This window comes from Sminthopsis crassicaudata, chromosome 3 (genome assembly GCF_048593235.1).
Source record: "Sminthopsis crassicaudata isolate SCR6 chromosome 3, ASM4859323v1, whole genome shotgun sequence".
NCBI classification, from domain to species: domain Eukaryota; kingdom Metazoa; phylum Chordata; class Mammalia; order Dasyuromorphia; family Dasyuridae; genus Sminthopsis; species Sminthopsis crassicaudata.
Genome location: NC_133619.1, coordinates 405,862,723 through 405,934,811, shown reverse-complemented (window position 1 = coordinate 405,934,811; position 72,089 = coordinate 405,862,723).

The following is a 72,089-nucleotide window of genomic DNA, read 5'->3' as shown; positions in this document are numbered from 1 at the left end:
TATTACATCTGGTCAGTTCTCTTTGATGACTTCTTGTAAAATAATATCTAAGCTCTTTTTTGCAGGAAGTCCGATAATTCTCAGATTATCTCTCCTAGATTGATTTTCCAGGTCTGTTGTTTTTTCAAGTACATATTTAACATTTTTTTCTATTGTTTCATTTTTTTTTGGTTTTGCTTGATTGATTCTTGATGTCTTAATGAATCATTTCTATTTGTTCAGTTCTGATTTTTAATTAGTTATTTTCTTCATTAGCTTTTTTTACTTTTTTTTGGTATATGTCCCAATGCATTTTTAAATGAATTGTTTTGCTCTATGGAATTTTCTTCCATTTCACTAAATTTTTTTTACTGAGTTCTTTATCTTTTCCAATTCAAAAATCCTACTTTCCTGGTAGTTTTTTATATTTTCTAATTCACATTTCAGGAAGTTGTTTTCTTTTTCCATTTTATCAAATTTTTATTTTATTGAGCTATATGCATTTTCTATACTCTCTTGCAGAGCTTCTCTTTCTTGTCTCCATTTTTGTTCTAGCTCTCTTTTAAGATCTTTTATAATTTCTTCTAGAAGAGCTTTGTATGATGGGGACCAGGTTACATTGACCTTTTGGATTTTGTCTGGAGACTGTCTGCTATTAGTCTCTTTGGGTTGGAAACCTGCCCTCTTTATTTATAGAAACTATCAATAATTAAGAGTTTGCTTTGCTTTTTTACTCATTTTTTTTTAAAAGACCTTAGGCTCTGCCTTCAGGGAAAGGAGGTTACCAGCTTTCTCTACAGAACAGAGATAGATAGATGGACAGTAGCTATCCTGCAAATGGGCTGCAAAGAGTGGCTAAGCTATGGAAGTGTTCTGTGAAGAGCCCTGCAGAGGAAGTGTCAGTGTTCTGGGAAGAGTGGCCTCACTGTGGAAGTAAACCCCCTGCTGTGCAAAAGTGTGGCTGTCCTGGGCAAAAGCCCTGTGCTGCAGAATTGCTGCTTCCGTGCTGAGTCACCTCCAGTGTTGGGTGGGTGTGGCCAAGTGCTGTTAAATTCTGGCATTTTTTTGAGTACACTCTACCTTTGGCATTTGTGTTAATTCCCTGCTGATCTACTGCTTTGCAACCAAAACAGAGCAGCTAACTTGTGGTAGAGTCCTCCCTGAAAATTCTGCACCCATGGAAACAGCATCTGCTCCTGGTCCACTTAGTGTGCTAGCTTCCATGTTCTGCCACCCTGCCTATGCTGGCCTCCTCCTGCCCTATCAGGATAAAACTTTTCTGGTGATCTTCCAGATTATTTTTGGTTTATATTTTGCTGTACACCCAATATTTGTGGATTCTACCAATTAAGCACTATTTCAGAGGTTGAATTTGATAATTAGTAGTTGTGTTGTTCAAAATTGAGAATGTCTTAATTATGATGATAAAAATCTAGAATGAGGATGGTTATAGTCCCATTGCACTATATCCTTTCAGACTACAGCTGGAATATTATGATGAACTTCTGGATACAGCATTCTAGATATATATTAACCCGAGAAAAGGACTGAAAGAAGGGCAATTAGGTTAGTGAAGGACTGAATATCATGCCAGATGAGGACTGGTGAGAAGGAAGTGGGGAAATTGGACCTAAAGGATAGAATAAATATAAGAAACATAAGAATCTTCAAATACTTAAAGGACCTGGATGCTAAAGGTAGATCTAAGAGAAATGGGTGAAAGTTGTGTCAGAAAAGCAGATTTTTGATTGATGTAAGTAAAAATTTCTATTATGGGCTTCCTTGAGAAACAATGGATTTCTCATTACTAAAAATCTTCAAGTGGAAATTAAATGACTACTAGTCAGGTATAGCATAGAAGGCCTATAGGCTTGAGTATATTGTAATAATTATAATAAATTAAAATAGATGACCTCAGGGTTCTTTCCTAACTTTAGAATTGTTAATCTATGCTGTTTGATCCAGGGCAAGTCACTTAACCCCAATTACCTTGCCAAAAAAAGAAATTACTCACACATCATAATTTAACAAAGGAACAAATTTCAATACAATGACAAAGTAAAACTTTGATGTCTTCATCTAAAACATTTAGTTCAATATTTCTCCTCTTTTTACTCTACAGAGAGATATGTCATTGTAGGTAAGTATACTGATTTCTTAACTAGAAAATATCATCATATTAATGTTTTTTTTCATGTTTTATAACCTGAAAAAAGTTAGGCAATTGACACTTGATAGATAAAAATACATGTTAATGTTTTTGATACTTTACAATTCAATCTTTATCTTAATTATGTATATAGTCACATGCAGAGCAAAAAAAAAGGTAAAAATAAATTTTGTCTAAATATTCACAGTTTGGGAATATCTGTGTTCATTTGCTAATGCATTTCACAAAACTTAACCATAATATAAGTCAATTGTGTGTTGCTATTCATTACAATTAAATGGACTTCAGTACTCAGAGGCTTCCATTAAACTCTGTATTTCAGTGGATAAGTCATTATGTGATTATTCATTGCATAATATTAATAAATATTTAACTATGAGGAGGGAACTAGTTAGAGTTATGTGAACCTTGGGGAAAAGTAACCAGGTCACTTGGGATTTGGTAATAACCAAGAAAATAAATGTAGGAAAATAGATTGCTTGCCTAGAATGTCCTCCTTATATCTATTTTTTTAAGTTATAAATTTATTTTTATCATTCCTCTCTTTCAGTGAGCCTCCTTTTATTAAAAGGAAAAAAAATAGTAAAACAAAACCAAGAATGTGCTGGAGCTAATTCATATCATTTATCAGAATTGATTGTTAAATTTAGATATAAGCTTCTCTACCCTAGAACTTAACAAATGCCATAAATCATGGATTGAATTATTATTTTGTAGTTTTTTTATGCATAAGAAAGTGAGGAAAATGTTAATAATGCATATTAAAATTAAACTGTGTAGCCTACACATTTTGTTGTTCTTTATTCTCCCTGAGAGCTGGTTATTAAACATTTACCAGTGTATCTCTGGACAAAATTGATAAAACGACTGCGTCTGATATGGTATTTAGTATTCCAGTTATATGACACTCCTCCTTCTACTTAATAGGAAATATTTTGTTTTTATCATTTGTTCTTTACAATCAAGATCTTGTGTCCTAGATTTTAAGATTGATTATTTTTAGAGGGTGTTAGAGGTTGCAAAATCAGCAACTCAAGAAAGAATAACAGTAAAGAAGGAATCTAAATGATAAAAGTAAATATATTTAATCACACAGAATCTCAGGGAGAAAGGAAAAAAAAGAGACATTTAGAGAAACACAATTGGTTCTACAGAATTCAATTCAAATTTTAAAAGGAAATATGTATTGGAAGGAAGAGAAGTACAGTAAATGGAAGAAGGAACACAAAAGAAGGGATGACTTCAAAATAGAGCAGATACCTTTGGGAATAGCTTTGGATGGAATTATACTCAAAGCAATCTGTGTCATACTGAACATTCTAAGAACAAGAAAATGGGCTTAGAAGGTCATGCTAAGACAGAAAAAAGTTAGGGCTACTACATTATGTGAATAATATAAAAGTAATTGAAAACAGACATCAAGTAGAATTACCTCCTAATTCGTTTTTATGTGCTCCAAAAATCCAATACTTTCCAAGTTGTAAAGACTAGAACAAATGTCATTAAGAAGTAATAGAAGGCCAAGATGGCAACTAGATAGCATGGTGAATAGAGGATGGGCCTGGAATGAGAAAAAAAACAACTTGACTTCATATTTGATCTCAGACACTAGTTTAAGTGACCCTGAGCAAGTCACATAACTATTTGCATTAGTTTCTTCACATCTAAAATGAATTGGAGAAGGAAATGGCAAAACTCTTTAGTAACCAAGAAAACCCCAAATGAGCTCATTGTACATAACTAAAGCAATTGAATACTACAGAAGCCCAAGATACATAATGAAAGCACAGAATATCCACCTTCTTTGAATTAGTATGTGGCTTTATGAATTACAATTTAGGGGACAAAAGGGCTCCTAAATGTGAGGGTTCCAGCTTCCTTTTCCAATCTTTTTATAACTCAATCCCCATCAATATCCACAGCAATTTATTAATACTGGCCTCCTTGGTATGTCTTATACATGACATGCCATCTCCTGACTCCTAGTGTTTTCACTGTCCCCCTGCCTCAAATCCTCTCCCACTACATCTCCTGAACTTCCTTCAAGACTCAGCTAAAGTTCTGCTTTCTACAAGGAGCCTTTCTCACGCCTCCTTAATCAACTGGCTTCACTCTGAGATTATCTCCAATTTACTTTGTCTATAATTTGTTTATATATGATTATTCACATATTGTCTCCCTCATTAAACTGTGAGCTCTTTGAAAGTGTAGAATTTTTTTTTTTTGGTCTGTCTTTGTTTTCCTAGCACTTAACATAGTGCCTGACGCATAGTGGGCACATAATAATGCTCATTAATTTGTTAGAATTATGTTCTATAAACTGAGAGCAATCAGGAAGAATGGATGAGTTATATGAGGACTGGCTATATGTTGTCTTCATCCTCCAAGAAGAAAATATATTACTTGATAAAATTCTAAAGCTGATTATTTTAATGTTTTGTTTGTGATATGCAAAAATGTTTGTAGCAGCCCTCTTTGTAGTGGCAAGAAACTGGAAACTGAATAGAAGCCCATCACTTGGAGAATGGATGAATAAATTATGGTATATGAATGCTATGGAATACTATTGTTCTGTAAGAAACGACCAGCAGGATGATTTTAGAGGGCCTTCAAGAGACCTACATGAACTGATGCTAAGTGAAATGAGCAGAACCAAGAGATCATTATACATGGCAACAATAAGATTATACAATGATCAATTCTGATAGAATTGGCTCTCTTCAATATTGAGATGATTCAAAGCAGTTCCATATGCACAGTAATGAAGAAAATCATCTATACCCAGAGAGAGAACTGTGGGAACAGAGTATGGAACACAACATAGCATCTCATTCTCTCTGTTGCTATTTGCTTGCATTATGTTTTCTTTGTCAGTTTTTTCTTTTTCTTCCTTTTTGATTTGATTTTTCTTGCACAACAAGATAATTGTATAAATGTATACATATTTTGAAATTAACATGTATTTCAACATATTTAACATGTATTGGACTATCTGCCAGCTGGGGAGAGGATGGAAGGAAGGAGGGGAAAATTTGCAACAAAAGGTAATACAAAGGTCAATGTTAGAAGAATTACACATTCATATGCTTTGCAAATAAAAAGCTTTTAAAAAGATAAAAAATGTTTTATTTGTGAATCTAAAATATAGGTAACATGGCAATATGGACAGAGAGTTGGTCTCAGATTCAAGATTTCAATTGCCATTGCCACTTATTGGCTGTGGAGGGTAGTTTAAGTCACAATCACAGTGTCCCAAAAATTTTTTAATAGAAGTTATAGGTTAGTTGTTGATAAGAATTGGTGGACATCAACATCAACACAATTATATGTAGATATAAAAATTACTGACATATCATAGAATAGCCACTTATAACAAAAGATCTACAATTCTCCAAGTTTGAGCTGGATTGCTCTCCAAACTAAGACAGTAATAAAACTGTGCTAAGATATCTTCTTCTCTGTAGACTTAAGAATTTAAGAATCTGCCATCTACCAGAGCTTAGTATGAGCTTCCATGGAGGAATGAGGAGACTAGGCTCTAAAGATCCTTTCCCATCTCACTAGGACATACTTATTTCTACTCAGGGCTTTTAGATAGGTGCTGGTTTTTCCCATAAACCAACATGACCATCATTAAAAACAAAACCAAATGAACTGTGCTTAAATTGGCTTGGGTCTCATGATATTATATAGCAAAGAACCTTAGTTACTTTGAATGTTTGGTGTGACCAAGAAACATAATAAGGTTACAAAATAAACAGCCGGTACTTTCTTCCCATTTTACAATACTAGAAAGAAACATTTCTCAGAGACTATAAAACATTATAGTTGTACTGCTATATAATTTGTTTTTGTGGTTTATGCTTTCTGGAAGGATGTATCTATTATAAATTGAGAAGTTTAAAAGTGCTATCTGGAATTGTGATTTGGTTGAGGTGTGGCTATGTCCCAAATGAAACCATTACATTTGGATGTATTAGAAACATGAGGATAGAGTGCTAGTTTTAAAGTCAGTAAGACATAAATTTAAATCCTAGCTTTGTGAGTTTGAGGTTATTTAATCTCTATGAGCAGGAGTAAGTCACTTAACTTTCTGAGTAAGTCCCATATAATATTAGAAGTAGTTCTTAATGTATACCCTTTGATCCAGCAGTATCTTCACTGAGCCTATGTCCCAAAGAGATAGTAAAAAGGGAAAAAGACTCACATGTGCAAAAATGCTTGTAGTAACCCTTTTTGTAATGGCAAGGAATTGGAAACTGAGTGGATTCCCATCAGTTAGGGAATGGCTTGCTAAATAATTTATGGTATACGAATGTTATAGAATATTATTATTCCGTAAGAAATGATCAGCCAGGATGATTTCAAAGAGGACTAGAGAAAATTACATGAACTGATGTTAAGTGAAGTGAATAAAACCAGGACAACATTGTACACAACAACAAGATTATGTAATGGGTCAGGATTGATGGACATGACTCTTTTCAACAATAAAGTGATTCAGACCAATTCCAATACATTTATGATGGAGAAAGCATTTATATCCAGAAACAGGACTGTGGGAGCTGAATGTGGATCACAACATAATTTTTTAAAACATTTCTGTTGATTGCTTGCTTTTTGTTTTTTTGTTTCTCATTTTTTTTTTATTTCTGATCTTCTTGTGTAGCATAATAAATGCAGAAATATGTATAGAAGAATTGTACATGTTTAACATACATTGGGGTTACTTTCTACACAGGGAAGGGGATAGAGGGAAGGGAAGGAGACAAATTTGGAAAGCAAGATTTTTTTTTAAAAATTATATTTGCTTGAAAAGTTTTTGTGCAAACAAAACCAATGTAGATAAGATTAGAAGGGAAACAATAAACTGGGAAAACATTTTTACATTCAAAGGTTCCAATAAAGGCCTCATTTCCAAAATATATAGAGAATTGACTCTAATTTGTAAGAAATCAAGCCATTCTCCATATCCAAAGGATATGAACAGACAATTCTTAGATGAAGAAATTGATACTATTTCTAGCTCCAAGTCCTTAGAGAAATGCATTTTAAGACAACTCTGAGATACCACTACACACCTGTCAGATTGGCTAGAATGACAGGGAAAGATAATATGCAATGTTGGAGGGGATGTGGAAAAACAGGGATACTGATACATTGTTGGTGGAATTATGAATACATCCAGCCATTCTGGAGAGCAATTTGGAACTATGATCAAAAAATTATCAAACCTTTGATCCAGCAGTGTTACTACTGGGCTTATATCCCAAAGAGATCTTAAAACCGGGAAAGGGACCTGTATGTGCAAGAATGTTTGTGGCAGACCTCTTTGTAGTGGCAAGAAACTGGAAACTGAGTGTATGATCGTCAATTGGAGAATGGCTGAATAAATTGTGGTATATGGATATTATGGAATATTATTCTCTGTAAGAAATGACCAACAGGATGATTTCAGAAAGGCCTGGAGAGACTTGCATGAACTGATGCTGAGTGAAATGAGCAGGACCAGGATCATTGTATACTTTAACGATAATACTATATGATGATCAATTCTGATGGCTGTGGCCATTTTCAACAATGATATGAACCAAATCAGTTCTAATAGAGCAGTAATGAACTGAACCAGCTACACCCAGCGAAAGAACTCTGGGAGATGACTATGAACCACTACATAGAATTCCCAATCACTCTATTTTTATCCACCTGCATTTTGTATTTCCTTCACAGGCTAATTGTACACTATTTCAAAGTCTGATTCTTTTTATACAGCAAAACAACTGTTTGCACATGTGTACATATATTGTATTTAATTTATACTTTAACATATTTAACATGTATTGGTCAACCTGCCATCTGGGTGGAGGGAAGGAGGGGAAAAATTAGAACAAAAGGTTTGGCAATTGTCAATGTTGTAAAACTACCCATGCATATATCTGGTAAATTAAAAACTATTAAAAGAAAAAAAAAAGAAAAATATTTTTGCATGTATTTTGAAAACAAAAGGCCTTATCATAAAAAGACTATGAAATCTTATCTTTAAATCTTAAATTTGTACCTCATGTGACCCTGAGAAAATTACTTGACTTCCATGAGAGGCATTATGATTACATAATGCTCCCTTCCATAACTAATATTCTATGATGTTAGTTAGCTTTAGTTGAAACTAATGTGGGGATAAGAAAATTATTTTAATGATTCTGCAACTACGTTTTCTTGGATATTGTCACAAATGATCTTGATGCAAACTAAATTTTTCTCTATACTTTTGAGCCACAGTTAGATTTCTGTGAATTATTACCAACCTTTTATCACTTTTTGTGAGTTTTATATAACTAGTCTTTTAATAGACTGATGTACTAGGAAGTGTGGTATAATATAAAATCTACTAGATTTGATCAGAGGATTTAAACTAAAATTTATCTTTCTCTGTTCTCTGTTCAGTCATTTTCAGTTGTTTCTGATACTTGATGACTACATTTGAGTTTTTGGCAAATGTTTGGCATTTTCTTCAAATCATTTTACAGATGAGAAAACTGAGGAAAAAAGATTTAAGTGAATAAACTCAGCATCCCATAGCTAATAAGTATCTGAAGCTAGATTTGAACTTAGGTCCTCTAGATTCTGGAGTCAGCATTCTCTCCATTATAACTAGCTGCCCCAAATCTGTGTTTATTAGTTACTATCTGTGTTATATTAGACAAGTTTTTCACTTCTTTTGTCCTCAGTTTTATCTAGACAATCTTTCAGTTCTAATCTATCATCCCCTGAAGACAAGTTCAAAGGTGTAATGCAAAATTTCTTAATCTAAAGTTTGTTAAAATTTTAATATTACTGGTTTATTTTGTAATCTTTATTTTGTTTTAGGTGTTTTAAAAATATTCTAAAAAGGATCCCATTAGTTTACTAGATTCTTTGAAGACATCCATGACACACACAAAACATTTAATGTAGTGGTTCCTACATATGAATATTTCTATATATTGTCCACATTTTTGTTTATAGCTTCATCTACATCTTTATCATTTATATACATATCTCTTTGTCTATTCTGTGTCCATGCCTATATCAGTATATTTCTATATTCATATCTGTATCATCCATTATATATGTACATATATATGTGTGTATGTGTATATATGTACTTATATAAGATATATAAACACATATACATATATAATTTATGAATATGGATAGAGAGACAGTACCAGAGAGAGAACAAAAGACAGAGACACACAGAGAGAGATAGACAGAAAGAGAGACAGAGATACATATTTCTTATTTAATTGTTTAGGAATATTGAAATATTTGAAATTTAGCGTCAGATTTTTTAATGACTCAAGATCCCCAATTGTATCTTATAGAATGAACTGTGACATAGTATGAAGCTGTCTACGAGGAATGACAAATTATGCTACAGCTGCCATAGAGAGTACTTAAGGAATATTTATTCAGAATGCCATTTCTCACTTTGTTAAGAGGAGGGCTTTGGGTTTTGGCATCAGCAAGTTGCTTTTCAAAGTTGCTATTTTAAAATATGGAACATGGTTTTGAGCATACTTTTTCACCTGAATGCCTTTGACATTTCAGATATGCAAATAATAACATTGTAAAGAAAATAAAATATAATAAATTCATAATTTCTCAGGGATTACTAGATATTAAATATGACCAAAGATTTGACTAGGATACAAAAAAGAATGAAACTTGGGCTCTGTCCTTAGGAAGATAACAGTTTAACTAAAGAGTATGATATAGCATGTGAATAATTAAATAGATAAAAAGAGCTAAAATAACATTTTACAAGATCAGTCTTCTACACAATAATCTACTGTCTGATGAACCAAAAGACTCCTATTTTCTGGGATAAGTATTCAATATTTGACAAAAATTGCTAAGAAAACTGTAAAATAGTATGCCAGAAACTAGATATAGACCATCATATCACACTCTATACCAAGATAAAATAGAAATGGGTTCACGGTTTAGTCCTAAAAGGTGATTCTATAAGCAAATTAGTTTACCTGCCAGATCTTTGGAGAAAGAAGAAATGTATGACTAAATAAGAAATAGAAAACATTATAAAGTACAAAGTGAATCAATTAGAGTAGATTAAATTTAATTCAAAAGGTTTTACACAAATACGACTAATGCAACCAAGATTAGAAGGGAAGCTGAAAGCTGGGATTATTATTTTTTTTTTTTTGCTGATTTCCAGTAAAGTTTCCAATAAAGATATCATTCCTAAAATAGAAAACTGCATCCAATTTGTAAGGATACAAGTCATTCCCCAATTGAGAAATGGTCAAAGGATATGAATAGACAATTTTTAGATGAAGAAATCAAAGCCATCTATAGGCTTATTAAAAAAAATGCTCTAAATCATTGTTTTTGTTTAGTAAGGCAATTTGGGTTAAGTGACTTGCCTAGGTTCATACAGCTGCTAAGTGTTAAATGTCTGAGGCCAGATTTGAATTCAGATCATTCTGATTCTAGGAACAGTGCTCAATCTACTGTGCCATCTAGCTGCCCTTACCAAATCACTATTGATTAGAGAGATGCATGTTAAAACAACTCTGAAGTACCACTTTACACCTATCATATTGGCTAAGATGACAGGAAACAGTAATGATAAATGTTGGAAGGGATGTTGGAAAACTGGGGGAGTTGTAAAATGATTCAACCATTCTGTAGAGCAATTTGGAACTAGGTCCAAAGGGCTCTCAATCTGTGCATAGCCTTTGATCTAGCAGTACTATTACTAGGTCTTATACTAAAGAGATCATAAAATAGGAAAAAGACCTATATGTATAAGAATGTTTATAGCATTTAGTTAAAAAACTGGAAATTGAGTGGATGCCCAACAATTCAACAATGGCAGATTCAATGGTATTGAATATAATGGAATGTTATTGTTCCATAAGAAATGATGAGCAGGCTGATTTTATAAAATGGAAAAACTTATGTGGATTAAGGCTTAGTGAATGAACAGAACCAGGAGAATATAGTACATAGTAACAACAATGTTGTGTAATAATCAACTATGGCAGACTTAGATCTTCTCATCAATACAGACATCCAAGATAATTCCAATTCATTTGGGATGGTAAAAGTCATCCACGTCCATAGAAAACTATGAAGATTAAATGAAGATAGAAGCTTATTTTCACCTTTTTTGTTTTTTTTTCTTTCCCTTGATTTTTCCCTTTTGTTTTGATTTCCCTTTCACAACATGACTAATATAGAAATATATTAAACATGATTGTATATCGAATTGCTGCCTTGTGGAGGAGAGGGAAGGAGGAGGGAGAAAAAAATCTGGAAATCAAAATCATACAAAGTGAAAGTTAAATGTTTTATATGTAATTAGAAAAAAAATACTATTACCTGAAAGAATAAAAAAAATCAGTCTTCTTCTGGATCATAAGGAAAACATGATTGTCAGGGAATGAATGAATGAATGTCCCATACAATATGATTGGCTCTTCATAGACTCAAGAATTCTTAAAATGGTGAAGCTATTGTATGCAAGAGGTAAACACAACAAATCTCATCTCTAAACAGTATTCTATTTATTTTAGTGCTTTAAAATGCCCTTTTATTATATGAAAATGCATATTATCAACTTTTAGCTAATATTTAATATATGATGGTATAAAAATGTTTCTTCATGCCTGAGAATGTGTATTAGCAACTTTTAACAATTATCAAAGATAAGATTATTGAACAAAGGAAATTAAACACAAAAATTATAAATAAATAACATCTAATCTTAATATCATTTGCTCCAATGCTATCAGTGTCTTTGGAAGAAAAAATGGTTTTTAATTTATTAGTAAATATTAACTTAATGTAGGCTTTGGAATTTTTTTCAAACCTCATAATTAATTTAATCATCCTTTTGGGTAGCATCTACCCCCTCCCTATTTTGTAATCTGTAGTTTTTTGTTTGTTTGTTTGCTGTAAAAGTATTATACTATAAGCTGTCATTCTGGACTAATGAAATGCATCTTACTCAGGAAGGAAGGAGATTTTCAAATGTGGAGGCTTTGCAGAAGCAAAGATTGAAACATGTGTCTGTTGCTGCCATTTCACCATGGAAGACTAATTGCAGAGGCCTGTGGGTATGTATTGATGTTGCTGAGTATTCAGACTTTACTGCCACTGCTTTCAGGGCAATTTGCATAGCATGGCTCATGGTGTTTTATGATTTTTCTTTTAAAAATGATACTACTTGTTAACTGCTCAATCAATTTAACCATTCAATTGCCAAGCAGCATGTGACACATTCATGTCTGGAAAATGATATAAATGAGTCAGTATCAAATATGTGGGCTGGTAACCCAAATAGGGGATATCCTTAATTAGCATGTACTAAGAAAGGTTTGAAGTCTATCTGTAGGAATTTTACAGAAGTGTCTTACATGCTATCTTCAATAATCATCCACCTAGAAAATCTTCACATCACAGCTGAGCATCAGTGGGATGAAAATTTGACTAGCTACTAGAGGCAACTTTGCATCTTTTTTTTTGATGAGAGGGGGGAAATATTCCTTTAACTTATTTTTAGTTAGAGGTAACATGTTGTCATGGATGCTAGGAAGATTTAAGTTCAAAACCCAATCACTGAGATTAGTTTTAAGGTGTCTGTGATGCCAACAAAGTCATTGAACCTTTCTTAACTTTAGATTTCTTCTCTATAAAATGGGAAAAAAATATCTTTTATATGTACCACAAAGGGGTTACTTTAAAGCACAAATGAAATCATGTATGTAAAGCTCTTAAATCTATACTGAATGCACAAATAAGTTATTTTTTAATCATAAACAATTCTTTAGTGTCCAATATTTCATTTGAGAATTCTTTTTAAATGTTTCCAATATATTTTACATTAATTACATTTATAATGCCATTTTTAGAAATCATAGTCATTGAATTTGTCACAGTGTTGAAGGACACACCAAAATACTCTCTGATAGTAATAAAGGAAAAAAGAAAATCTTACCCTTATGATTTCCCTATCCCCATTCAGACAAACAATGACTTTTTCTAAATTATGGACATATCTGACTAAAGGAGAAAAGAGCTTGTAGAGACTGATGACAATAAATTTTCTTTTTCATAGTTACTTCTTATGATTGTCTGGTGTCAAGGTCATACAAGGATTAATTGGTTAAACTTAGATTTGAACTCAAATCCCTGACTCAAAATCCAGTGACTTTTCTGCTATATCATATTACCTCAAAAATTAAGTAAACAACAGAAAACAATAAAATATATTGTATATGCTTCATATTCAACCACAGGAAATGTTCCATAGTTGTGTTTGCCTTTTTAAAAACAGCAAAACTTAATCAAAATTTTTCAATTACTTTGGAATGTAACTGCAGTGAAGAGAATGATGGTAAATGTTTAATTACAGACTCTGAAAATATAGACAAATTTTAAAATTCTACCTCCATTATTAACACTTCTCCCTTGGTTTCTTAAGTTTAGACAATCAATAAAACAAATTGAGCTCTGATTTGTTGAATTTATAGATTTCCAAGATATAAATGCCCCACATTGAAAATTTAACAATTGATGGGTTTAAATTGTTATGGCTAGATAGAATTGTTTCCTAAAATCACACTGATTAAATATATCTAAAGAAAAATATCATTTTCTGAAAAGTTATGAAAAACATCAAATGTGGCATGGAGATTTATTCTTTTCTGTATTTTTATATAAACATACTCCTCTAATATGTGCCATTTTTTAGAAAATATCTAAAGATGAAACTAGAATCTTCTTTCTATAAGTATAAATTAGAGAAGAAATACAAAGATGACCAAGAAAACATCAAATTTATATTACAGATTATCTGACAAGTGGAGATTACTGCTGTCCTTCTAGAATAATTACATTCAAAGGGGCATAGAGGAAAAGACTCAAAGATAATACATATAGTTAAAGGGTTGGAATATGAAAGGAGTTTTCACAGAAACAAAGGGTAATCTGGCCTGGCAGTCTGGTCACTGCAGCAGTGAATCTGAAGGTTATGTTTTATGTTTATTAGCATCATCCAGATGGCGTTTTATGTCCTTAATAACTTTGTCCCTGACTAAGCCATGAACCTACCATTTGACATACACAGTAGGAAATATCTATCATCAAAAAAAAAACAAAAACAAAAACAAAAAAAACAAAAACAAAAAACAAACAAAGAAACCTGAAAACAAGCAAACAAACAAACCTTGTATTCAGGGCAAAGTTTTGAATGATTTTTTTTAAAATTCTGCACATCTATTCTTCTAATATTTGTTGCTGTATACTGAAATTTTTCCTAGAATCAGTCCCCCAACTGGCAATTATTTCTTTAAAATCCAGTCACAATAATTAAATATCATTTATGTGTGTATATGTCTTTATATCATATTTCTTTAAAAGTTTTGGAAAATAAACATATATGCTCATCTATCCTTCAGAATTACTTAAGGCATTGTTATTCCAATTTAATATGGAAAAACTTGAAGCATAAAATAGTTAACTCAATACCCCAAGGTCACAGTGAATGAGAGAGTGAATACTCATGAGTATCTAATATTCCTAATACCATTATACCCTATTATTCTTTTAAATAGATTATGCAACTAAACTAGTTTCTGAACTTTTTGACATTATAAGGTAAGTTATAGTATCATAAGATCATAAATTTAAAACTAGGAGGGACTTCAGAAATAAAATCATCTAAATTGGTTCTACCAATGAGGAGACTAAACTAAAAAGTTATCATATCCAATGTCATATAAGTAGCAGAAACAGGATCCTAATCCAGATCCTTTGAGTATAAGCCAAACACTTGATTGTTAAATTCACTAATAAAATATTTTCATAACAGTACAAAAAAGTCTACCTTTTTGTTTTTTTGCATTTCTTACAGGCAAGTCATTATAAAAATTCCTTGTCTGGAATTCTTTATGAAAAGAATTTGGATCTAATAATAATTGGATATATAAATTTATTTAGTTTTACATATCACCCAAGCTTTTTGAGTTTTTTGCCTCTATCTCAAAACTTTGGAAGACTACATTTTTTTTCCCAATTTTTCTTCCATAACTTTCATGAACTCTTTCCAGTTTATGGATTTCATTGAATGGAAAAGTTCTGATTCAATCAAGACATCCTGTTATGCCATATTTAACATAAATCAGAACTTTAAACTGTCCACAAATGATACAAGTAACAACTTCACCTTTATTTATGATTTACATCATATATGGCACAAAGAAACTTCTGAATAATATTGAAACTCTATGTAAATTCAGCAATTAGTTCCTGGATCACTGGTCACTTACAGTGCCAAGGAAACATTGCCATGACTTCTTTGGAAATAGTAGGAGTTTCAGCTGGTCTCTGCCCCACAAACCAAGTATTGTGTTTATTTCAGAATGCCAATTTAGGGAGAAAGTGACATTTAGGAATGGAGTCAGAAGCAAGAGATTGAGTTAGTGAAGAACTCAAGGGTCATTTGAAGTAACTGAATTTAAATATCACTAACAAAAAAAATTGAATGAGCTACCTATTCAGCAAGAGAATTTTTCATGACTAGCAGTATTCAAGCTGATGTTGCTTAACTTCTTAATAGTGATATTATAAATGAGATAAAGGTTTCAAATGAGTTATGCTAGATACCATTCAAAATCCTTTCCAACTCGATAAGATTCTATGAGTCTAGAAGTTTACAAAATTAAATTGTCAATGTCTTTATTTAAATAGTACTTCCTCATATACAAGAAGTAGCACAAAGTATTTATCGTTATGATTAATTATTGGCATTTGTATTTAAGGTTTGAAAAACATCCTATAAATATTAACTTATTTGATTCTCATAACCTTCCTAGGAAATGAGAGCCATGACTATCATTACCATTTTGAAGATGAGAAAACTGTGGCAAATTGAGGCTAACTGACTTGCCTGAGGTCATATTGTTCATAAGTGTCTAAGGATGAATTTGAATTTGTCTTTTTGTTTCCAGGTTCAATATTCTCATTACTGTAGCACCTAACTGACTCCATTTCATCTATGAGATATAATTTAAATGCATACATATATACATATATTATGTATATATGTGTAGGCATATATATATATATATATATATATATATATATATATATATATATATATATATATATATATATATATATATATGACAGTCCTGTTGTGAGAGAGGAAGGATTAATAAGCAGACTGCCTTAGTATCCAAACAACATAAAAAGACCCAAAGGAATGGATGATTACCAATAGATAATTTAGATTACATAGACAACAGTCTGTTTTATCTATAGGATGAGAAGGAATGGGTGAAGTAAGATTTTTACCACTAGAGAGAATATTAGATAAATGAAATCTCAGTTCTTTCCTGAAGCATTCAAGAATTACAATATCCTGAACTTCATAATCAAGACTTCATTTGTCAAAAAAAAATTGTCTCCCTTCTTAGGCCCTTTCATGAAGTCAGTTTGATTTGAACTGTCAAGTATCTTTATATATATAAATGTTCCATTTAGTTCAGAGATCATGAGTATTTGGTATGGCAATATGATCAAAAATATTTCTTCTTGAGTTTTTCCATTTAGGAAACTAGGAGGAAGAACTTTGGGTCATAATTTTAATCTTGTTCCAGTAGATTATTATTTGAATTCTCCATTATATTTTTGAGATCAATAGTTCTAGTATGTCATCTGTGAATCCATAAAATCTAATAAGCTTTAATTGCACAATTTAGATAACAACCTATATATTGCTAGGTATTTGGTAGGTGCTCATTTTCTATTTGAATAGTCTGAAGTATTGTTTTCTAGTTTCTAACTTTTTTTTTGGCATATTATACATTAATCATTAAGTTTAGGCTTCTTAAGAATAATTCTTATTTAGTTTCTTGTGGCAATGATTTGGTCCTAAATTACTATAATAAATACTTCTCTTTCCACAAATATATACACATGGCAGGCATTGTCAAAATATTGGTAGCTGAGTTCATATGTATGTTACCTAAGGATGTGCCTTTTGTATCCATCTTTGGATCTTAGTTGTTTCATAGCCTTCATCTAGAGGAAATATATTTCTGATCACATTCAATGTAGCTAACAACATGTATCTGTCTATTATCATTTCTTATTTCTGTTCATTGCTTGACCAAAACCATTTCTGTATGTTTTTATTTGTTTATCACATGCTCTAAGAACATCTATCAAAAATCTTCATTTTTGGGAAGTAATTATACTATTATCTCAGGGTGGTGGGATTATGTTCATTAATATTGCATGAATTTTTAAAAAGTATTTCCAAGTCAGTTCTGAATAAATCCATTTGCAATTCCAAAATTGTATATTAAAATTAGGATTGCATAGACTTTTATTGTTCAAACATGTTTTTATTTAGTTTTGATTTTAGGATTCCAGAAAGTATTCAGATAGAGATTTATTTTTATCTCATGAGCCTTGCTTTAAGGAGAACAGGGTATTTGTAGGTATTACTTACAAGGTATTGAAGGTATTACCTTCCATGAGACCTTCAAAATGTATGTTTTCATGGTGAACATTAACAATTTTATATATGTTGCATGATGGTAACTGTATGTTAAACAATAAATGCAATGTTTTGGTTTGACTTCCTTTAAATTGGAAATCATGTTTAATTTTATAGTATTTAAGAAAGGTGATAATGATTTTAAGGTAGGCAGAATATTAGAATTATAACCTTGAATGATGGCATTTTTTTAAATATTACTTTTAACATTATGCTTTTGGTGATATATTCTGAATAAATGATATGGCCATCAAACTGTTTAGTGTTTTCATTTTACTTAGGTTTATTTTGTACCTTTATATTATGTGAACATGCCATAAAAACAGAGCTGGATCAAAAGTTTTATAATAATAATGGCAGCTTAATATTTTTTACACTTTGAGTCAATTTGGTCACTGTTTCTGTTGCTCAGATAAAATGTTCTTTTTGAAAGTATTCATATTATTTTAATGATATGAGTTGTGAATGCATTGTATATAATAGATACAATATAATTAGGCTTTATGGGGAGTTGTCACGGCATTCTCATATTTCAATGATTTCTTCTCTTTGGAAAGGGGCCATCAGTAATATATTTAAGAGGATTTTGGTAAAGTGTCTTCCTACAAGTTCAAGTGCCCCAATAAAATATTCAATATATATCCGGTTCTTTTGCTTTTCAGGTGTGCAAAAATAGTTAGAATTTTAGTTGTAACTGTTCTGTCATTTATTATATTACAACTGTGCAAATATGATATTTTGCCTTTGATCCAACATATATTTTTGTTGTGTTGCCCATTATGCAATAGGCAATTGAAATTCTTTCACAAATTCCTTCTTCATAGGTTCCCTGTTGTCTTCTTTCTTTGTTTCTCTGTAGTAAAATTCTACTAGATGCCATTAATTTTTTTTTTTTTTTTGGTCTTTGTTCAGCTTTGTCTCCTTGAGCTTTTGAGTTTTGTTGTCCTTTTCTGAAGACAATTTAGAATTTGTTTCTAAACTATATCCCACATGTTTCTTTTCCTTTTTGTTCTTTTTTAGTCAATATGTTATTCATATTTATTCCTGTAAATACTGACTAGATGAGAGGTTCTTAATTTTTTTTTTTCTGTAACATGACAATGTGACTTCTGTCTTTCGGCCCCTTCTAGGGATGTTTTTAAATTAGTAAGATAAATTGTATAAAATCATAAAAGGAAACAAATTACATTGAAATATAGTTATCAAAGTATTAAAATTTCTACTTCTATAATCTCCTTGAAATCTATGAACTTCTTGGGAGTCCATGTACTCCATATTAAGAATCTGTGAGGGAGAGGCTGGTGCAATATTCAAATATTTTTCTAAAAGTGTTTAATAACTTTCCTAAGCCATTACTGTTATAGTGGGTTTTGGCTTCTCACTTTAGGAATATTCTTTATTATCTCTATCTGTTCTTCTATGGTTCTAACTGTGACAATGAACATTGAACATATTCTTTTGTTTGATGGTCCTGAACTTTGTTTTTTTAACTTTCTTTCAAAATTAAGAGTGAATGTTTTTATTCAAAATGGTTATAGTAAGTGCCAGTCTTTTTAAATTACTATTTTTTTGTTATAGTTAGTCTACTACTTGGATTTATGCTGCCAAATTTGAAAAAGACTTTCTGAACTTTTAGGCTAATAGTGCACATTTTCCCTCCAAAAGTAATCAAAAAGAGGGTATTATTATTATTGCCGTCTATTTCAGTACTAAGCAGAATTCCTGGAGTTACCATTGAAAGTTATAGTTTTCTCTGGCTTCAGGTTCTGTAGCTTTTTCTCATGATATTTTCCTACCTTGTCATTTTTAGCTGATATTTCATTTAATCTGGGTTTAAAGATGATTTTTTTTTACCAATTACTTTGCATCTATTCTAATTCTTTTTTTTTTTTAAACTTAGAGGGTATTATTAAAAAAAATGAAGTACAAAGTTCTTGCCTATAAGTGGTAAGATATATTTCTAATTTTAATATGATAGAGTACAAATATATGATGAACACATTGAAATCTTAAAATCTATTTCACATTCACTCATGGATCACCCATGTTAGCTTATCTTTTTTGAAGCATATCTACTGGGTGGGATATTTGTGATTTATTCTGTATATCTTGTTTATGGTACTATGACAAATGCTTTATTATGTTCTTTACCAAATGAATTATTGTGAGGTTTCTGAATGCCGCCAGATTAGGACCCAATTCTTTGTATAACAATGATGGGAGTGTTAACTCATCCAGTGGTATCATTAGATCCAAATTTGCCAGCAATTTTGAATTCCTACTAGCCCTGCACAGACTCAGAACAAATGAGGTCTCCATTCTTTAGTTCCCATTCAATACCACTCTGGTTGACATCTTCCTATTATTCTGTCCTGCCTTGGCATGGAATATATATGATAAGCTTTAAAGGGGTTTCAGTTGTATGTTGTTGCTCTTGTTACCTTTAAGTTTCCTTCTGTCTCTAAATCTGTGCTCACGTGACTTTTTGCCTAGATGAGTGGCTAAGGGTCTTTTCAAATCCTTGCCAATCCTAAGAATTTATTTTCTCAGAAATGGACAAATTCTAACAAATAACTTTGTCTACTTTTTTTTTTTAATCAAGTTTTACATCTTAGGTAACTTAAATATCTAAAAGAAGATAATGACTGATCTTTAGCAAGTAGGATTAATTTATAATCTCCCACAAATTGTGTGAAGATTCCCAATACCTTTGCATGAGTTTTCAACCTGGGATCTATGAACTTTTTATTTTTATTTTTCTAATGTTGATAATTATATGGCAATACAATCTTTTTCTTTTATAATTTCATGTATTTTGTTTTGTACATTTAAAAACTATTCTTAAAAAAAGGCTCAGTAGGTTTCACCAGACCATTTTGGGAAAGGGTTCATTCAAATACTCAGTGATTACAAATAGAACCACCAGGAATGCTCCTAAGGAACCATATTAAGAGGAATCACTGAAACTATGAAACATTCTTTGGAATTTTATCCCTAGATCATGCTCTACCCTCCATCTGATAGATTCTGCTTATGTGCTGATGAGGAATTAGAAAAGCCAAAAGAAGCAAAGGAATGTGAATTGAGCCCTAGTGAGCAGTTCAATATGCTTGTTTTCACTTAGTTGGGAGAGACCCAGAGAGGAGGAAAGAGTTTGAAGGCAGACTAAGGCCCCAGCTCTAGCTCTAGGGTTTCTTCTGCCTCCGGCAAACTGGAAAATGTCTGTTTTGCATAGCCCACAGTCATTCACACGATAATCAGCCACTAAATGATAGGCTATGTGTAATATTTGACTGCTGCTTTTGTAAAGCCAACAAATGAACCCCAATGTAGTATTTATGGATATATTCTCCTGTGGTTTCTGAAGGAAATATGGACTTATTTTTCACAAAATATTTTTTTCTTTTCAATTCTTTACTCTTCTTCCTCATTTATCTTGGTTCATAAGATGATGGGATACAACTCTAAATCTGGAGAATCATAAAAGAAGTACATTGTTATAAGTAAATATTTCCTGATATAAATTTTGACAAAGAAAACTGAAACTAATTTAGTTGGCTAAATGGCTTCTTTGAGGGGGTGGAAGTAAAGAGTCCTGAGCTACAGGTGGCAGATTAACTAAAATAAAAAAATGAAATTTAGGGAAATTATGATACCTTGTAAACATTTTAAGAGTCTGTTAAAGAAATTTTCTAGTTGAACTAGGAGGAAAAAGAAATCTTTCAGTTCAATTCCTAAGCCATGTCTTACAAAGTTCATTCCATTTTTATGGGCCATTACCATCTGAGTTATAGTTTAGATGTTGTTTGAACAGATGAAGAGGACAGCCTCAGAATTAATATGGAGCTAGGGTTCCTGAAGCTATTGTCCTCCCTTCCGCCTTGGAATTGCCTTTCTTAGGGGATAAGAAAATGAAGTCCCATGATAAAGTAAAGTACATTTATTTTAAATTTGAAATATGAAAGAGTATGGAGCATCACTGCCTTGTTATTAAGAAATGCTGTGTTAGCCACTTTCTTTTGAATTCATTATAATATAGCAACTGAGGGATACCATTTTCTCCCAAGAACCATTTCTTTTTAGATCATTTTTTCTTCTCTCTCTCTCTCTCTCTCTCTCTCTCTCTCTCTCTCTCTCTCTCTCTCTCTCTCTCTCTCTTTTTTTTCTTTTTACCCTTCCCTTGGTTCCCAGCAATTTTTGTTTTCAGTTGAAGACCAATGTGGTTCTTTTCGACACCATTTCAGTACATTACATTTTTGAAAATAATTGATTATATCTCTATAATTTTATACTTTTTATGTTAAAACATAGGCTATGTATAGTCATTGCTCAGCATGGCCAGTGAATTATGGCTTATTTGGGATTTATTTTAAATACAAAGATTAAAAAAAAAAGCCTGGTTAAAATCCTGCCAAGTGAACTAAACTTAGTGTGTATGGTATCTGGCTAAATATATGTTTTTTAAGTAATAAGAGGGAGTCGCTATTGAAACTGCAATCATCTTTCACAATAAATACTGTTTTTCTTGAAGGCTGCTATACAATAAAGTTATAACAGTTCCTGGATACTCTTTACTTATAATTAACACAAATATATGGGGAAAGTCTTAATCTTTCCTGAAACCTTATTCCTTTTGTTTATCCTAAATTGCAAAATTCTGCACATACTCCTTTACATATGGTGACACAAATCATCCCTAGGGTGAGATGGCTATAGTCCGAACCATTCCATTTAAAAAGTCAAAGAAACAAGTCTCCTGTTCATGTGTAAGTTATTGCACTTTGCCAGCAGCAGTGTGAACTTCTTAAATCCTTTTGGTTTTAAGTCAAGTTGGTAGAAATTGGGACTGTCAATGCCTTGTTAGCAAGAGTTAGGGATTACTTTAGAAACTTGGAATCTTCTGCATCTGGGTTCCTGTTAAAATAAGATAGGAGTCACACTACAGTAGTTGCAATTTTCTTGTCCTTAATGCTCAAGTGGAAAAAAATTTATAAGGGAAATGGCTCCTAAATACCATCTTTTAATGGAACAAGAAGTAATGCTCACAGAACAATGAAGAATTCTATAGTTTTGTCTTCCACTGGGACATCAGAAATTCAGTGATAGCCAAGTATTAATTACAACACAAAGACAATTAATTGCTATAGTAATATTTGCACTATCATATTCTCTGTGAATAGAAATGGACAAAAGATGCTGAAAATGGGCAGGTTGGTTTTTTATTTCTCTACTTTTTTTTTAAAATCAGTAAGTTAGAGAATTTGTAAAATACTCAAATCCTTCTGTTCAGTAAAAGACAACTGTTATTGAGGGGTGTGATTGAAAATTTATTTTCACCTAACATTAAAAACACCACTCTAATAATTCCCCCTACAATGCCAAGTATTCTTCATCTTGGGTTATAATGAGAGATGTTGTGCCATGACTAAAAATAGGAAACATATATAAATCATCTAAATCATTTTTCTTCATACAAATTGAGTTGCTAACTGATAGCAGTTGATAAGAATGATGAAACTTCTTCCTTCCATGCAATTGACCAGTGTAGATATACAAGAAGTTATTTAGCTAAAATGGGCAGAGAAAGTTCATTTTTCAGCTACAGAAGTAGCTGAGCTTCCATAGCTTGTGCTAGAGTTTACCATAAGAGTTTCTTTTTGCTCTCTCTGCTTGCCACCACTTACAGTATATGGTATGATATACAGTAAATCTATTTTTTGTCAAGATGGGATGGGTTTTCTTAGCTACGCATATGACATCCAGTCACTCTTCTTGGCTCTTAATACTTAGCATGGTGTAGTCTTGATTTTTGGCTGATTGCCTCCAATATGTTCAATTTTGGATGTCATGTACTGTGGATTTGTGAAATTATGCCCTAGAAAAAAAAAGTTTTTTTTAAACCTTATAGTTTTCTTGCAAGAGTTTAGAGGAATCATTCCCTTTTAAGAGATGTGGCTTTGTAATCATAATATTAACCCTTTCAAGTATTTACTAGTTTTCCTTAATGGACACTGAAATGATTTCAGGATGTAGATGGATTGTGGAAATGTGAATGCCATTGTCGTTTTTTACTCATATTTACAAAGATTATCCATATTTTCATGTTGCTCTTCATGCCATTTTCTAGAAACAAAACCCCACATATTGATATGGTTCTTTTCTTTATGTTTTCTTCTCTAAACCTGCAAATTCATCATTAAACCTTGTTACTCTTTCCAAATTGATATAATTTCCCTTCCTTTTTGCCACAGAATGCTGTCTCATCTAATTTCTAACCACATGAGAACAGTTAGTTTTTCTTAGTAGAGCTCTGTCCATTATGAGTTGTGGCAGCTATTTGAGTGTTATTTGAATTTCCAAAATAAAGTCTCACTTTCAGTCTAAATCTGTTTTTGTCTCTGTCTATCTCCTTTCCAGTCCCTGTTTCTAGCTGAGATCTGAACAAAACTAGTCATTTTGAGAACCAAAGGTTCATTTGAAACGCATTTCAAGCATCGCAGGAGGAATAGGGCAGAACGGATGTAGTCACTGGAAAGATATGGAGATGTTTAAAATGGAACAATAAAAAGGCCATTTTGTACTGTAGAATGTGTGAGAAGGAACATGGGAAAAGAGTGAGTAAAAATTGAGGAACTGTGAATGGATTTAAATATTAAAGAGGATTCAACTTGATAAATGTTTAGTGAGGAGTTGCTATAGGAATTCTACTGTCCAAGGTATTGTGAAAAATAAAATATAAGGGAGCAGACCCTGCTATCAAAGAGATAACAATCTAATAGGGAACAGCCAAGGATAAATTATTGTCAACTTCCTTCTAGTTTATATTTTTGTTAACTTATTATCAAATGTTTTTTTTTTTCTGTAAATATTTTAAAATCTCTTCATCCCTCTGCCCCTTCCTACGAAGAGCTCTTTGCAAAATGAATAGATAAAATAATTCCAAAAAACAAACAAAGCTTTGATACATAATTGTGTAGTCTAGGAAAACAAATTCCCACAGTAACCATATGCAAAATTTTATGTTCTTTTTAAACCTTAAGTCCATTACCTCTCTGCCAGAAGATGAGTGAGTTCTTTATTTTTTAGACTCATAGAAAGTACTTGAGGAAATTGAGTAATTGAGGAACACCAAGCAAGCCATAGTGGGAAATGGGTAAAAAACACTGACTCCATCTTGTAACTCATTTCTGTAGCTTGTTCTGTTCTTTTTTTGCTCAATTGTAAATCTAATACAACTTCTGTCTTGTGAGAAAATGTTATTAAATTGTGGGAATTGTGAGAGGACTTTGTTGCATTCCTTGAATCTAGCACTGAATGGTTGGGAAGCTGAATTATCTCTATCACCCTTAACTAAGGACTTAAGTAATGCTGACAAAGGCAACACAATCCAAAGATTGATTCAATGAGTGTCCTCAAATTTATACATCTCAATCAACCCACTTATTTTATCTGAGAACTGGTCATACTTATCAATAAGTTATCATTTTTATGTTTTTTTTTTGATTGAATATAGACACTTGGAGGGGGGGAATAAGATGTTTTTTCTTTCTAATTTTAAGGATTGTATCTATTCTTTCTTTTCCATTCTGAAAAGCCTTTAATCTTTCTTCCAATTATAAATCAGATTACCTAATTCTGTTTCCTGGTTAATTGTTTTCTTTTAATGAATGTGTGTTATTTGATTGTTTTTAATACATAATACATTGAATCCAAATTCAAGTGCCAAAATTAAGGAAAGTGATTGATCCTGACTTGGTTATGTAATTGACATTCATTGCTTAATAAATTTATAAATTTGGAAGATCAAACTTTGTTTCCTCAGTCATTTCATCTTTTACCTGTTACAATGGTTTATTGTGTTAATCACAGTTCCAAAGTCATTGAAATATTTCTCTATAATGTTATCATTTTATAAATTTTTCTTTATGCTTTATTTATGTGCAATTTGCACTGAATCAATTAACGGAGATCTCAGTTTTCCCTGAAGTTGCCTCTTTCGTCTTTTCTTTTGGCAAAATAACGCCACCACCATATATATATATATATGAATATATACACACACATATACAGATGTGTATATATATATGTGTGTGTGTATATATATATATACATATATATGTATATATGTTGTATATATTTTTATACTAGTTTAGCTATTCCTCAAGTACTACACCTTTCATTTCTAATTTTGGCTACCACAAAAAGAGCAGCTATAAATAAATATGCTTATACATTTAGATCTTTTTCCTACTGTTTTATTTATTTAAATACATAGGACAAGTAGGGGAATAGCTAGATCAAATGGCATACATTTGTTGACTATCTGAACTTAACTCCAAAATAATTTCTAAAATGTTTGGATCAATTCATAGCACCACCAAAAAAAAGATGCTAATACATTTATTTCCCCTACAAACTCTCAAAGTTATCATTTTCCTCTTTTGACACCATTGATAGTCTAATAGGTAATTAGTTCTTCAAATTAGTACCTCAAGTTCTTTAATTTTCATTTTTCTAATCATTAGAGATTTTGAGTATATTTCATACATGTTTATAATTTTGATATTTTTCTCATTACTGCTTGTTCATATCCTTTGATGATTTATCCAGTTTTCATTTACTGGAGCATGGCTCTTAGTCTTTTAAATTGCAATCACTTCATCATATAACTTTGATATAACACCTTGATATAATTTGACTATGACAGCTTTATCAAAGGAACTTTTTGCAAAGATTTGCAAGTTTTTTTAAAATTAGATTTGTTTATGCAAAAATTTAAAAATTGTATAATCAAATTTTTATTTTATCTTATGTAATCATCTCTTATCATTTGTATTCACATGTTCGTCCCCAGTACATAAATTCAAAAAGTAGAAGTTTCCTTATTCTCCTAATTTATTTGATATGACCTTTTATAATTAATTCAGGTATCCAGTTGAGGCCTATATTGACATATAGTATGTGGTTTGGGCCTAAACCTAATTTTTCCCAGAGTTTCATTATTATTTTTCTAGGACTGAAAATATTTTTAGAAGTTTCTTTAGTGAAATATTAAAGAAGAAAATTAGATTCTTTTAATCCATTGGTATATCTTGATAGAGTGACAAAAATCTGATAGGTTCTATAGTTATTCTAAACGGAATTTCATTTCCTAGTTATTCCTGCTAGAATTTGTTAATTATACATGAGAATGCTAATATAGAAGAATTGCTTTTACATCTTTACTAATTATTGCTATTAATTGTTGTTGAGTTCTCTGATATTCTCTAATTAAATCATCTTTTCAAAAAGCCTATACTTCTTCATTTTTATCTTTTCACTATAATTAACATTTTTATCATTCTATTAAATACAATGATGATAACGCCCATCCATGAATTATTTTTTGTGTTATTAAAATTATTTTAAATTTCTTTATGTTATTTATAATGTTTGCTCTTGAATTTTGATTAATATTATTACTATATTAAGAAAGGTTCCATTTATTCCTATGATTACAAGAGGTTTTTTCCCCTAGAGTTTTTCATAGAAATGAGTATAGGACTTTGACAAAAGACTTTTTAGCATCTATTGCCATAATCATGCGATTTCAATTATTTTATAATATCATTTATATAATATATATACAATATGTTTATGTTGAATCAACTTTTCATTTCTAATATAAACCAAAAGCTTTTTATGATGTATAAAATTTATTAAGCTACATTTAAGAAAATTTCAATGTGACTATCAGTATATTGTCAAAATATTAATAAGCCCCTTCCCTCAAAGCTTACTCAACAGAAAAATAAATTTTTATTGATCTCAACCACATGCAAAAATGACACTATAGTTGATTTTTATAATGGTAATATTTCATCGTTATACTCTTGATTCCATCCTCTCATATTTCTGCTTAGAATTAGAAAAGAATTTGAGTCAAGGTTCAAATCTTTCTTCTTTTTTCTTAGCTAGTTAAAAATAGGTAAGAAACAATATCTCTGATTCTCAGTATCCTTTTCTATAAAATAGAGAGGAGACAAAAGGATATTAATCACAGAAACAATCACAAAGATAATGATGATGATATAATGGCAAAATTTGTGGAATTCATCAAAAGGAATATTTAATGAAAAATATAACTATAAATTCTTACATCAGTAAAAGAGAGACAGAGCAGATCTATGATTTAGATGTGAATCAGAGAAAGAAAAACAAGAGAAATAACAAATTAAAGTCAGGATATTTTTTTCCAAAATAAAAATCTTAAAAACAAAAGATTTTGTTAAGAAAATTAAAAGTTAAAATAATTAACAAATAAAACTAAGAAATTTTGAGAATAATTAAATGAGCACATTAGTGACTAATCTTATTTTTAAAAGAAATCCATATTATCAGTATCAATTTTTAAAAAATTACTACCAAAAATATAAAATAAAAAAAAATTAAATCTATTTTGCCTAAGTAGATGCCAATAAAATGGGCAATCTAAATAAAAGTTTGCAAAAATATAAATTGCCCAGATTAACAGACTCAGAAAAAAAGAATATTTAAATAATCGTATCTTTAAAAAAAAAGGAATTAAATAAACCATAAATAAGCTTCCTAAAGGGAAAAAAAAAGGGTCCAGCATTCGATGAATATACATGTAAATTCTGCCAAATATATAAAGAATAATGAATTTAAATACCATTTAAACTGCTTGAAAAAGAAAAAAGATAAAGTAGTCATACAAAATTCCTTCTGTTGTACAAATATTGTATTGTGACCCAATATAAGGAGAGCCCAACAGAGAAAGAAAGCAATAGATCAATTTCCCTAATGAATATTGATAAAAAATTTTTGAATAAAATGCTAACAAAGAGATTCAGTAATTACAGCAATAGATGATAAAAATCATAATTATTATTTATAGGCTGTATTTGTACTAAAATTCAGGGCTGGTTCAATCTTAGGAAAAAATATCAGCGTAATTGACCATATTAATGACAATAAACAACAATAACAAAAAATCACATGGTGGAAAAAAACTTTTGAGAAAATATAATTAAAAACAAACAATTTCTGTTTTTGAAAAACACTAAAAGACATATGAATAAACAGAATTTTCCTTAAAATCCTAAAGTGGTCATTTAAAATCAAGAGCAAGTATTATCTATTAGGGAGTTAAGTTAGAAGACTTTCCAGTTAGATCTAGGATGAAATAAGGATGTTTATTATGACCATTACTATTTAATATTATGCTAAAAATGCTAGGCATAACTATAAAATAATCAAAAGAAATTAAAGGAACACATAAAGGAAAAGAGAAAATTAAACTATTACATTTTGAAGGCAATATGATAGTTTACCAAGAAAACATTTGAGGATTGACCAAAACATTGACACAGTTCAATAACGTCAGCAAAATTTCATAATATAACATATACCTACAGAAATCATCAGTATTCCTGTATATGGGTAATAAGATTAAATAAAAATGAGATTGAAAGAGAAATTTCATTTAAAATACCTATAAAAAGGACAAACTATTTGGGAATCTTCCTGCCAAGATACACACAGGAACACTATTATACATTATTATAAAACATTCATTACACAAATACAGATCTGAAGAACTAAAGAAATATGTTGTTCATGGGTAGGCTGAGAAAATATAATAAAATATAATTTTCCTAAATTAATTTATTGCCATATTAATAAAACTGTCAAAGAATTACCTTATAGAGGAAAAAATAACAAAATTAATTTGGAAGAACAAAAGGTGAATCAAGGGAATTGACAAAAATAAAAGGAAAGGAGGGAGGCCTAGAAGGAACAGGTATCAAAGTATATTGCAAAACTATTTATCAAACCAATTTTGTACTTAGAAATAGAAAGGGTTGAACAGATTAAATACACAATGCTGTGGTTGTTTAATGATTTAGATTGTAATTGACTATTTGAGATCCTTTTAGAGCTTTCTGTGACAAAGATAATGGAGTAGTTTCCCATTTCTTTCTCCAGCTTACAGATGAGGAAACTAAGGCAAACAGAGTTGCCTACGGTAAACAAGCTAGTAAGTTTCTGAAGCAAGACTTGAATTCAGGAAGAGTGGTCTTCTTGACTTTAGCTCCAGCACTCTATCCACTGTGCCACCTTGCTGCAATATAGAGAAGCCAATGAATATAGTAACCTAGTATTTATATAAGGCATAAATCTTAGATATGAGGGCAAAAAGTCACTATAAAGGGAGGGAAAGACTCTTGGGAAAATTGGAAAGCATTCTGGCAAAAATTAGGCATAAGCTGACATCATACATTGTTATTCCAAGATAAACTCAAAATGGGTACATGATTTAAACATAGAGGTGATGTTATAAGTAAATCAGGGGAACAAGGAAGGAACTAAATATAAGTTCTATTTAAAGGGGGAGAATTCATGATGAAATAAGAGAGAGAAAGTTTCACTGAAGAAAAAGTAGATAATTTGAACATATAAAAGTTTTGAAAAATGCACTAAATCAATACAGATAAAATCAGAAAAAAAAATCAAGAAATTGGGAAAAATTTGTGCCAAGTTTCTCTAGCAAGAAAAATCTCATTTCTAAAATATCAAGAGAACTAAGAATTTATAAAGTTAAAAGCCATTTCCCAATTCATAAAGGATATGAATAGTCAGTTTTCAGATTAAGAAACCAAAATTTTCAATACCCATATTTAAAATGCTCTAAGTTACTAATTAGAAACATGAAAATTAATATATGGTCAAAGAATATGAACAATTTTCAGATGATTAAATTAGAGCTATTTGTAGTCATATGAAAAAATGTTTAAAAATCCCTATTTATCAAAAAAATGAAAATTAAAGCAACTCTGAGGTACCAACTCACACCTATCATATTGGCTAAGATGACAAGAAAAAATAATGATAAATGTTGGAGGAGATAGGGGAAAATTAGGACAATAATGCATTGTGGATGGAATTGTGAACTGATCCAACCATTTTGGAGAGCAATATGTAACTATGCCCCAGGGTTATCAAATTTGCATATCCTTTGACCCAGCTGTGTCTTTACTGGGTCTGTATCCCAAGGAAATCATAAAGGAGGGTAAAAAACCCATAGGTGCAAAAAAATGTTTGGAGCAGCTCTTTTTGTGGTAGCAAAGAATTGGAAAATTGGAAAATTGGAACAAGCTGATTTTAGAAAGGCCTGGAAAGATTTACATGAATTTATGCTGAGCTAAACAAGGAGAACCAGGAATACATTGTACACAATAAGAGCAAGATTGTGCAATGATCAGCTATGAAAGATTTGGTTCTTCTCAGTGGTTCAGTGATCCAAGGAAATCTCAATGAACTTTGGATAGAACAGCATCTACATCCAGAAAGAGAACTATGGAGATTGAATGTAAATCAACACATGCTTTTTCACTTTTTTTCCTTATTTTTCTTTCTTGTGGGTTTTCCTTTTTGTTCTGATTTTTCTCTCACAACATGATTCATAAAGAAATGTGTATTTAAAAAGTTTATTTATATATATATATATATATACATATATATATACACATATATATATATATATATATATGTATATAACTGGTATTCCATGAAAAATACCATAGAAAGATATGAAAATTAAGATGACTTTGAATTATTACCTCCCACCCATAAAATGACCTAATATGATAGGAAAGAAAAGGACAAATAGTATAGGGGAACTGGGAAAACCAGCACACTAATGTTCTGTTGGCTGAGCTGTGAATCAGTCCAACCATTATTGAAATCAATTTAGAACTATTCCCTAAACACTATCAAATGGTACATACTCTTTGACCCAGCAAAACAGCATATGTGTAGATGTATATATGTGTGTATGTATGTATTCACATACACACACACATATTGCTATGTTTATACCATAAGGAGATCAAACAAAGAGGAAAAGAACTCATATGCCCCAAAATTTTTATTGCTCTTTTTGTAGTGGTAAAGAATTGGAAATTAAGAGGATACTTATAAATTATGAAATAGCTAGACATTTTATGGTATATAAATATGATGGAGTATTATTGTGCTTTTAGAAATAATGAAAGAGGGCTGCTAGGTGTCGCAGTGGATAGAGAACCATCCTTGAAGTCCAGAGGACCTGAGTTCAAATTTGGTCTGAGACACTTTACACTTCCAAGCTGTATGACCTTGAGCAAGTCACTTAACTCTGATTGCCTTAACAAAAAAAAGAAAAAGAAATAATGAAAGGGATGATTTTAGAAATACTTGGGAAGATGTGTGTGAATTGATATGAATTGAACAAAATTAGAACAATTTACATAGTAGCAAATAATTGGAAAAAATTATCAAAAATGTAAAAAAAATGTATAATTTATCAACTTTTAAATTCTCTATAATGCTGATCAGTATACAATGATTTCAGATTCCTTAATGATAAAATAAGGAGATTGAATTAGATGATTTCCAGAGTGTTTTCTAGGTCCTACATTCTCAATTGTACAATCTATAGGACTGTTAATAGAAAAAATAATTTATCTTTAAACATGTTGTCAATATAACTTATTATCACTAACAGTAGAGGAAGATTTAGACTTTTCTACTAAATAAGCAAGGTAAATGCTCAAAATCTTCTATTGCTAGACTAGATTACTAAAATTTATGTCCTTAATAACTAAAATTAATGCTCTATTGCTTTGGCTGCAATCCCACTTAAAGACTGCTCTTTCATCAATATAATCTTGAGAGTTTGAGGCAGTAGAAGGCATATTCTGAAGACTTAAGTTGGGCCATGTGTAATTGTTTGGTTACTTCTCAAGAATGGTCAGTTCCAAACTATTGGCAATGAATGTGAAAATATGAATACATCCTTGTTATTTAGTTTGGCAAAGAACTCACAGTTCGAGAAAAAAATAGGTTGGAAAGAATCAACAAATTCTCACCAACTTCTGCATTAATTATCCAGACAATTAATCCATTCTTTCATTTTTCAGGCTATTTTCCCTCAACTGCTTTTCACTGTTTTGTGAGGCATAGCTGCTAATAATCTTCTGTCATTCTACTCAGTAATGATTTCCAAATGAATTTATACTCTAAATTGGGGTTGGCTGCTGCATCTATTTGGCAAAGAAACCCATTGTTTGCTGACTGAAGTGGTTTCTGGGACTTTCTTTCACATTATTGTGGCTACTATTTTGAACTGATGAAACATCTCCTAGCATCATAGATCTTAATGCTGGAAAGGATGTTAGAAATTATTTAATGAAACTCCTTCATTTTATAGATGAAGAAATTGTTTGCAGGAATTTTAAGTAAATTGTAACAATCAATTATTATTTTTGTCTACTTCCCATTTTTGGAATGACAACTTTTAAAGTAGGGTAGGTTGGAGTTTTTGAAATTATGTCTTCTCTCTTATTTGTTATATATATATATATATATATATATATATATATATATATATATATATATATATATATATATATATATTTAACTTTTGATCTAACCAGTCTATATCTGTCTTCAAACCAACCACTGCTTCTACAATGAATCTTTTATTTGTACTCTGTCTCTTGTCTTTATTAAGATTTTTTTAAATGTTGCTTAATGCCTACTGTGTCCAATTCCTTCTCACTATCTTCTTGAAGAAGAAACTCATGAAAAAAATTGGAAGGCTTTTGAAAACTCAACAAACTCTTGGAACCTTGCATTTCTATATCTTAATCAATACTTTTCACCTAAATTTTTTTCTTATCATTTTGCCTTATATGGGTGTTTTAGACATAATTAAGTTATATGTAGTATTAGTTGAGAAGATAATGTCAAATTCTTCTGAGAATCTATCCATTCTTTCATCTTTTATTATATATATTTATGAATAAGCACAATAGTATCTTTGCTTATCCTATCAGCACTTCAAAATGAGATGACCAGATGTCGTATGAAAGTTTGTTTTTGTTACCTTTTGATTCTTGATAAAGCCAATTTCTCAAACTTCTATGTTCCAATTTCTGAGGAAAATATGCTAGCTATCGTCACATTTAGCTCAAAACCATACATTTTATCCCCTTGTTTCACTTCTTTGTTTTTAAATTCTAATTAGAGAAGCAATTAAAGAAAAAAAGAAAGGGAAAAAGAAATAGAATAAAAAGGAAAAAGAAAGAATTTGTCCAGTTAAGCAAAATATAAACTTTAGGATTATCATCAAACACAGAAGCCACTTCTCATGTTTTAAAATCATAGAAAGACATCATAAAATATTATAAAGAAGAGAACTTTATTTAAAGATTCAATACCAAAAATCAAGCAGTGTATAAACAAGGAGACATATTCATGAAAGGTACTCACTAATGTCAAGGATTAGGTCTTCTCATTGTCCAAATAGACTTGCTATTAAATGATGTTCTCCAGATATCACTATTCATGATTGTCATTCTTGTTAACTACCCAGAATCTTCAAACTTTCTAGAAACTTTTGAGAAAAAGAAAAGAAGATAAAAACAAGTAATGGGGCTTACGTCCTAGTACCTATAAAATTAAAAAAAAAACTTAGGAAAGTATCTAGTGCTCAATAAATCATCAATGGAAGGTTTTTGTAAATGCATGAATAAGAATTACATAGGTGAAGAAAATATAAATGAGTTTCATTTGCACTTATGGGAGGGGTTACCTAATCCATTGAGATCATGAAACACTGAAAAGGAAAATAATGGGAAATTATTTATTTCAAAATTTTCATTTGTTTATTATGATGTAATAACAGGTTTCCCTAACTTAGTTTACACATGATTATGAATGATGCAGACTAGAACATTTTTCCTTTATTATTCAGTTACTCTCACTAAAGAAAGCAACATGTACTAATATCCCATTCATTTTAAAGAGGTTATGTACTGAAAAATAGAACAAGGTAATTCTGTGGAATACTACATTGCAAAACATTATGGGGCAGAAACATTGACATGTTCAGTTAAAAATAATTCTTCAAAAGGCCAAACTTAACAGTTAACACCATTTTTCATCTAGATTTTGGCAAAAGATTTATCTAAAATGTTTATATTTTTGCCACTCCATAAATCAAAATTAGTTTTCCATTTAAAAAATTGGATCAGAGATGATAATCTCTTTGCCAACTTTTAGCTAAATGCAAATTGAAACATCTGAGATTTTGAACTGAAAAATTGAAGTTTATAGATATATAGTAAAACTACAGCCTGGGAATATTACATTGTAAGAACTGAATAACTTATGAGGTTATGAATTAGCAATACTACTCAGTAAAGTCCCAAATGGAATATATATATGTACATATAACATTTCTACAGATGCTTTTAAGCATCCATTCACACAAATAATTTAGTTTTACTTAGTAAACCTTTCAAAATTTGAAAACCTGCATTTGTCATTGATAATTTTAAGCTATGTTTTATTTCTATGCTAAAATGTTATTGTGATGATTGTTTAAATCAGACTTAATTTAAATGAAACTTATTAATTATGAGACTACTTCTATGGTTTTCTGATAATGATTAATGCAGGAATAAAGATTTTACTCCTGTGAACCTGTTCGCACTGTATTGTCTAACTCAGGAGAAGTGTTTTTTCTAAGGATCATAGAGACCCAAATATCAAGATGTCTCAGTAGATTTTTATATTTGAACTTCAATATTTTGGTTATTGGCACCTCCTCTTCTCTGACAATTCCCTAACCTCTTTCCTTGCAGTTCCCTTTTTCTTCATTGTGTTGAAGATTGCAATTAGTTCTACAACACCTAAATCTTTAGGCAAGACTTCAGATTAATAAAATATTGGTTCTTACCTAGAAACATATCCAAGAATTCTAGTCAGTTGTTTTGTAAATGTTATAAAGTTGTTTCTACTTCTAAAGAATTTAATACAAAATAAAAATTAAGTAATAATCATGTACAAAGAACTAAGATGTCAGGGCAAAAATGAAATAGTTCTTGGCCTTAAGGAGCTTGTATTATAAGGAAATGTCATGCTTTCCCAGTAAATGGCACCAAATCTTGTATGGATAATCTTCACTAATTTACATGAAATGAACAAATTAATAAAGAATTTAAAAATAATTTCAGTGATTTTCTCTTGGAATTATACCAATACATTTTAGTTACATATAGAAATAGCTTGATGAACCATGTGTCTACATTATAAGAAAGTGGAGTATATATTGCCAATATGTTAGGTGGCTAGGTCACATGGGGGACAGAATGTTTTTGGCTTGAAACACATGATTTTAAATCTTTTTTTTTTTTCCCCCTGAGGCTGGGGTTAAGTGACTTGCCCAGGGTCACACAGCTAGGAAGTGTTAAGTGTCTGAGACCAGATTTGAACTCGGGTCCTTCTGAATTCAAGGCTGGTGCTCTATCCACTGCGCCATCTAGCTGCCCCGATTTTAAATCTTTTAGCTAACTTATTAGCTAACTGACCCTGGGCAAATCAATTAATCTTTGCTTGCCTCAATTTCCTCAGTTATAAAATCAAATTCTTAAAACCAACTAACTCTCTTATAGGATTGTTAGGAAGTTTGTAAAGTGCCTGGCACATAATAGGTACTTAATACTGGTTCTCTTCTTTTCTTCCTAACTGTGAATAGAATGTATCATAGTATGAACTGAAAACTGCACAAATGAAGTGGAATAAAAGATATGATCAGAGGCATATTTGACTGAAAATGAATGTCAGTCTCCTTTGGTGAGAATGAGGAATAACTTGAAAATTCTGAATTTGATGCCCATCCCCTGAGCCTGTGTATTCATTTGATATATGCAAAATGTCATGAGAACTAAAGGAAACACATTGCATGGAGGATTTAATGGAGGATGTGGCCAACAGTAACAGAGGAACAAAAATTCTAGGTGAGTAAACCACCACAGGTTGGAAATGAAGGGAAAGATTCTGGGAAGATGGCAGAGTAGGTCAGGAAATTTCATGCTTTCTAGATTTCCCCCCCCAAAGAGAACAATTGTGTGCCTCAGAGCAAACATAGACTGGTGAAAAATCAAGAAGACTTGGGGCAGAACTCACAGAAGATATGAAGAAAAACCTCAGTCTGGGATTAACCCATGTAAAGTGCAATCACCTCTGGGCTAGCTCCCTAGAAACACCAAGTGAGAAACTCTGGAGTTAAGTGGGTATGACTGGAGCTTCAGCAGAAATCACTGAAACTTTTACTTCCTGAACTGTGTGCTGAGGGAATCTGAGTCTGAGAAGACTGAGGAGCCTTCCACTGATTAAGATCACTAAGTCCAGCTATGCTGCAGAGATGAGTCCTTGGACAAGAAGGAACCAGCACACTGGGAGTGAAGAGGCAAGGAGGCATGGATGTTGTTGGTTATGCACACTTTCCGGGGGGGGGGGGGGGTGGAGCTCTGAGTTTGAGGTTTCAGATCAGAGGGAAGAGCTGAAGTGAAGCTGAAGGCAGCATGCCCCCTATTCCAAAATTACAGGTGCTTACATTAATAATTACTAATTTAAAAAAAATGAAATGGCAAAGAAAGAACACAACCATAGAAACTTACTATGGGAATAGGAAAGACTAGGGTTCTTCTTCAGAGTAGGACACTCAAGTAAAAAAAAAAAGTTTCTACCCCAAAGAGCAACATGAAATGGCTCCCTGCCCAGAAAGAATTTATAGAAGAAATCAAAAAAGAATTTAAAAATTAAATGAGAAACACTGAGGAAAACGGAAAACAAAACAAAACAAAACCCCAAACTATCTAAGAAAAACAAGATTATGGGGGGGGGGGAGTTAACCAACTAGCAAAGAAGATACAAAGTCTTAAAGATAAAAATAGCTCTTAGAAAATTAGAATTGGGGCAAGGGGAAAGCCAGTGAAGCATAAGAGACCAAGAAATAGCAAAAACAGTATATAAAGAATGAAAAAAATAGAACAGAACGTGAAATGTAAAAAAAAAAAAAAAAAAAAAAAAAAAAAAAAAAAAAAAAAAACAGATTTGGAAAACAGATCAAGAAGAGAAAATATGAAAATAATTAGACTACCTGAAAGCTGTGACCAAAAAAAAATAGAACCTTGATACAATAATGCAAAAAATAATCCAAATAGGCAACACTACATATATACCATGAAGGGTATAGCATCCTCCAAAATCTATAAGGCAGGGAGAGATGGATAGTAAGAGAAGTAAAGGGTGAGGGAAGACAAGGTGGGGGAGGTTAAGAAATAGCAAGGCAAGTTAAGGAGCAGAATTAAAGCAAAGGGTCAGTAAGAATTGGAAAAAAATGTGTATGGGTGGGGGAGGGCAGAGGGTATGTGTGTGTTTTTGTGTGTATGTGTGTGTGTATGTGTATATCTATATCCCAATATATGTTTACATAAATATCTCCTTGCTTAACTATAGTTTGCTTGGGGGATGTGCGTATGATGAAAGGGGGAAAAATACAGTAAAAAGTACATAGCAGGTTGGAAATGAAGCAGGTCTAAAATGAATATCCATAGGAATGATAGTTTTTGTCATATAGACAAAGCCCACAACAAAAGTAGCTAATTGTCACAATGAATAAAGTGTGAGGCCTAGAGTTAGGAAAATTTTTCTTTCTAAATTCAAATCTGGCCTCAGAGTAGCTGTGTGAGCCTGGGAAAATCATTTAACTCTATTTACCTAAGTTTTCTCATCTATAAATAAACTGGAGGCAAATTGCTCCAACATCTCTCCCAAATAAAATCATAGAATTGACTTGCCTGAAACAACTGAATGATTATATATCTTGCCTTTGAATTTAGTGGCAAAAGACAAATAGTTTAAGAACTGTTATTGGTAGTATCTAGACAGATACCCATCATTAACATCTTCAGGACATTCTCTGTCAAATATCCTTTACACTTCATTAGAATGAAGAAATGATATAGAACAAAAAGTTCTCTTCCCTGAAAAAGAGTCTCTTCATATTTTAACTTTTTAAAAAGTGTATTAAATTTTCCAATAATAAAAAACACAAAGTGGCCTTCTAAGATAAGTCATTTTAAGCAAGGAGAAATTTTTTTTAAAGCTGTTGCTATTGACTTTTTCTTGAATTTGGTATTGGTGAAAATGTTTGCATTAAAATTTCCAAAATCTGGAGGGAAATGGCATTGAGATTGTTCCAATCAGAAAAGTATGTTTTAAACCTCCATTGTTAACATGATTATCCCTGAAAATGGAAATTGTTGTACTAACAAAACTGATGTCAAGATACTAGGACTTTCGTGTACTTTAGTGTGGCCTGGCCATGCTTACCAAGCACGAAATCAAAATTCAGGGTCATGGATGCATTCCTAAATAGTTTACAAAAAAGTAGAAATGAATCAAACCTGTATTTAAACTTTACCTTTTTACGATGGAATCTCACTATTTAATCAGGTTTAGCTTTATTCCTACCTTAAAAATGAAACATCTGGACAGTATTTGGTGGTCAGCATATCATGACAGGATTTAAGAGATATATAATTACAAAATATTTGGTCACTTGTTGAAGTTGTTTGGTTGTTGTCCTTCATTATTGAAGCTGAAGCTGATATCTTCTAATTAAAGGTCATTAAAACATCAGAGGTGCTGACCAAATTATGAAATATAATACATACACACTTACACATGTATGTATGTGTGTATATATGAGGCATGTACACATGGACATACATATATATGTATATATACAAACATACATACATGTAGTTTATCTTATTATACTTTAAAGGATTGACTGAGGGCTTGGAAAGGAAGATTCATGGGGCTAAACGCATTATTATGGCACATAAACAATCTGCTATCATTTCCTTTGGACCTTGGCACCTTAGTACAACCCTGAGCTTCACTAGTCTGCCTCTGAATGCAGAGAAAGAGATCTGACAAAATGATGAAGGAAATTGGAAAGGTTGAGAGGATGAAGTCAATAATAGATTTATCTCCAGACATTTAGCACTTGAAGTGCATCTGTTATACAATATGTAGACATATTTTACAGCAAATTGTAGAGATATTGTGAGCCCACTGGGCAGGGACAACATCTAATTTTATATTCTATATAATTCTTAGCAGAACTCTGATACTTAATCAGTAGGAAGATGTACTATGTCTTTTTTTATAAGGAAAAAGTCACATCCTAGGAATAAAGAAAGATGTTTTGAAGCTATCCTTGGTTTGAGAAGGAAAGGTTTAAGAAGGAAAATACTGAGGGAGACATATACTCTGAAAAATAAGAGAACTATGATTCACCTTCATTATAAGGAGCTTCACAATGCTTTTATTGGCTCCCTAAAGTCTAAATTTTAATATTCTGTATCTCTTGGTTAGCTAATTATTTAATCTTTCAAAAATTTTCTAAAGAGATATAACAATTTATTAACAAAGTAGAGAAAAACAATTTAAAGAGGTTCCCACTCAAAATACCTGGGAAGAAGTTTGCTTTTCTCAAGATTAGAAAATAATATTATCTTTCAGAGTGAACTTCATTGTGAAGTATTTTTCCTCTCACCTCCTAACAAATCTGTTTTAATTTTTAGAAATACTTTATTTTACTTTGAAAAGTGGAATGACCAGTTGCCACTTTAATGATGAATAATATGGTGGATGCCATATTAATCAAGTCAAATTAACATGGCAGATCTCTTATTGAAAAAAATATATGGACATTGTGATATAAATATGTAAGATCTGTGAAAGTTATGCAGTCCATTTCCTCTTTGTGCTTAGTTTCTTTTTCTCCTTTACTTTTTAAAATAAAGTCCAATGTTTGAAAAAACAACCACACTGACATGCCACTGAGTAAAACTCTTTATAGAATATTTAACAAGTAGAGAAAGGGAAATAAAAAATATTGCCTTATATTTTTCTTCTAATTATCTTTGGAATTAATGAAAGAAGCCTGAAGTCAGGATTATATTTGGATAGTTTCTATGTGATTTCAAACCAATCGATTAATTCAGCCAACTAAATAGTTCAGTTAAGCCAAAATTCTTGTTCTTTATTAAGCAGATAAACAGTTACTTGCTTTTTGTAATTTATAAAAATATTTTTCAATACTGTAGAATTGTGATGAAAATGAAGAGAAGTTCTAATATTTTCATTGAAATTCACTATTTTTATTTGTATATTTTTATTTAGGAAGATATGATAGGAAATTTGGTCAGAATTGGGATTCAAGACTATAATACCAGCTTTTAAAGATTTTTTAGTTCATATGAAGCCAAAAGTCTTATATCGTTATTATTTTCCTAAAACAAAATGATTCAGCATTGTTTGATTAACAGCAACAGTGACAACAGTCAACCAATTAAACAACAACAATGAAAATACCTTTAACTCTCTCTATATATACTTTATATTTAGAGAAACATAAATATTCTCTTAATGTCCTATATTTTTACTTTGATTATAAATACTTAGGGCATGGTCTGTGTCTACTTAAGTTTCTTTCCTTAAACTACCACTACATACAGATAGACATTTAAGCTATGTTTTTCATCACAAAGTTGACAAAGTTCCAAAGATCCAATTTAGGAAAAAACTCAAAATAATTTTAGACCTTGTTAGTATTAGTCAAGTATAGTTGTGCTTTTGTAAATTTTATTTTGATATAATACCAGTTCATCTGATACCTTATATTTCTTGTCTGTAACAAATGGGATATGCAAACATTTTCTGTTGCATAAACAACATAGGAAAAGCTCAACAATATTTTCAATATAACTTTTTCCACATAAAACTATTTAAATTTCGAGCTTAATGCATGATATGAGCATGATGGTTTAAATTATGAGTAAATGAGAGGTTTCCCTTACTAAAAATAAAGATAGAGAAGGAGATATCAGACTCTAGCCATCTTTGAGCAAAGCTGACAAATTTTCCCACACATAGCATATAAAACAAAGAAAGTTATAATTTTAAAATAGACATGTGTGTCCCCTTTTAATTTCACTTCACTTTATTTTTATTTTCCCTATGACAAAACCCAGATAGATTACATAGGGACTAATGACATGTCTGTTTAAAATAGTTTTCCGCTGAGCTCAAGTTCATCTTCTCTTGTAAAAGAGGATATAATAATCTAAATGAATTTTATTTAAGCCTTAAATATCTTTATTAATCAAATATTTATATTTTTACAAAATGCAAATATTGGCTACACACTACTTCTGTGTGTGGTTTCTGATAAAAGTAGCAGGCCATTCCTTATTCATGGTAGTAGATCAGACACCTTTGAGATAGGGAAGAGAAAAGAGTAGCATATTAAAAATAAGAAGAAAAATCACAATTGAGAAAATATGATAAACTATGGAACTCCCTTAAAATTCTTCAAAATTCACATATCTTTAAACAAATGCATTCAAAGAAATATATTTAAGAATCTGTGATTCTAAGTAAGTGAACAGAGAGCAGTCAAGTAGATTATGGAAGCCTCAAAGTTTAATTTTATACATGTATAATAAATATGCCATACATATTTATAATGCCATATTTGAAGGAAAACACCAGAAAGCTAAGACAAAGATCACATTTTGAAAGGAAAAGAAAAAGAGCACTATATAGGATTTCAATAAGCTGAGTTTTTGGTATGCTAAATAAATATGTACATTGTGTTGGGAAGTGGAGACATAGAAGGGTTAGAAGACATACATAAGCTGCGTTTGTCCTGATCATATTTCTTTTGTGGATCCCTTACTTCCTATGTATGCCTTCTTATGGGAAATGATAAATCTTGAGCTAGAGGCTGCTGATGTACCAAGATGGGAATCCATTTGGAATTATTTTATAAACAGCATTTCATACAGTTAGAGTGAGGCAAATTTTGCCTCTTGGAATTGTGCAAGGAGATAAAAGAGAGGGAGCCAAAAAAGTCACTTCCAGCCTTTTCCAGTAAGCAATTTGAGATCTCACCATGATCATCTTATTCCAAATTTTTAAAAGGGAGCTAAATGCTATTGTCTTACTACTACTTTACAATATTAATAATTATAAAATTCCATTAACCATTTCTATTTTTAGGCATGGAATCCAAATTTGTCCTCTGAGTTACTATGGATTCCCAAGTATTTTCTCTGACCTTTCTGAAATGTTGTAGTAGATTATGTTACAGCTTTTTATTCTTCTCTATACAACATGAAGGTCGCTTATGTTCTGCAATGAGTGGAGTCTGCATTTTACTAATGTTTTCCATATCACATTTTTCACTTGACCTTCTACTTGATTCTCCTAGTCTGGAAGTCACTGGATGACCAATTTATTGTCTAAGCTTAAATGAAAAGAAACTTTCCTTGTGGGGAAGGAAGAGGCTGCTATACTTGTATGACAGAAATTGAAATAATTGATTTTATAGTGACTAAATTAGTTTTTAATCATGGAAATCACCTTGAGTTACTTCAGTTTTTTGTAGTCATTGACCAACTTTAACCTGATAAAGAAGCTAGACTAAAACTAAGCTTTTTTATTTAGTATTTTGATTTATTGTAATTGCTTCTTCACTGTTTCTCTATATTTTTCTTTCTTCTTCCTGCTCATCACTGTCAATTACTCCTATTTAAGAATATCCCTTCTGAAAATAAAAGACACTAACAAAAATAAATTTTCTTTTTGTTTTTACTCAATCTTTTAAACTATATTTTTTTCAGCCCCCTTATATTCAGAAGTTTGGTTTGGTTCTAGGGAACCTACAGATATCAAAGAAGAGTTCCAAAAATTCCTATCCTCCTTTGTCCTCAAAATGATAATTGATATGATGCTGAATTTCATAATTTATGATATTTTGTTCTCTCTCATGTTCAAATATTGGTTAAAAAGAAATCAGGATAGGGGAAATAAAAGAATAATTAAAATGGAAATAATTAAAACATGTTTAATTTTTTGAGAGATGTTTGGGATCAATGTTTGGTACAGAGTATTAGAGTTAATGTATATCATACATAGGTTCATCAAGGTCTTTATGTGATCCTATTTGCTGTTTTTCTCAATCATTGTAACCTTGCCTAAACTAGTTATTTACAATAAGATGTGGTTTGGGTGCTGGAAATGAGCTCTCCTTTGAGTGGATGAATTATTACTAATGCTTTTATTTTTTAGGTTTTTGAGTATTTGTGCCAAATAAAGGGCCATGCAATTAATCTGAATTTATTAAATTCTCTTAATCCCTAATTATTTTGGTCATTCCTTTCCTAACCAAAATTTATGCAAGAAAAGTATGCCAAGGGCATAATTCAGGAGGAGTCCCACTTTTTAAATTCTTCCTCTGTACCAAAAGTCATGTCAACTAAGTTGTGAGCAAAATGTCACTTATTATATAAACTTCATAAAAATGTAGAATTTTCATCTACAAGTGGAGGATTGTGTGAGTTAGGATTCCATTTAGAAAATGGGTCCCAGATAGTTATGGCAGGTAAACCAGCAGGTAAGCCCATGTAGCCACCAGAGGGCGATTAGAAATGAAAATCTTTCTCTGTGGAATGACTCTTTAGTTCCAGTTTCAGTTGGAAAATACTATCTATCTATCTATCTATCTATCTATCTATTAATATTTTTAGCCTTCAATTTCATATGTAATAACTGTCTGGAGGCTAATTTCATATTTAGAGGGAAAATATTATATGGTATCAACACTAAGGAGTATAAGAAGGCAGAAGGAAAATGAGAAATTTCTCTCACAATCTGGATTAAATATTTAGTTTGTCAATTTCTCCATAACCTATAGCTCATTGAACTGAAAAAGAGAAAGAAGGATGTTGTGGTTCAGTGAATTCTTGAAAACTCAATGTGTGCCTAGAGATGACATTTATTTACTCTTATTCTACCCAATTGTTTTTCTTAGGAGTGACAAAGCAATTCCACATCTAATGCTGGTGGTTTTCAAAATCACTGCTTTTCTTTCACATTCTGTCCTCTTCATCATGAAGCATCCTTGCGAGACATTTTGGAAGTATTCCTAAAAAACTTGTCCTTGCTTTTTAATACATTTTACCTCGGCCTGAATTTTTAGACCACATAAACTACAGCACAGTGCATTTGATAGCATGCAACTTCACATAATGCAAGCTTTAATACTTGAAATACAGTCAATAGATAGCTTTGAGTTATATTATCCATCGTAAACTTTTTTAACCTGTGGCTCATTTTCAAAATAATAAACGTAACTATTCCATAAAAATATCTCAACACAGAAGAGCCAGGAAAGTGAAGGACATGAACAGATGGCACATCAATCTTCTGCATTTATACAATTTGTTTTTTAATGCAAATAGTGTGGGTTGCCTGCTCATGCCTTGGATATTGTTCCAAAGATGAGCACATTTCCTTATCTTTCTGGATCAATGTGACATTTGCAGTTATCATAAAGTGGGAGCCCATTTAATGATGTTAATGCTTCCTTAATGTAAAAATAAAATCACCTTCTTTATAAAAGCAAACAGATTAAAAGTCCCAAAGAGACCATTGAAATCTGTGACATTTGCAATTACTGGTGACTAGATGGCTTGATTATACACAGGTAAAAAAAAAAAATCTTAAAAGCATTGTTTACGCTCATTAATCAGAACGTTAAATATGAATTTTAGAGTGTTCTTAAATAGGAACAAGAGATTCAATAAAAGTGTGGGTTAGTACAAAAGAGCTGGCAAGTCAGAGATTCTGTATGGGTTGCCATAGTATTTGTAGTCTATGTGAGGTTAGTAAGCATCTTCAAATCTCAGAGATTTGAAGATTTGCTTTGAGATTTGCATTTTTGTTTCTGTGCTTGCTTTTAATAGTTACTGATAGTACCTTTGACCCTGAATTTTTCTCTTATATTACAAGAAAATCCTCATAGAAATTTAAAAAAAAAGAAAGAAATGGCATAAGAAAAGCTCATAATGCCACAATGAGCCTTTAAAAACAATTATCATAAATATTTCCAGTCAACTTTATTGTATATGATTCTTCTCAAAGAAATCTTTTTCTACAGTTCTCAAATAAAATTAATATAGACAAAGTGACTATTTCATCAGGAACTTGTTTTTGGAATTCCTTCTCTTCCTTCCTTCTTTCCTCTCTCCTTCCCTCCTTCTTTCTTCCTTCCCTCCTTCCCTGATCCCTCCCTTCTCTTCTTTCCTTCCTTCCTTCCTTCCTTCCTTCCTTCCTTCCTTCCTTCCTTCCTTCCTTCCTTCCTTCCTTCCTTCCTTCCTTCCTTCCTTCCTTCCTTCCTTCCTTCCTTCCTTCCTTCCTTCCTTCCTCCCTCTCTCCCTCCCTCCCTCCTTCTTTCCCTTCTTCTATTCTTCCCTTCCTTCCTTCTTTCTTTCCTTCCTCCCTTTCTCCTTCCCTCCCTTCTTTCTTTCTTTCCTTCCTTCCTTCCTTGCTTTCCCTCCCTCGCTCCTTCTAGTGTTCCCTTCTTTCCTTCCTTCTTCTCTTCCCCCCTCCCTCCTTCCCTCCCTCCCTTCTTCTATTCTTCCCTTCCTTCCCTCCTTCCCTGATCCCTGCCTTCTCTTTCTTCCTTGCTTCCTTCCTCCCTTTCCCCTTGCTCCCTCCTTCTAGTCTTCCCTTGCTTTCTTCCTTCCTTCTTCCCTTTCCCCTCCCTCACTCCTTCTAGTCTTCCCTTCCTTTCTTCCTTCCCCTTCCCTTCCTTCCTTCCCCTTCCCCTTCCCTTCCCTTCCCCTTCCCTTCCCCTTCCCTTCCCTTCCCCTTCCCTTCCCTTCCTTTCCCCTTCCCTTCCCTTCCCTTCCCCTTCCCTTCCCTTCCCTTCCCCTTCCCTTCCCCTTCCCTTCCCTTCCCCTTCCCCTTCCCTTCCCTTCCCCTTCCCCTTCCCTTCCCTTCCCCTTCCCCTTCCCTTCCCTTCCCCTTCCCCTTCCCTTACCTTCGCCTTCCCCTTCCCCTTCCCTTCCCTTCCCCTTCCCCTTCCCTTCCCTTCCGTTCCCCTTCCCTTCCCCTTCCCTTCCCTTCCGTTCCCCTTCCCTTCCCTTCCCTTCCCCTTCCCTTCCCTTCCCTTCCCCTTCCCCTTCCCTTCCCTTCCCCTTCCCCTTCCTTTCCCTTCCCCTTCCCCTTCCCTTCCCTTCCCCTTCCCTTCCCTTCCCTTCCCTTCCCTTCCCTTCCCCTTCCCTTCCCTTCCCCTTCCCTTCCCCTTCCCTTCCCTTCCCTTCCCCTTCCCCTTCCCCTTCCCTTCCCTTCCCCTTCCCCTTCCCTTCCCTTCCCCTTCCCCTCCCCTTCCCCTTCCCCTTCCCCTTCCCCTTCCCTTCCCCTTCCCCTTCCCTTCCCCTTCCCCTTCCCCTTCCCCTTCCCCTTCCCTTCCCTTCCCCTTCCCTTCCCCTTCCCCTTCCCTTCCCCTTCCCCTTCCCTTCCCTTCCTTTCCCCTTCCCCTTCCCTTCCCTTCCCCTTCCCTTCCCTTCCCCTTCCCCTTCCCTTCCCCTTCCCCTTCCCTTCCCCTTCCCCTTCCCTTCCCTTCCCCTTCCCCTTCCCTTCCCTTCCCCTTCCCCTTCCCTTCCCTTCCCCTTCCCCTTCCCTTCCCTTCCCCTTCCCCTTCCCTTCCCCTTCCCTTCCCTTCCCCTTCCCTTCCCTTCCCCTTCCCCTTCCCTTCCCTTCCCCTTCCCCTTCCCTTCCCTTCCCCTTCCCCTTCCCTTCCCTTCCCCTTCCCCTTCCCTTCCCTTCCCCTTCCCCTTCCCTTCCCTTCCCCTTCCCCTTCCCTTCCCTTCCCCTTCCCCTTCCCTTCCCCTTCCCCTTCCCTTCCCTTCCCCTTCCCCTTCCCTTCCCTTCCCCTTCCCCTTCCCTTCCCTTCTCCTTCCCCTTCCCTTCCCTTCTCCTTTCCCTTCCCCTTCCCCTTCCCTTCCCTTCCCCTTCCCCTTCCCTTCCCTTCTCCTTTCCCTTCCCTTCCCCTTCCCCTTCCCTTCCCTTCCCCTTCCCCTTCCCTTCCCTTCTCCTTCCCCTTCCCTTCCCTTCCCCTTCCCCTTCCCTTCCCTTCTCCTTTCCCTTCCCCTTCCCCTTCCCTTCCCTTCCCCTTCCCCTTCCCTTCCCTTCTCCTTTCCCTTCCCTTCCCCTTCCCCTTCCCTTCCCTTCCCCTTCCCCTTCCCTTCCCTTCCCCTTCCCCTTCCCTTCCCTTCTCCTTCCCCTTCCCTTCCCTTCCCCTTCCCCTTCCCTTCCCCTTCCCCTTCCCCTTCCCCTTCCCTTCCCCTTCCCCTTCCCCTTCCCTTCCCCTTTCCCTTCCCCTTCCCTTCCCCTTCCCCTTCCCCTTCCCTTCCCTTCCCCTTCCCCTTCCCTTCCCTTCCCCTTCCCCTTCCCTTCCCTTCCCCTTCCCCTTCCCTTCCCCTCCCCTTCCCCTTCCCCTTTCCTTCCCCTTCCCCTTCCCTTCCCTTCCCCTTCCCCTTCTCTTCCCTTCCCTTCCCCTTCCCCTTCCCTTCCCTTCCCCTTCCCCTTCCCTTCCCCTTCCCTTCCCTTCCCCTTCCCTTCCCTTCCCCTTCCCTTCCCTTCCCTTCCCTTTCCCTTCCCCTTCCCTTCCCTTCCCCTTCCCTTCCCTTCCTTTTCCCTTCCCTTCCCCTTCCCTTCCCTTCCTTTCCCTTCCCTTCCCTTCCCTTCCCTTCCCTTCCCTTTCCCTTCCCCTTCCCTTCCCCTTCCCTTCCCTTCCCCTTCCCTTCCCTTCCATTCCCTTTCCCTTCCCCTTCCCTTCCCTTCCCCTTCCCTTCCCTTCCTTTTCCCTTCCCTTCCCTTTCCCTTTCCTTCCCTTTCCCTTTCCTTCCCTTTCCCTTTCCTTCCCTTCCCCTTTCCTTCCCTTCCCCTTTCCTTCCTTCCTTCCATCCTTCCTTCCTTCCTTCCTTCCTTCCTTCCTTCCTTCTTTCCTTCCTTCCTTCCTTCCTTCCTTCCTTCCTTCCTTCCTTCCTTCCTTCCTTCCTTCCTTCCTTCCTTCCTTCTTTCCTTCCTTCCTTCCTTCCTTCCTTTCTTCCTTCCTTCCTTCCTTCCTTCCTTCCTTCCTTCCTTCCTTCCTTCCTTCCTTCTTTCCTTCCTTCCTCCTGAGCTCCATCTTATAGAACCTCTCTCTTTTTTCTAAATACAGATCAAGTTCCATCTTCTATATGTGACCTTTGCTGATTTCTCCAAGTTCTAATCCCTTTCCTCTCAAATTGGTTTTTAAGTATTTCATGTTGATTTACATTTATTCTTTTTATATTTGTTCTATATAAACTTTTATGTAATATTTTGTTGTTGTCCAGTTTTTTTCAGTCATGTCCAACTCTTTGTGACCCCTTTTAGGTTTTTCTTTGCAAAGATCCTGGAGTGGTTTGCCATTTTCTTTTCTAGTGGATCCAGTGGATCACTTCAATCAGACAATCAGAGAGTAATAGACTCCCATTCAATTTCTTTCTAGAACCAATCAATCAATCATTTAGTAAGCACTTATTTTGTCCCTGGTACTTTGTTAAAAGCTAGGCATATAAAAAGAGGGGAAAGATAGCCTTCAAGAAGCTCATAGTCTAATGGGAGAGACAACAAGCAAGCAGTCAAATGCAAACACATTGTATATTCAAAAGAAATAGGCCAGGAAAATCTTCCTGTAGAAAATGGAATTTTAATTAAGACTTGAAGGAAGCTAGGGAGTAGGTAGAAATGAAGAGGGAAAGCATTCCATATATTGGGGACAACCAGAGAAAATACCCAGAGCTGAGAACTCTTATTTGTGGAAGAGACAGGACATACATTTCACTGGACCAAAGAATATGTGACAGGGAGGAAAATGAAAGAAGATTGAAGGAATAGAAAGGGACTAGATTATAAAGAGCTTTGAATGCCAAACAAAGCATTTGGTAGCAATTAGTAATTACTGGAAGCAATAGGGAGATACTAAAGTTTATTAAGCAAGATATAGCATATAACCTGATCAGTTCTGCATTTTAGGAAAATCACTTTGTTGACTAAATGGAGGATAGTTTGAAATGGGGAAAGACTTGAGGCAAGTTGATCCACCAGCACACTATTGCAGTAATCAAGACATGAGGAGAGGAAGGTCTACACTAAAGTAATGATAGTATTAGAGGAGAGAAGGACATGTATTCCAGAGATGTCACAAAAGTGAAATTGACAAACCTTGGCAACAGTTTCTATATGAGGATAAGAGATAGTGAGGAATCAAAGATGACTCCTAAATTGGGAGAGTGAGGGACTAAGCAGATGGTGTTGCCCTCTATAGTAGTAGGGAAGACAGGAAGGGAAGAAAGTTCAGGACAAAAGATAATGAGTTCCATTTGGCAATTAATAAATTTAAGAGATTTATTCAACATCCAGTTTGAGATTTCTGAAAGACAATTGGAGAAATGAGATTTGAGATCAGTAGGCAGAAAGAATCAGAATAGGTATGTGTGAGAAATGCTTCTTACTCTGGGCACAGAGTCTGGGGACACCTGAAAGCTATGTAACAATGTTCCTTTGAAAAGTATCTATTATTTGACAAGTTTGAATAGCCAACCTATGTCATGTCAAAATAATAACATTCCCAGCAGAGGGAGATTTGTTACAATGATGTTATCTCTGTATTTACCTCAATACAATTTACTAATGACAAGCATTTCAGGATAACTTCCTGTAGAAATACGTAATTAAGCTGAATGTTTGGAAAATAGAGTGGGTAATTACTTTGTTGGTCATTTGAGGTCACTGGTACTGCAACATCCTGTGCAAAAATGATGGCCTGTGAGAGTCAACCATTGGGGATTTAATTTTTCCTTTTGGATTCATAGACTACTCACTTAAAAGTAAAAGTATCAAGAGTTAAAAATATTTTAGGTCATAGTTAAATTAATTTTTTTTCATTATAAGGACTCCTGAGAATGGAAATATATTGAACATGATACTTCCATTTATTCAGGGGAAAAAGATGAGAGCTTAGTTCCTGATTCCTTGCTTCAGTTTCTAACTGTGTGACCTCATGGAAATCACTTAACCTGTCTGATCTTTACTTTCTGTCTTGCTTCACTCATAGTTACTATAAATATTAAATGAGTCACTTTCTACGATACTACCAAGTACACTATAAGTCTCATACACTTGTAAATTGTTACTCTTTTCTCACTTCCCCTTTCTTTTCCTCCTCCCTCTTCCTCATGTTTGAAAATATATTCATTCAGTAGCATCTCTAAGCTAATTCTGTGCTATTTAATAATAGTACTGACTGGAATAGACAATTCCAAAATGGGAAAAACATTGTTACTTACCTTATTCCCTTTATAGTGCTAATATGAATGTTTATGTCTTACATTAAATATCAAAAGAAATGAATAGAATATTCCTAGTATAGAGTTGCACATAAACACTGTGTATTCTAAGTTAGTATATTCTAGTATATTTAGTTTATCTATTACATTTCAGAAAAGAATTCAAAAATTACTAGAGATAGTTTCTATAGTAAGATAGTTTAAAATATTATAATTTCCATCTGAAAAGTTATGATTAAAGTACATAAAACCATGACAGAAAAATGTGAAAAGGAAACAGGCTAATTTGCTCAAAAAGTCCCTGAATGTTTAGAACTAAAAATGTAGGAAATTTTAAAGCTGGAAAAGACAATAAAAGTCACTTCTATTAATAATCTGTCTAATAATTCCATTAATTAGTCCAGAGTCCAGAGGAGTGCCCAAGGTTACACAGCCATCGGGGAACAAGGCTAAATGGAGAATCCCATTCACCTAACTCCAAGACTATTTTTACCCCGTTACATAGTGCCTCCATCACACTTCTTGAACATTGAAGGAAACTGTTTCAAGACAAATGTGAAAAAATAAAGTTTTAGATGGTAAGCAGTAGAATTATATAGATTATTATCTGAAAATGAAGCATAAGGTGAAAGTATATGTGGGTTCAAGAAAGGCTTTAGAAAAATCAATGGATAATATAGATCCATCTGTAGCAAACCCTAATTTCTTCAAGTTGCTCTGGGAAAGAAAGAGCAAACCTATTTTTGCAAAAAGTGCTCTGATGTAACAATTTCAAAATTGACAGATCATTGTTCTGTCATTTCCTTATATTCTTATGTTAAATAGGAGGGATTTGTGACAGAAAATTGGAATCTTGTTAATATTTCAGTTACCAAGATTTGTCTGTTTTTAAGACTTTCTATTGTCTTTCCATAGACCAGAAGTACAATTTCTAAGGAAATATGTATATATGTATTACATATTTTTAATAATCACCATTGACTTAACAGTGGCAGGTATATGATTTCGTTTTCTTTTATCCAACCTCAACCTGCCAACTTAAAATAATCACAAAATGTATGTTTTGCACAGGAGAGGGGGGGATTCAAGCAGTTCTCTGGTTCCCTGCCGCTTTGAGAAAGCTGGGTTGAAAGTACCCCAAATGATACAATTTGGTGCATTTTGTCATTTAAAAAAACTCTCTTGAATTACTATATAAATATTAATAGCTAAACACATTGCAAACAGGTGGAGCTCATTCTGCCCCTGGAGAGCTGCCACCATGATGTGATATCTCAGATGGGTGATGAGATTTTCCATGAGGGGGGGAGGGTTGTCATTCCATGCCAGTCCCATTGGACACACCCTTGGCTTGGAGCTCTTTGTTTCCTGGGATTGCTCTGTGTGTGACAGCCTTCTTGGTCTTTTAACAGTTCATTCAGCAGAGGAAGGAATGACACACAATACTGAAGAACCACATCATTTATGGAGGCTTTGTTGATTCATTTTGCAGAAAGCACAATACTTACTGATGTAATTGTAATTGTAATGAATTCCCAATATTTAAAGGTGGCCCATTAACTCAAAGTAAAATAGTTATTTGTAAAAAGAGAAGCATACATCCGACTTCACTTAAACTTGGAATGCTTTTCAAACTAAAAAAAAAAAAAAAAAAAATTAAATGAAGCCACAGAATAAGTGTAGTGTGATATATTGGATGTAGGCTGCTGAATTTCTCCCTTATGATCTATGTGGTATATCACATATGTGCATTTGTACAATGACAAAAATTCAAAGCAATATATTTGTCATATACATTTTTTCTTTCATTCATTCACAGTCCAGAATCCATTTCTAAAATGCTATGGGGAAGGTCAGATGGAGGTAGTGGAATTTTGCTGCTTAGGAATTAGTCTATCTTTTGGTTTGTTTTGTTTGTTTGTTTTGTTACTTTCCTAAATGGATTATTCAATTGTTCCAGAATGAGGCTTGGATTTCTAGAGAGGTGGTCAAATGTGATACATTTAAAGAGACTATTTTGAGGCATGACATCATAATCCCCTTTAGTGTTAGAGTTATCATTTCATAAAGGGTGTAAATTTCTTTTTTTCAGCAGCAGAACTAAAAGTAATGATTGGAAATTATTGAGTGAGCAAATTTTAAATGAGTGTCAGGAAAAACAATAATACCAACACCAAAAAGCTTCCAAATATTTGGGGTGACCCTAAAGTAAAATGGGCTATTTGGAATGATAATACCTTGAAATCCTTCAAGTGAAATCTGGATAAAACAAGCAAACAAACAAAAGAAAAATTAGCCATATTAGATATGGTGCAGAAGAATTTTCAAAAAATGTGTGACATGGAATAGATAATCAATGAGTTCCCTTCAATCTCTGAAATCTCTTAAAAGGGAAAAGAGATCCTAAAAATTTACATGTATGTAGCCTCTGTTGTGCTAACAACAGCACTCAGGAAATGTTAATATATATATATATATGTAGAGATATGTGTATATATGTACATATATATATATATACATATCTACACATATATATATAATATAATTTATGTTAAAATATAATAAAATCCATTATATGTATACATATTTATACAATTTTCATGCTGCACAAGAAAAATCACATCAAAAAGGAAAAAAATGAGAAAGAAAATAAAATGCAAGCTAAAGCAAAAAGAGTAAAAATTCTATGTTGTGATCCACATTCAGTTCCCACAGTCCTCTGGGTATAGATGGCTCTCTTCAATACAAGATCATTGGAACTGGCCTCAATCATCTCATTGTTGAGAAGAGTCACATCCAGCAGAATTGATCTTTATATAGTCTTGCTGTCACCATGTACAATGATCTCCTGGTTCTGCTCAATTTACTTAGCATCAGTTCATATAAGTCTCTCCAGACCTTTATGAAATCATCCTGCTCATTGTTTCTTATAGAACAATAATATTCCATTACATTCATATGCCAAAATTTATTCAGCCATTCTCCAACTGATGGGCATCCACTCAGTTTCCAGTTTTTTGCCACTGCAAAAAGGGCTTCCACAAATATTTTTGCACATGTGGGGCTTTTTCTCTCCTTCATGAGCTCTTGAGGATATAAGCTTAGTAGAAACACTGCTGGATCAAAAGATATACACATTTTCATAGCCCTTTGGGCACAGTTCCAAATTGCTCCAGAAGATGGCATTTAATTACTTGGGGATATCTTAAGGTTCCTCAAAAACATTTTGATATGAATAAAAGATAACTCTGGCCCACCTTCAACCTAAATTTTTCAATCTTTTATTATTTAAACTGTGTGACTGCTTATTACTAACAGAGGCAGCAACAAACTAGAACTTAAAAGACTTGGGCTTGCCACTTATCAATGAAGTGATCTTGAGCAAATTCCATTTATAGGTTTCAGTTTTTACCTCTATTAAGTGATAGAACTATAAGATATTTTAGAAGTTTATTCCAGGGTTTAACACCTGATGATATTACATAAATTCCTTGACTGACTAATAATCAAGCGAATTACAGATGAATAGAATCATTCATAATTCTTAGAAAGGGAGAATTCACTGGTAGAGTATTCATTACCGTGATTATGGAGACTCTTTGAGGGCAGGGCCTTTTTCATTTGGGTCATTGTATAACTAGTTCTTATAATAAATCTTGACACATAATTGTTGTTCATCCTTTGTTTCAAAGAGCATCAATGATGTCACAGATAATGTCATGACTCATGCATAAATTGGATTCAAATGAGGCAGAATTGTGCAAAGTTGTCAGCTTCACTCTCCTTGAGTCATCAAAGTTCAGTAGCAGGATAAAAGTCAAGATAACTGATGAAGGCCCAGGAAGCAATGGATGACTTTGATCTTTGAGTACTAACCAACCTCTAAACATTCTACAGAGATTACTTCAGCTGTCTGGATGTCCACTGGAACAAACTGTTCTCATCTAGTCATTTTGCAGGGAAAAGTCTTCATGTGCTTAAGGTAGACATCTCCTTTACTCAACAACAGCTTTGAGGCTTATCAGTTATCCTCCATTGTTAGATAATTTATTAAGATGCTTTTACCAAGATGTAGGCACTATATATGCTACAGCTTCTTGGAGAGTTGGGTGATGGTGGACATCAAAAATGGATGAACAGCCATGAAAAGGACTTGGCAATCCCTCACACCAGAGGTTTTAATCCACTGTGAACACTTCACATACTACTTAGCACATGAATGTTAATTGCTTCATTTTAAATTGAGCCAGTATGCATGATTATTATTCTGATTAGCAAAATCATAACTATCTCTTTTACTATATTTGTGAATTTTATTACCTGATTAAGTTTACTTATAATTTTTAGATTCAGTAGGCAAATCATAAGATAATGATAATGTTATTCTAATTTTGGGTTTGTGAGTTCTTTAAATGATATTTGCCAGATCCATGAAATCACCTCATATTTTGCATATCATAGCTCTAAGAAATAATCTTTAAAAGAAAAAAAAAAAGAAAATAAATAAATCAGTATTTTGATTTCTCCCCTCCTTTCTTCTGGGACCTTTTACAATGCTTGGCTTCATGTAGATATCAATCAATGAGCATTTATTAAGTACCTACTATGTATTAGACATTATATTATATTTTGAAGATACCAATAAAGGCAAAATAAATAAATAAATAATCTCTCTTCTCAAAGAACTCACAGTGTAATGGGATGGGCTGAGGGGAGAAAATACAACTGTAGAAAAACTAGGTATATACACAAAAAAAAGAGATAATCAATAGAGGGAAAACAGTAGTATAAAAGAGGATTATGACTCTAAATAGATTAAGACCCTGATTTTAGAGCCAGAAATATACTTTAAATCTCCTACTCCCACCTCTAAAAATGCTTTTGTGTTTTAACTTTCTCTCCCTTTTCCTCCTACTCTGCTGAGATTAGCATAAAAATGTGCTATCCTAACTAAGCAGTCTGTTAACTGATAAGCTATCAAAAAATCATCTGTTATTTTTATAGCTCAAAGACAGATGCCATTTTGAGAACCAGAGTTGAATGAGTAGGATTTGTTAGTGCTTTGTAGATTTATCATTGTAAACTTGAGGTATTTTAAAATGCAATGATTCAAGTCTTGAAAAATTATCCCAAGAGCAATCAAGAATTAGGATTTTGCTAGTCTTAATTTTTTTTTAATCCTGAATACAATCATTTCATATCATATCATAAAAAAATTTTAGTTGTCTAATGTTTGGGCTGAAAATCTTTTCTGCATTAAATCCAGACCAATGTAATTATCTGAGAATGCATTCAAAGCAGAACATACCTTCCTATTCCAGCAGGGGCCTCTTTTGCCAATATGATGCTTTTAAAGGGGACCCCTAAGTAGCAAAGAGTGCCTCTTAAACAATCCCCTTTCTCATGTTTCAGTTCCAAATTCGTTCATACACAACAAGGAGGAGCTCCCTTTGGTCTTGGGGACCACTTCCAGTGCTCTGGTGCTGTTAAGTCTAGGATCTTTATGGAGTTAGGTTAGTTTAACTATAACCCACAGGAGACATTTTTCCCATGAGTTTTCTACATTACTCATGATCCTCCATGTAAGATAAATTACTCCTGTCTTCAATAGAAAAATGAAGAAAGAACCAAATGGAAAGTAAGGATATTGAACAATTACAATAAACAGCCAACAAACACATTGAAAGGGACAAATATTTAAATATTGTTTTCCTAAATGGATTATTCAATTGTTCCAGAGTAAGGCTCATAGTTATTTTCTAATGTTCACAGAGATTGAAATTTCAAGTATTAATAGTCACAAGTATCCTTTGGTAGCAACATAAATCACAGATAATATGTACTAAATAAATATTAATTATGTGGCACATTGAACATCCGACTTGTTGAAGCATTAACAGAGCAAACTAGGCATTGCCTAAAGTTAGAATTAGGAACAGGTCTATCCCATTGGAATTTGACTTTAATTTCTATTTCATCTATGGCATGATTATATTATTCTTAGAAAGGCATATGATCCTTTTTCTGCCTCAGTTTATTTATCAATGAAATGGTAGGAAGATGGCTATCATTTATCTTTTAGCATTTTAAGGATGAGTTCTCTTTGGAAGAAATAGGTCATGAAACTGTGAAATATGATTACATATTAATAATATCTGAGGAATTTGACTAGAAAAAAAATGAAATTTAAACAAACATTATATTAATTACAAGATGAGGAGGATATTCCCAGTATTTTATGGCAAGTATTTTAACTATAACTATTACTATGAATAAATTCACTTTAGTTTATTACTATGAATAAACTACTTTTGATCTTTCCGGGTTAAATGTCCACTACTGAGTGATTTCATTAATGCAGGCAATTCCCAGTTTTGAAATTCCTTCCATGAATACAGATGAAAAACTTGAAAGCAAAATGATTCACCTAAGTTCATATAACTAATGTGAGTCAAAGAAAAGAATTGAACCTAAATTTTCCTGTATACAGTATCAGCTTTCTATTCACCATTTTGACTCCTTTTACAAAAGTATATGATTTCTTTCATATATAGGATTATAATGATATTGTTTAGTTTTAGAGCTGTACCAGAACTTAGTGAATTTCAAGGTTCTCTCTCTTCTCATTTTAAAGGGAACTGAGGATTAGAGAAGTGAAATTTATTTCTCAAGGTTACATGAAGCTAATACTAGAATGCAAGTCTTCTGCTCTAACACTTATTTTTATTATACTATGTCTTCACTATGAATTCTCTTTACTGTAGCAAGTTGAGTTATTGATCTTAGAGCATAAGATATCATTAATTAAGATCCTGTCCTTTACAGGAAGGCTTAAATGTGCTGTAAAAGAGAGAGGTGATATTTGGAAAATTTGTACTTTGTAGACTTTGAAATATAACAAAAGGAGATAAAGCAGAGTATAAATAATTCTCATATCATCATTCAATCAGAAAATATTTATTAAACACCTATTATGTGCCAGCCACTGTATTATATACTGAGAATAACAAAAGAAGCAAAAAATAACCCCTCCCTTCAAGGAACTTATAATCTAATTGGTAGGAATAAAACATTTATATATATATATATATATATATATATATATATATACATATTATATATATATATATATATATATGTATTCAAAGCAAACTTTATACAGGATGAATAGTAAGTAATTAATGGAGGAAAGGCATTAGGGTAAATAGATGTTGAGAAAGGATTCCAATAAAAGGTTGGATTTTAGTTGGGACTTAAACAAGCCAGGGAAGTTAGCAGCAGGAGGAAGATTGTTCTTGGAAAGGAGGTCAACCAGAGAAAATGCCTAGAGGTATAAGATGGAGGATTTTCTTCCTAGAAAAAACCTGAAGGTCAGTGACATTACAGAGAAATGTATGTGATAGGGAGGAAGATGGAAGAAAACTGGAATATAGGAGACTAGTTTATGAGGTACTTTGAATGTCAAGCAGAAAATTTTGTATTTGTTCTTGGGTGCAACAGTCACTGAAATTTACTGAGTTGGAGGATGAAATGATCAGGCCTGTACTTTAGGAAAATCATTATGGTGACTGAATGGAAGATGGACTAGAATGGAAAGAAGCTCAAGGCATATAAACCTACTAACAAATCTTTTGATAGTCCAAGTATGAGGTGATGAAGGCCTTCATTAAGGTGGCTGAAGTATCAAAGGGGAGAAGGAAATATATTCAAGAGATGTTACAAAGGCAAAATTGACAGACCTTGGCAAAAAGATTTAATATGGGAAATGAGAGATGTAGAGTTTGGGATGACTGAGTGACAAGGAAGGTTGTGTTGCCTTGCGAAATAATAGGGAAAGTAAGAGTAGGGGAAGATGATGTAGGGGGGAAGATAATGAATTCTATTTTGTCTCCTTGAGTTTTAGATCTTTAGTACAGATTCCATTTGTAGTGTCTGATATGCAGTTGGGATGAGAGATTAAAGGTCAGCTAAGGGCTTGAGACAAAATAGGTAGATTTGAGAATCATCAGCAAAGGGAGGGTAATTAAATTGATAGAAGCTGATGAGATCACCAAATGTAATAGAACTCATAGAAAAGAAAGAGGATCCAAGACAGAACATTGAAAGACATATATGATCAGAGAACCTGATCTGGATGAAGATTAAGAAAAGGAAATGTAGGAATGGGTTGATAGGTAGGAGGAGAATTAGGAGAGAATAATGTGCCCAAAAAACTAAAGAGAAGAGAGGAGAAAGTGTAATATTCTTCTTCTCTCAAATATATTGTTCTTTGGGAGCAGGTTTCTTGGGGAGCTTCTGGGAACAGCCTTAGTTTCAGTTCAGTGTCAAGTGCAGCCAGGAGTTAAAGCCCAAATCCTTTATTTTCTACTTCAAAATAGCCCGGTTAGCTTTCTTAGAGGCCTATCTCTCTCCTTGGTTCTAAGAGCTCCCTCTGAATGTCTCCAAATCCAAAGGTTTGTCCTTCAGCCTCCATCCAGCACAAAGGTGGAAGTTGGAATGAATCTTACTCTGCCCCTGAGAAAGTGGGCTTATGGGCTTTTGTGGGCTTTTGGGAGCTCCTCCTTATATATGCTCTAGTAAAGATGTGAACTCTAATAAGTACTAAGTACATAAGCATTGTCTCTATCAATTCCACTGACTTAGCACCTTGTTTCAAGTTCTGGCCCATAACAAGAAGGTGATGTCAAAGTCTGCTGAGAGATCAAGGAGAATGATGATTCAAAAAATGCCTTTGGACCTAACAGGAATAAATTTTTTGAATTTTTGTTTATTTTCAGGATGGGGGAGACACTGGCATAATTGTAAGCAGTTGGAAATGAGCCAGTAAAGAGGGAGAAATTGAAAATAAGTAAAAGCCTGGGGATGACAGGCCACAATTTGTTGGAGGAGATGGGATGGAGTAGGATTAGGGGTTAACTTTGTTAAGGGGTAAGTCCACTTCATCATATGAGATAGAACTGAAGGAGATAGTGGCAGAAAGCATCTTCATGGTAGAAGACCAGGAAGAAAAGAGAAAGGAAGCTCCTGGTGAATGGTCTCGTTTTCATTTATTTATTTTTGTAAAAAAGAGGCAAGATTCTTAGTTGCCAGAGTCACAACAAATGGAAGTAATGAGATGTTTGAAAAGGGCAAAACAGGTTTGGAAGAGCCTCTGTGAAAAGTATAATAGTGAAATGGTAAGGGAAGTTTTGTCTGATATCATTGCCAAAGTTCTACAATGTGTTTCAAAGTCATAACACTTTTAAGAAGAGAACTACCAATAATAATAATTATTATAAGTGCCAAATGCTAACATAATCATTACCAATGATTAATAACAAACACATTAGCATAATGCTTTTAATGTACAGGCACTGTGCTAAGCACTTTATAATTCTTATCTCAGGTCTTCTTGAATCTAGACCTTCTATCCACTATATCATCTATCCTTCCTAAAAGTTTGAGAAGTCCAATGGAAGAAGATATTTTGAATTCTGGTGGGCCAGAGGAAGTATCAAAATTTTCACCTTCATTTGTAGTTTTTCTATCATTTCAGTTGTGTCAAAAACCATTTGGGGTTTTCTTGGCAAAAAATTCTAGAATAATTTGTCATTACCTTCTCTAGCTCATTTTTTTTTACAGCTAAGGAAACTGAGGAAAGTAGGGTTAAGTTATTTGCTCAGGGTCACATAGCTGGGAAGTTTCTAAGGTGAGTCTTGAACTCAGGTCTTCTTAAACAAGACCCCACATTATATCAACTGTTGCTCTTCAAGGCCTTCATACCTCATAGTTATCAAAAAAGTATAGTTATACTTTGTATTATTGTTAGCAGCATTCTCACTGACTGAAATTATGATTCCCTGAAATGAAGAATTTAGAACTAGAAGTCTCAGAGATTTATTATTTCTTTCCATTATTGACTTTAAATATTGAATTTTCTCTAGTTCTGACTGTTTGAAAATTTGCTATCTTCTGGCATGATTAGACACTGTAGAAGAAACAAAAGGGGGAAATCAGATATGTGCCCTGATTTAACAAAATTATAGTCTATTGCATAATATAAAATATCTGTAGGCAGTAAAGATTCCTATTGTGAATAATTGATCAGATATATCATCTGCACAGGAAATTCCTATCTAAGGAGCTTTTCCCAGTAATTATAATCTACCTGTGCTGAAGAAGATAAGTACTAAAGAATTATATGAAGAACTTAAGAGTAAAACAGTTTGCTCCATGATATAGTGTACATGCAATATATAGAGCTCTGAACTTGAGTCAGAAAAACTTGTATTCAAATTCGACTTTACATTCTTAATAGTATCATATCTCTAGGCAAGTCATTTTATCTTTTTTTTTGCCTCAATTTTCTAGTCAATAAATAAAGAGGTTGGATTTGATGGCTTCTAATATCCTTCTACCTACAAATCAATGAATGTGAAAGAAGAAATTTTAATTCAGATATTCCTAACTTCAATCCTAGACTTCCATTGACTATCCCATGCTAATGATGCTAGGCATGTCAGTAGACTTGGATTGGCTGGCTGGTAACTTGGTTTGCAAATCTTATTAAGGAAAAAAAATTGGATATAGAAATGAATGATGGAATACATGTGACCTACCACCCTGTTTTGGTCCATAACCAAATTAGCTTATAGCTCTCTTTTTTTTTTTAAGCCATAAAATCTTGAGTGCCTTCCAAATATAGCACCTACTCTGAGCACACACTCCCAATCACTACTAGCAACTGGGGACTTGAATGTACTTAGAGTACATCTGACAATTTACCTCCTTAGAGTTCAAAAAAAGTAAACTTGAGAGAAAGGGATTGTCTAATTCTATCACCCATGAGCTCCCTTCTGGTTTATTCCCCATGCTAGCTGATGAAGTGAATGTAGTTAGAATTAGGAATATCTGAATTGAAAACCTACCTCAAATTTTTACTAGCTTTATGAATCCTGGCAAGATATTTAATTTCTTTCAGATTCATTTTCTTCATCTGACAAATGAGAAACTTGGATTTAAGAGCTTCTAGGGACTTTTCCAGCTCAAAATTTATGATCCTTTGATTTTCAGTCAACCAGACAATTTTAGAAAGGTTTTTTCTAATGTGTTATAGTAAAAGAACATTTAGTACAAAAACATTTCCATAAAAGCCTGAGACAGTGTCCCAAAAAACCTCAAAGTAGGCTCAGGTTTAGAAAACATTTATTGAAAAGAGGTGTCTCACAAAGCCTGTTTGGATATGTCCTTTTCTTCCTTAATGAAATACTCAAAGCATTCTTTAAGAACCTAGAATCTGCCTTTTCTTGGTATGTCCAGCTTGTCTTTTATATGTCTTTCATTTTCTAATGCTGACTCAGTCATTGACACTCTGACAACACTGCTACCAATGCCAAAGGGAAGTCCAAAATCATTTGACTTTACAAAGGTCATAAGGATTGCTTCAAAAGGGAGTAGAAAGGATACATATCCTCTCTCTTCCTCCTTCTCTCTAGCCCCAAAGTAATTTCCTCTCAGGAACATGACAGATTTGTTATACTAGCAGGCTGGCTTCAATTGGAAATGTAGGATTATGAACTGTCTTGCTGCTCTAGCCAAGCCCCACAGGAGCTGTCTGGCTCTCTTCAGTGATACAATCCATTTCCTTTGGGATGTCATTTGTTCTTATTCACTGACCCAAGTACTTCATCCTATATTGCTTAAGAATGAGGTTAAATCTACTTTACATCTTTGATTGATTACTTGATTCAACAGAGGTGTCTAGAAATTATTCACACCTTGTTTGTACTTTTGATTGATTCTATAACTGAATCAAAGAGACAATCTTATTTGATAGAGATGGTCTATCAGGGCATAGACCATCTTATTAATTATATTAGTTGATTTTGAGGATATGGGACACCTTTCTTATACTAAGATGGAACAAATTATTAAAATGCCACAATAATAAATATGGAAATTAGAGAACTGTATCAAGATCCAATCATCCAAGATCCAAGTTAAAATCTGTTCTCAAACACTTACTAGCTGAATGAAATACTTCTTAGTTTCTTCATCTGTAAAATGAGAATAATCTAAAACTTATCATCTCCCAGGGTTGTAGTGAGAATCAAATTTGATAATATTTGTTCAGTGCTTTGAAAAACCTAAAATATTATATAAATGTCAGCTATTATTATAGAGCTTCTTATACATGTTCCATAGAGTTCAATCCCTGTGACATAAATTTATTGTATCTGTTTGTGTTGGTGTTTCTTTCACTGACTTGAAGAAATTTAAACTATTATCACCACCTAGTAGTACAATATATACATCTATATATCTATATAACTATGTCTATTTCTATATAAACCTGCCCCCTGAGTCAAAAAGTGCTATTCAAATCCTTTCTTTGATTTTTATTACTTGTATGACTACTGGACCAATAATGTGGAAAAAAGTTGTTGTCAACAAGTTGCTGGCAGGGAGTTTGTCATCTCTGCCCTAGCCCATTGTGTAAAGGCTGTAAATTATAGAAAGTTGACTATTTATAGAAGAGAGTTTATACACCAAGTGTTCCCTGCACCAGTGAAGTGTAAAAAATATGAAAAAAAAACTCCTCTCCCCCCCAAAAAACAATCTAGTACAATGTTCTGTACACATTAAGTACTTACCAAGTATTTATTATCTCATATAGAATTGAATATATCTACAATACAGAAACATTTAAAGTTTTAGATTCTTCACTTTTAAAAATCAACATTTTTTTGGTTGTTATTTTTAATGTACTGTTCTATGATCAGAGAAAGCAAACCTGTAAAGGCAACCAAATTAACTACTGTATACCTTTTCTTAAAGCTAATTTTCTAGTGTTTTTCAACCTTCATTCCCTACTCCCAAAGGCAGCTACACTCGATGTTTTTCTTGCCAAAAATAGTTAAAAATCATCAAGTCACTCTATGCTTAGTAGACTGACCTTTTGTGACCTTTTTGTCGAGACCAACTCCTGTTACATTAACCTCTGACTTCAAATCCCCTTAATGGCGATATTTGTGGACAGTGTAATTTCCCTCCCACTGTGTTCTCTCAGGCAAATATTTACTATTGAGGTTTCACAATTTATTTTTTCATCCAAAGTGGCAGAGACCACCCTATACCACCACATCCTCATTTCATATTAGGAAAAGTCATTTCCCTTGATATAATTTTACCAGAACAAATGTGCTTTGGAGTCTTTTAACATTACATGAAGGCCTTACTTCCTATTTGAAATCAAACAAGGACCTTGTCAGCTTTGAGATGGATATAAACAAGAAATGCAACCCTATAATTGGTGATGGAAATCAGATAAGGTCTCCTTAAATACAACCATTGATACAAAAATGTGAACTCGAATTACCTTTGATTAAGTCACTAAAGAAAATAAAGCTGGGGTAGGTTAAAAAGGAAAGTCCTGAACAAGCTGACTAACAAGATCCTATAGTTTGCCAACCTCAGAAATGCAAGCTGGGGGGAAATTAAAGTCAGAACTCATTGCTTATGGAATGGAACAGAAATCACTACGAAATCTCAAAGAAATTGAATGGTGCTGAATTTCTAGCATTTGCCTGTATTTGGCAAGCCCTCTTTCTGAACCCCTAAAGTCGCATGTTCTTCATATGAAAGCAACAGTGACAGCCACTGCAGACATCTTTCTTGTCCAGAGATTATGATTGACTCTATCAAATTTAGATTGAAAATTTCAACTTTTGTTAGAGCCTGGAAAGGAGGTGATAGAGTAGAAAGGAAGTATCAAATATTGTTTGATATTAACCCACATCACTAATTTTGTATCATGTAGACAGACTCCCTTAACTTTCTAATTTTTGATTTCAGCCTTCAATGTATTCCTCTGTTTGGGCTGAGAGGAATTTATTTTGACAGAAATTGAATGGCCATGAATTAACATAGATTTAAACCAGGTAGGATTTTAAAACCAATGAGTACAAATCTATTCTTCCTAGCATCCCATTACCATTTTAAAGATAAAGAAACTAAAATCCAGAGATATAAAGGAGTTGTTTGAAATTAGTCAGATAGTAACTACCAGAATCCAGATTTGAATTGGCAGAATAATCCTGTAATTCCAAATACAGAACTCTTCCCAGTAAATTACACACTTTTATCTCCTTGCTGACATTTCTTCTGTCTTATTGTCCTATTGTTTTCTAAATTTCCTGAAGATATAAAATGGAATTTTCCTCACCACAATCAGACTTCGATGGCTGGGAAAATTAAAAAAAAAAAAAAAAAAAAAGAATCCTCTAAAACACTTGTTTAGTTTGAAAGCCCAATTCAGATTTATTTCTTTTCCAACAGTGAGGAGAACTTTTTTTTTTTTAAATTAGTGAATTTCATTTAATAACAAGTAAATATAAGACGAAACATATATACCACATGAAAAGCATCCTCTCTGTGACAGGAGAAAAAAAAGCTGTTCTGGAATATGAAAATTATAAATGTGCCCCAAGATCTTTACTGTGCTTAGTGTTTTGAAAATTGTCTTGCTGCATATATTACAAAAATGAATTCTTAATACTAATATAAAATACCAACATGCAGTTTGCAGAATATCAAAGGAAGAAATAGCAACATTCTATAATACATATGTAACACTTCAAAATGTGCTTCAGGCTTCATAGACAATACTAAATAGAAATCTTACTTTTCTTAAAAAAAAAAAAAAAGGCAGACAGTATCTCATAACAGATGGCAATCTCACCATTAAAGTAAATTATGGCATTCTTACTTTATCTTAAATGCTACGTTTTGAAAATATTAAAAAGTCTCATGACTGACCATGGTTATCAAAAATTCTTTTTGATGACATTTTAAATTGTTTGAAAGCTGAATACCCTATAATGTATATGTATAATTATTAAGCTACACCAAAAGTGATATCATATGCTTTGATATGCCCAATGCCCTAACTTATAAAATAGTTCTCTCTCTCTCTCTCTCTCTCTCTCTCTCTCTCTCTCTCTCTCTCTCTCTCTCTCTCTCTCTCTCTTTGTCTCTCTCCACACACACACACACACACACACACACACACACACACACACACACAGAAGTGTTTAACAGTATTAAACATTTCCATTTCTTTTGGCTACTAATACTGGACATAACCCAAATATATCTCTAATGATCTCAATAATCATTTTCATCTGGGATATAATCTGTGTCATAGCCAGCTTTATCATGTATACATCTCTGTTAATATATATATATATATATTGGGTTTATCTCATCTACTACTGTTTTTCTTTTAAAAAAGATAAAATTTTAATTTTTTTACAGCTTTTATTAAAAATTAGAAAGAAAAAATGGTGACTCAATTAACCTATTTGTATAGATAAAATCAAGGTCCTCCTTACCCTACCCCCACACATGCACAACCAATTGCTATTGTCTTTGTGTTCAAGGACTGGTTGTGGGAAAAAAAGGCATTCTCTACCATAAAAATAAAAAGAAAATATAATAAAGCAGTAATTGGTCAAAGATGATTGAACCAACAACTTTATAGTGGCAGGTAGATACACAGAATAATTGCTCTTTGGACCCTTTATGAAAGTACAGCACTGTTTCATAAAGCTAATCCTGCATTATAAAGTTATTAGGTTATGTCAGTTCTCTTTAGCCTTGCAGAAGAATTATGATAAATTATGCATGCTATTAAAGTTACCTGTTCAGGATGTCATGCCATCATAAATGAATGGTTATTGATACTAAATGTGAAAAGTGTGTTCTCCTAGGAACTCCTAGGTAGTAGCTACTCTATGAAAAGCCAGATGTTTGTTGTGAAGAATCACATATAGCTAGTGAAGGTACATGGCTGTAGCCCTTAAACCAAGCACTAAACTGAAAATTTCAGTGATTACTGTTGAAGCTTAGCTAGGTATTCAAACACAGTAAGTGAAAGAGACACCAAGTTTCACTGACAATTCATCCTGTCCAATGTATCCTGTAAGATGTCCCAGGAGTTTGTTTGGAAGCTGGTTATGCCTCAGATAACACCATGCTTGGGAGGCAAAAAGAGTCCAACTCACCTCCAGATTACACTGGAATTTAAATATATGTCTCTTTTCATTTAGGAGGTGTAACAAACATTTATATATAGTTGTAAAAAAATTATTCTGACAACTCTTTGTGCTTTTGTTGTTTTAAAAAATGACAGGCTACAATATTGTTCAAAAAAATGTTAAAATCAAATAAAATGAGAAAACAGAAATGCATTCCAGATGCTGAGTTTTAAAAACATTTCTTCTTTTTGTGAATGTCAACTTCAAACAGAGCCCCTGAAACAGTCAGAAAACATTTTCCTGGTTTTCTTATCTTTGAAGAATTGTCACAGAAGAGACGGGGGCTCCCAGATGAATTTCCAGCACAGTCTCTGCTGACAGGCGGTTCCTGTCGCAGCTTCCCTTCCTGGTTGCAAAAGAACACCCACGGTCTCATTTGTTCTGTGACTGTCTGATGGCCCAGGCGTCCATTTAGATAGACCCCAGCTGTTCTTACTACACGTGGTCAAGTTGGATATCCTAGAGCATGTGGGAGAATAATAAACAATGGGATAGAACAAAACAAAACAAGACAATTATAGAGAAAATCCTCATTTGTAAAGATTCCATCATTCTCTCACTTTTTGAATATATTTTGCTCAACTTAAAAAAATAATTATGAAAAATAAACTGAACAATATATTCAGTTGCTTATAAACAGATGGAAATTGCTCACATCTATATAGAGTCTTAAGTTGTTAAAAGTGCTTTACATATTGGGTATTATTATATTGGGTACTATATGATTCTTAAAACAACTCTATGAGATAGGAGCTATTTATTTTATTCATTTTATCGGGGGGGGGGGGGGGGGAGGCGGGGAAACAAAAAACAAAAAACAACATGGCTTAGAAAGCCAAAGTTCTATTTTCTGGTTTAGTCATTTTTCAGCTATGTCCAATTCTTTGCAACCTCTTTTTGGAGTTTTCTTGGTAAGATATTAGAGTCCTTTGTCTTTTCCTTCTTCAGCTCATTGTCAGATGAGGAAATTGAGGCAAGCACAGTTAAGTGATTTGCCTAAGGTCACATAGCTAGTAAATGTCTGAGGCTGGAATTGAACTCAAATCTCCTGGTCCAGTGTGTAATCCATTGATTTTCTTAGCTGTCCTTTTCCTAGGCATTAAGTATTTGAAAAGGGAATCTAACCAAAGGCTTCTAATATAACAGGCTACGTTTATGTCCCATAAGGGTAAAAATCATGAATTGTCTTCTTCAGCATATAACACAACAGTATAAGTTATTTTTTGTTGTGGAATTCAAACTCAATCCTTATCTAATTAGAAGTATTTTATCTAATGATTATTACACTAACCACTGATTACCCAGGGAACCAAAAGACAAAGAATGATGGGAGGCTGTTAAAATGCCTAGGAACAGTCATTATACTTCTACTGAGACTTAGAACACAGTTTGACCAATGATCTTACAAAAGTCAATCAGAGGTAGAAAAAGCAGAATATACCACAAGTTTTTTCAAGTAGCATATCATCAGATAATGAAATTTATGCTGGATTTTTTGGGGGAGAGAAAATTGGAAAGCTGTGGCTCTTTTCCTATATTTTTCTAGCTGAGCATTATTTGCTAGGCAAGGTAGAAAACCTATCAGCTAAGTATATGCATTTTAAAATCTTTTACTCAAATTCTGGTTTATAATTTTAAATAGAAAAAATGAAATAAAAGGTTAAAAATCAAAATAAAAGTTGTTTGAATTTTCAATTTTTCAAACATCAAAATTAATAGATGTTTTATTCTACATATTGGAAAGAGTTCTAGATTTGGATTCAGATTACCTAAATCCAAATACTTTTTTTTTTTTGCCTTTTATTACCTTTGTGACCTTGAACTATTAGCTAATCTTAGCTATTCGGAGCTACTTTCTCAATGATGCAATGAGGGATTGAGCTGGATGATCTTTATGGCTTCTTCTTTTTCTAAATCAATTATCCTAAAATCAACCTAAAATCATTCACTGACTTTTTCTTTTCCATTTGCGTAGGTTGCATTTCTCTACTTGGAAAATAGAACACTTTTTATGGCCAGGATGGGGAATGTCTAAGGAATCCTATTTATATTCATCAGCTAAGCATGAGAAGGTAGATTAATACAGCTTCCTTAAGTTCTTTATGTAGCTTCCCTCTTCTCTTTTCTCCTCCAATTGGTTATTTCTTTTCAGTTCTATTGTCCTGGATTCTTTTTCTTTTTTCCATTCTGTCCCAGCTACCATCACAACCTGATCCCTGAAACATTTGCCTTTTTATTAATCATTTCATAGTAGTCAGTTATTTTAATGGTAAGACAGGACTTAAATGACAAACTATTCCAAGATCTTTGCCGAGAAAATTCATGGACAATATTGTCCATGAGGTCATGAAAAGTTGGACACAACTAAATAACAAGAAGACAAAATTGGAATTTCTGCTATAATAAAATATAATAATAATAATAATAATAATAATAATGCCCACTATCTATATGGAATTTTAAAGTTTGTAAAGTGCTTTATGAATGTTTTCTTTGATTCTCACAATAACCCTGTGAAGTATGTGCTATTCTTATCTTGTTTTATAGATGAAAAAACTAAAGTAAATAGATTAAGTGACTTCCCAGGTTCACAGAGCTTCTAAATGTCTGATTTGAACTCAAGTTTAGGTACTGGCTTCAGGTCACTGTGTCCTAGCTGCCTAAATTCATGCATAAGTTTGATTAAGGTCAAAAGTACATGTAGGGAAGAATCATGTGATATGGCTAGATAAGAAGGGTTGAAACCAGATTCCAAGAGATTTGAATGTCAGGCTAAGAAGTTTAATTTTTATTAATAAACCATAAGTTTATTAATAAAAAAAAAACTAGGTTTTTGGAAAGATTAATTTGTTAATATTTTGAAAGACAAAATATAAAGGTGAGAAAATGGTGTCAGATGATTTAGAAAATATTTGTTTAGGCAGGTCATCCTTAGTAGAAATTTTAGGACCCAAGACTTTAAGAGAAGGATCTGGTACCCTTGTCTCTGTCACTCTGTCTCTGTCTCTCTGTTTCTGTCTCTCTGTTTCTGTCTGTCTCTATTTCTGTCTCATCTGTCTATCTGTCTTGCTCTCTAAAGGGATGGATATATACGTGCAAATAATCATAATTTGGCCCCATCTCCAACATTGTTATATAGAACAAGGAATATTAACGTGGTATAATGAACTTGGAATCCTTCCTTGGAATTTCTTGGAATCCCTAACTCAGTTTTAGATGAGCGAGAGATTCAAGATTTAGACATAAAAAAGGAAGGTGTTTTAGTCGTGGGAAACCTCTTCAAGGGCACAGAAGCTAAAGATGAACTGTCTTTAATAGGAATAATAGTAAAGCCAGTTTTATTGCTATATACAGTTCATCAGGATGAATAATGTAAAATCAGTCTAGAAAGAAGGATTGGAATCAGATTATGAAGGATTTTTAAGGCCATAATAAGGTATTAGAATATAAATCCATACATACTCTTGACCTTTCCAATGAATCATAGATCTTCCAGACTAGATTGTAAACTCTCTAACTACAGGGACTCTGGTATCAATCTTTATTCCCCCAGATTTTAACTCAGTTCTTTCCATAATAATAATAATAATAATAAATGTCTGCTGAATTGGATCAAATCACTGAAAATCATGAGAACAAATGCTGAAACCAAAGGCAGGAAGGAAAAAATTATCTTTTGCAGATGGATGAAATTCTTTCATATCAAAAAGCATTTATTTCATTGAACTGGAATTTCTAGGCTGAAAATTATGTAAAACCTGCACTGATTTAGCTACTCCCAAGATAAACTTTTTAAGACCCCTGGATTGATCTCACTTGGACAAAAGTCTGGCAGACAACTGTGTGGATCTCTACATCCTTTTTCTTTACCTTATTTTTTTTTTTCTTTCAGTCATTTCAGCTCATAAAGCTGAAAGGGCAAACTATATGAATATATGCAAAGCCACTTGTATTTGCATTTGCCTAAAGGTATTTATATCTTAAGGCATTTAGAGTCATCTGCAAAGCTTTGTGAGACATTTAACGCAGGCTGCCTTGGTTTCTCACTAATTAAAATCAAGTTAATAGTATATCCAGCTACAGTGATAGCATTTGACAAAGGCCCATGCAGCATGTGAGGCAGAGAAAAAAGGGAAGTGTGAAATTGAAGTTGATGTTTTTGTAACATTGAAAATGATTGATGAAGGAGACTTATCATTCCAAAATTCAATGGGTCGCAGGTAGTCCACTTCATGGCCACTATGTTTATAAATTATTGATTGAGGGATTTTTACCAGGCTCATAGGAAGGATACAGGGCATTCTCATGTGCTATGGAAGCTAAAAAATAATTCACTTCAGCTGTGCTAAGCAATATGAAAAAAAATTAACAATAATTACAAGAACTCTTAGTCCACAGGAAAGAAAAAAATATTTATCACTAAGGTGGAATGCATATTACCTGCCCTATGAACTTACTAATAACTTCATCAGCAGTGATGGGTACTGCTACTATTGCACAAGGTGTACTCATCAAAATCATTCTGCTTAGCTTATTATATTTTCTAGAGCAATAAAATGGATATTATCTTTTTAAGTACCTGTATGGTTTTTCATCTACTTTTTCTTTGCAGAATGTAAAGACACTCTGTAAGGAGCTACATTAAGCTGAATGTAAACTCAGCAGGAAATATACCTTCATAAGATTTATCTTGTGCTTTTATACCCTTTCTTATAAACTGCATTCTGGAGAGTGTGGATCCATGTTAATAACTGGAAATAATGACCAGTCTTCCTCTACTTTTTCTTACTCCAGTATTAAAGTAGAGGAAATAGCATAAATAAAATTCAAGAATCCATAAATTAGAAGAGAACTTAGAATTCATATAACTCAAATCTGTTATCTCATGCAATAGAAAACAGAGATTCAAGTTGTTGTTTGTTCTTCATTCTCAAAGAGGAACATGACATTAGGGAGGTGATGCTATGACATTCAAGTGAATTGGATTTAAGTGAGGTAAGGGATGTGCAAGGTCACCTTTCTCACTTTCCCCTCCAAAACCATCTGGGTCCAGTGGCAAGATATAGATAAAGATAAATGGAGAGGACCCTGAATGCAGTGGGAGACCTTGGTCTTTTTGAGCTAAGGTCTTCAACAGGTCTCAATTTGACTGAGGT